The 72,089-nt window shown below is 41.9% G+C and overlaps 1 long non-coding RNA gene across 1 annotated transcript; it reads right to left on the bottom strand.

Annotated features, from left to right (window-relative positions):
• Positions 1-30,340: 30,340 nt before the first annotated feature.
• On the bottom strand, positions 30,341-44,459 carry LOC142442571 (uncharacterized). The gene is made up of 5 exons (XR_012783439.1): positions 44,272-44,459; positions 42,370-42,526; positions 41,427-41,592; positions 37,748-37,874; positions 30,341-34,215 (listed from the first exon to the last, which is right to left on the bottom strand). It is a non-coding gene; the product is annotated as an uncharacterized LOC142442571 (long non-coding RNA).
• Positions 44,460-72,089: the final 27,630 nt, after the last annotated feature.

Below are 72,089 nucleotides of genomic sequence, written 5' to 3'. Positions count from 1 at the left end.
TACAGGAGCTCATGAAAGACTTACAGAAAAAGAAAAGCAGCCCCAGAAAGGCCCACCAATTTGTAAGGGAAGCTAATTCCTGACACATCAGGCCACACAGGGCTCTGCCTGCAAGCACTCACACTTCAAGATGCGGGTCCTTAAATGGAGTCCCTGAGTGGTGAGAGCAACTGAGTGCTCAGCTACCAAACAGAAGATTAGAAACTGAAGGCAACGTAGCAGTACCTTAGAAAAAACCAACCAACTTCTGAAGTTAGCATTGAAAATCTTACCGAGTATAGCTTTACTCTGAAACCACATACGGTCACCATATGGAACCCAATGGTAGGCAAAATGACTGATTTTATCAAGTATTACCTAATTGAGATACAAGGAGCTCATTGGTAGCTAATCCTTCTTGCCATGAATGCACAAGGGGCTTTCAAAAAGGTCATGGGAAAATGGAATAAAGATAATGGAATTTTTCCATGCACCTTTGGAAGCCACTGCATATCTTTTCCTAATAAATTATGCAAAACAGTGCAATATTATGCTAAATAGAATAATGTAATAAATCTTTTTTAATTCCTCAAATATTGTACATCTTAAAAATCTTTAGGATCCCTGTTCATCTTCCATAATTCAGAAAGAATATTAAGCTATTTACATATAACATCTCTCATAAATATTTACTAAAGCTGATATTAATTTTAGTCTCTAGCTGTGGTAAAGAGACCAGTTAGGTTACCGTGTATCTATATGATTCACATAAAAATTTGATAGCTGAAAATTTACAGAATGACTTTATTTTTCTGTCTTCTGCAAATTTTAAAAATTCAACTGTGTGGTTTCTCATGTTATAGTTAGAAACTCAACCTCATTGTATAGTTTTGAATTTTCCTTCTTTGAAAGATTGCCAGGTTACATAGGTTCTGACATGTGTGTACATGCATGCGTGTATGTCTTGCTTAGTTTTTGATGTCCCTGAGCATGATATGGTTAACATGGATAGGTGTTCATGGAAAGGCGGGAAGTTTGTGTCTACTCAGTCTCCACGGAAGAAAGCCTGGGTGATGCACTTGAGAAACCAGTCACAGAAACCCCGCTGCAACATCCCTGTGCTCTGACTCACATGGAGTAATCTCCAGGAGTTGGTGTGGGTTTGATGGCATATGCTTGATTTGGTTCATTCCTTGGCGGGGGGGTGGGGGGTGGGGGAATGAATTCTGGCTTCATTTGCTACCCCGCAGGCTGGCAGTTCAACCCCACCAGGACATCTGCAAAAGGAAAATGAGGCTGGTTGCTTCTGTATAGATTTTGATATGAGATATCTATGGAGGAACACTGAGTCAGAATTGACTGTGTGGCAATGAGTTTGCTTTGGGGACTAGGGACAATCAATGCTTCTAGGTGGCACAAACAGCTTGCACTAGACAGTTCCCCTGAGGCTTGATGGGGTAAACAGCCCGCATTACTGTGGAAGAACAGAACTGCTTCCACAAACATGATGCTCCAGAAACACTATGGAACTGTTCTGCTCTATAACACATGACATAGCCATGAGATGGAACTAACTCCATGACACCTAACCAAAGGGAATATTGTACATGATGAGTGTATATCATGTCTATGTATGCACATGGATATTGTGTTGAAAATGTGATGAAATCAGAAACAAACATAATTCCCATTAAGAATCACCATGTCTATAATGAACAACATGTCAGCGTGGCCTTTCCAAATTAGTCCGTGAAGAAGCCCCACTGCTCCAGTGGTTAAAGGACTGGCAGCTCCATGAAATGAAAGCAGTTGTGATCCATGAGGCGGCCATCTGGTAACAGACGATTATAGCCTAGAAACCCCAAGGAGGAGTGTAAGGTACTGTGGCATCACTCACAGAATCCACTCTAGCGCAGTGGACAAAACAAGCCTCTGATCAAGAACACGTGGATAAAAGGCTAGAACATTCAAGCATTACCATGCAGTGGGGCACAGAGAAAATGGTATCTTATTTCAAATAGTATGTTACCTTACTATATTTAAGAGTTATATATCTGGAGGTTGCCTTGTATTAGAAATAATCATGACACAAGTTTTCAAAGGAGGAGCTATTAGTAGGACTCAGTTTTTGAACAGCAAATGCAAACAAATTGAAGAAAGAGTTAACATATGAAAAAAGTAAATCAAAAGGATAAAAAGAATTACACACTTAGAATTCGGTTCCAAGAAACTGTTATATCCAGGTCTGAAGATTAATCAGGGCCACACAGAAAAGGATCAAATGCAAAGCTTCACTGGAGCTGGCCACCAGGACACAGCTGGCACTCAATCCATCGGGCCCCAAGCGTACTACTCGAACTCTGGTTTATACAGCAAGAAACCACGAACGGGTGGGAATACTTTTCTCCTCTGATCACAACTGTACCCGCTGACTAAGGGGGATGGAGCAGCTAGGGAACTTCCTGCTGGTATCCAACATGGGCATGGGCAGCAGCCCACTAACATTTTGAATCTGGTGGTGCTGGGGACCAATGCAGAAATAGCAAGCATAAACAATGGAAATAAAGAGAGTCCAGTGTCAGCAGGTTAGCAAATGAGACTTAGGGTCGTTCAGTCACAGTATACAACCATTAGGATGTGGATGTATGTCCACCATTAATGATTTCAAAATAAATCATGTGCGGAGAGGGGGTTGGGGAGGATGGGGACCAACTCAATTAAGCATTAGCTGGAAAATACAGAAGCTAAATTCAGCTGGTTAATTAATAAACATCAGGATAATTCAAAACGCTTTCTGTATACAGTAGGATAAATGATAGATTTCAATTCTATGTGACTGTGAAAATAAAATAACTGAAATTACCAAAAAGTGCTGACCTTGACCGCATGTGCCACTAACTTACATCAATTCTGACTCACAGTGACCCTCAGAACAGAGTAGAAGTGCCCTGTGGATTTTCAAAACTGAAACACTACAGGGGAAGACCTATTATTTCTCCAGATTAATACATAAAATGACTTGAAAATAAGTAAGTAAAATAATTGCTGGGTCCTGCAAATCAAAAGGATGTAAAAGGAAGCCAAAATTTCCTATTAAAAATATGAGTGGATATTAAATCTGGGCCCGCAAGCTCTAAAAGCCAAGAAGGATCATAAGAGGGCGGAGGCAGGGGGGGAAGAGCGCAGTTTAAAGAGAGATGAGCCATCAATGCAACCAATCTCTGAGGTGAGGCTTATTAGGGGAAACATCCCCCTCTGGGACTCTTCACACTCCAAGTGGAAAAGTCCAGCATCCGCAGACACAAATCTCAGGAGCTGTATTAGAGATTAAAGTCTTAGCACTCCGGTGAGTAAAGCGCTATAGGATAGATGGCTGTAGATTAAGCCTCCATTGAATTCTTTCTGATCATCAAGCAAGGAAATAGATTAAATTGGCACAGAGGCAGCAGAACTTGGAAAGTGGACACCATCCACCTATCTCCAGGCAATGCAGGGGGTCCTATAGTCTGGAGCCATGCCTTAGCAGTTGAGCCCTGACTGCCTGGGTCAGAAGGACTTGGAACAATCTTGTAAAATGCTCTATCTGGCAATGAAGGTGGCTCAGTTACGGTTCTGTCCCTGCTTCTGTAGTCCCATTGATAACAATGCTGTATTGATGCTCCTCCAATGAGAAACGTGTGACCGTTTCCTCTGTTGCAATCTTATTTCATTAGATTCCCGACTTGACTGTTTCCCTGAACTGCACTATGATCTCCTGCGTCTTTGGATTCTCTTCATCTCTTTTAAGACTTAATAAATGTTCTCCGTAAATTATATTTGAGATTGGAGTTCCTTTTGCTCTAAATCAGAGAACAAACTAGCTTTTGATGGGCAGAAACGGTTAAGAACATGCAGTAGAGTAAAAAGGAGACCCCGTTTTAAATATAGTTTAAAGAGAACATCTATTAAATCTTATGAGGGAAAGACAGCACAAGGACACAAACACATCACCTGAATGAAGGAAGCCACCAACAGGAGGTGGAAATGGCTTCCAAGGTTCACAACTGAGATGTGAGCTAAAGAGGGTGTGGGGGAGGGGCAGGGCAAAGGAAACCCACAAAAGCATGCATCTCAATGGCAGACATTCCATCCTTAGATAGCGGGCTTACAAGATGGGTCCAGGGCCTCCTGACCAATGCAGTCAGGGCAAGGCTGATAGGACATGGCTCCTGCCTAGGAGTCCCCTGGAAGGACTGTCTCCAGTTTGGTGACCTCTATCAAGGACACACACTCAGGCAAACCTCCAAGAGAGACTGCTTCTCCATGGGCTGCCTGCAGAGTTGAAGCTAAGCCACCCTGCAAAGCCTGAGGACCAGATTACCTACTACCTTGGTTCCTGGGCAGAAACCATTCAATGGAGGCTCACTCCATGTGGGGCTCTGCAATCTATGCAAGGACCTAATCTGTGCGGGGATTTGGGGCTGTCACTGCTCTGGTACCCTTTTGCAAAACAAGGTGCTGAGAAGTTAAGCTCTAATACAGACCTCGGTCGGCAGTGGGGTGGCCCGAAGACTGCAAGGCTGGCCTCTGCTTTCAGTAAAGGCCACTCTGGGGTCCCCATGCTCTACTGCCCACGACCTGACACGAAGGGACAGGCCCCAGGAAAAAAACTCACCCGCAATCGCGCCTTTCTGGAGGGAGGGGTGAGGATGCAGGAAGAGCTCTGAGCAGGAAAAGCCACCAGAGTATTCCCGCGCCCTAAGGCAGAAGCCTGCAACCAATTCAAGAAGGATTTAACTGGAAATGTCCCCAGGGGGTCGCGGCAACCTGGAACGCTGTCGGACAGGGTGCAGGAAGTGTAACGTCCACGGGAACCCGGACACAGCTGGGGACTCCAGGCCTGCGGGGGATTCCGCGCCCGGGGTCAGCACAGAAACACAGAAACGCACTCACCTGCAGAAACTCGTGGGTCGCCCTCTCGGATCCTTCTCACTCAGAGGAAGAGGGTCAGCAGGAAATTGTATCACCTGGGGAGGTGGTGGGGTGGTGTCTGCGCAAAGGGGCGGGGCCTGGAGATAATGAGGGTGTCTTGGAGGATGGGCCTGCAGGTGAGGTTCTGGGCCTGGAATGGCAAAGAATTCATTCTTAGTAGTTTCTTCTTAGTCTGGAAGCCCTGCTGAAACCTGATCACTTTGGATGGCCCTGCTTGCATTTGAAAAGCGTTTGCATTTGAATCACAACACCACACAAGCCCAGGCACAAAGACCAACTGAAAGAAAAGTGGTGGAAGAAAAAAAAGAAAAGTGGTGGGTAGAAGGCATGCTTCCCAAGTGGGAATTTCCCCAAGAGACACCCCAGCAGCTAGGGCCAGAGACACACAGTTGACAGCATCTGCTGCCATCTGCTCCACCTGACCACGTCTCTCCTGCTTTTCACCTGGACGCCTCTGAAACTCAGACGCTGATTTCAGGCTCTGCACCCTGTGTATGATCAGGTGATCATCAAGATGGGAATTCCTGAAAATAGCACAGTTGTCCATTTGCCTTCTTCTCCCCTGCTCTCTCCCTCTCCTCACCGCTAAAATTTATTTCCCCCCAATCTGTGGGTTCTGTATTTCTCTTTTTATGAAACCTTTCTATGTGAACAAGTGTCTATTTTGAGCACGTTCCAGTCAACTAATTGTCCTACACAGAATGTGTTTCCTTTAATATATTTCATGTGTTGAGGTCTCTCCTTTCTATTTCTATGTTATTGAGGGTTTTTATCAGGAATAGGTGGTAGATGTTGTCAAATGCCTTTTATGCATCTATTAATATGATATGGGTCTTCACCATATCATATTATTTGTCCTATTTATGTGGTCGGTTACATTATTGTATCCCTGGTAATAATCCCACTTAGTGAAGTTGAAATATGAACTCAAAGTCAGAGATAGGCGCTCTCTAACTCAATCGATCCCATTTCCACAAATGTAAAGATAAACTGTTCTGATGTATGATCTAATTACTCTCCTAAACCAATAGAGTTATGTAATCATCAAATATGTTCCTTTATTGTTAAAACACCTGTATAACACATTCTATTGTAGAGTCCATTTTATAATTTTACCCCATATTCTCTATAGTCATAAAATGTTCTTTTAAAGTTTCTCATGCGTTAAAATAATAAATAAGGTTTCTTGTAGAAATCGACATGTATTGAATTTTGTCCTTCACTATTGTTTCATCTTGCAGGTATACATTTTTTTTTTTTTGCATGATGCCTTATACCTGGTCCCTTTGGCACCTCGTGATCGCACAGGCTGGTGTGCTTCTTCCATGTGGGCTTTGTTGCTTCTGAGCAAGATGGCCACTTGTTCACCTTCAAGCCTTTAAGACCCCAGACACTATCTCTTTTGATAGCCTGGCACCATCAGCTTTCTTCGCCACATTTGCTCATGCACCCGTTTGTCTTCGGCGATCATATCATGGAGGTGTGCAGCCAATGATATGATTTTTTTGTTCTTTGATGCCTGATAACTGATCCCTTCAGGACCATGTGATCACACAGCCTGGTGTGTTCTACCATGTGGGCTTTGTTGCTTCTGAGCTAGATGGCCGCTTGTTTATCTTCAAGCCTTTAAGACCCCAGACACTATCTCTTTTGATAGCCGGGCACCATCAGCTTTCTTCACCACATTTGCTTGTTCACCTGCTTTGGCTTCAGCAGTTGTGTCAGGAGGGTGAGCATCACAGAGTTCCAATTTAATTAAAGAAATTATTCATGCATTGAGGGAGTGCTTGAGTAGAGGCCCAAGGTTGGAAAAATATCCTAAGGGAATTTGAGATTTGTTCATGCAACCCTCTGCCTCTCATAATAATTTGTATCTTGTAGATATTGTCTGATAATCATCAGCATGTATTCTCTATTAAGATATATATGTGAAGCTCAGTCCAGTGCCTTGTCCTGTTTTGTTCCTCTTGTGACCCCGGTCACTCAACAAAGCCCAGTGGTCAAAATAGTGAAGCAGAGTGATAGCAAGGAGGATTCTCTGGCTGCCCTGAACAGTACTGGAGAGAAGCTTGGTGTGATTCACTTCTCAGCCTCGTAGTGGGGGCCTTTCTGTCATTCCCTGTGTGCAAAGTCTGGCAATGCGGCCTGCCTTGAAGTTGATGCGGATGACTCCTAGGACGTCGCTTCTGAGTGCGAAGTCAAATGTATGCCAGCATTTCAGTTGTATAAAGGTGGGTGAATTTTCTGGTGCTAATAAGGAAAAACTTGAAGCTACCATTAATGAGTTAATTATGCTTCCTGAAAATGTAACTAGCCATCAGCTGTGTAAATCTTTTTGTATTTAAAAAAGGAATAATCAATTACCATCTGATTGTAAATGACAATAAAATATTAATTCTACCCTTAAAAAAACCAACATGGTTATATATTTTCAACAAGATTCTGGAATGATTATTACTTTACTGCTTATTTAAAAAAGAAACACTCTAACATTTCAGTACTTATTGTACATACAGTCCCTGTACAAGAGAGGTTGTTGTTAGGTGTCACTAAGTTAGTTCCAAATCATAGTGACCCTATTACCACAGGGAGAAACACTGGCTTGCCTTAAACCGTCCCCATAATTGTTCTTATATTTGAGCCCCTTGTCTCACCTTTATCAATCTAAAAAGTTTCCTCTTGTTTGCTGCCTCTATACTTTGCCAAGCACCATGGTTGAAGTGATGTATCTCTTGTTTTTCCCTCCGGTTTGCAAATACACAAAACTCTAAGGTTTTACTTATATGTAATAAGAACATGCATTTAAAAGAACAATAAAGTCAGGGCTGTTGTGTGAATTCTGACTCATAGAACCATAGAGAGCAGAGTAACAGCTCCTTGGGCTTTTGTTTTTTACATTTTATAGAACATGTTTCATCTTTACCACAGCAAGTAGTGTCCTTATAGACAATAGTCCAAAACTAGACAGGTGATGTAGTGGTTGATTTTCTGTCTCAGACATGTAGAAGCACCATATGGAAGTTAAAATGTACTGGACTATCCAAGAGCTGAAGAACATATTCAGTTTGTTTTGTATACAACTGTGTCGATATGGTAGAAGTGTATTGTTAATTGTTTTATGTGGCCCTGAGCACAGCTGTGATATTCTGGTTGTAAGAGAATCACATCTTGACCCACTATCACAGTGACTCAGGCGTCACCTTTTACCATGTGGATACTCAATGTCACAGATAGGTTGGTGCTTTTACCTCAGTGCTGTATGGGGTATGTGACTTTGATCATACATCTGATAATAATCTAGCCGTTTATCAGGATAAGAATCTGGTGGGTTCCCCCCCCCCCCACTAAGACCTATATATTGCATTATTTCCAATTCATCTGAATTCATTCCTGTATGGTCAGTGTTATTAAGAACAAACTTTCAAATATGTTGGTGGGAATTTAAGCACCAAGAACTACTGTTTTTGATGTCTGCCACATCCATATTAATTTCTGCCACATCCATATTTTCCTGAATAGCTATACTTAATGAAGTCTAAGTCCTGACTGAATTTTTACTTATGTGTTTCCCAATCACACCCATGACTATGCTTCTCCTATTCTGGGTCACGCTGCGACAGGGCGGAAGTGGCGGTGTCCTAGCTGGAAGTGAGGGTCATAGCTAGGTTCCTACTTGCTGTGCACGTTGTGTGGAGCCAGAGAAGCGCCTGCATCCTGAGATCTGTGTAGTCAGCGCGCCCACGTTGGGGTCGCGTTGGTGACCAGTTGGGGTAACCCTGCCGCACACAGCAGCCTGGGCGGGGTGCAAGCACCTTTCTCCCCTCACCCCACCCCCCTCCTTGCCCTGTGCTTCACTCCTTGCATGGTGAGATGTGGGAGGCTGTCGGAGAGACTGGTCCCATCCCGTTTGGGGATTAGTTGGGATTCCTTGTGAGAATCCGTTTGATAAAGGGGGATCCCAGACTGGTTTGGGGTGTCAGTGTTCCCGATTAGTCGCTTTGCAGGTCTCTCCTAACCCCCCTACATTGTCTCCATACAGCGGTGCCTCCTCCCCGAGACTCCTGGAACATCTTCAGCTCAAAGGTGAGCCCCGGGTGCCTTTCTTCTCTCGCTACGTATTCCTGAACGTTATTCAGTAAGCGAGTGGCTGCAGCTGGTGCACAGAACGTTAGGGCTTCCTCCTGAGGTTTGCCCAGTGTTGTCACCTGTGCAGTGACTTCCCCCGGGAGCAGGGCGGGGGGAGAACCCGGTCTGGAAACACCCTGGCTCCTTGCCAGCCAGTAGGGCGTCTGCGGCGAGTACACCCAGCCTTGAGGGTGTTGAAGTGATATTCCAGCACACCCACCGCGCACTGAGACATGATTGGCATTCCCAGGTTGCTGGGCTAAGTCCTTCCAGGACTGGGGGCCTCAAGGAGGTGACCCAGTTTGGTTGCTATCAGTCAACAGTCTGGCAGGTGGCAAGTGAAAGGAGAAAGAGATGGGCTCAGCTGTACAAAGATGGGGTTCAGTGAGCAGGAACTCAGCCAAAGTGAAGGCTAGTCTTTCTTTGGGAAAGTGTATAGGTCTCCATAGAAGGGCAAGACCCCTTCAGTAAGGAAGATCTCCCGGTCCCACATCCAGTCTTCAAAAATTGTGCCTGTTGTTTCTTTAATTTTTACCAAACCGTTTGTTTGTGTTTAACAGTAGAAAGAAGCCAGAGGAAAACGTTCCTCGTGGAGGACAGACAGCTGGAGAGAAGGTTTCTTTAAGAGGAACAGGAGAAAATTGCCCTCAATAATTAATTGCTTTTCATGCAGAGAAAGTAGCCAGTAAAAGACATCCAGGCAGTTGAACTGGATCCACATTTCTGCAAATTTGTTAGTGTGGGAGCTGCTCCTGCTTATTGCCTACAGGGAAATTTCCGTTTCTGTTGCCTCTGAAGAAGTTTCTGGTAGCTTGTCCTATGTTTAGATGTATGCAGACTCCATTTTAACTGTGTATTCCCACCTGGAGTCATTTTATCTCTATTTTAATAAAAATTCCCTGAGTGTGTTGCTTGGTTTTGGGGCTTCTTTTTGGTTTTGTTTTGTTTTTGAATAAGCGGTTTTAGAAAAAGTTCCAGCTTTAACAAAGCCATGACCCAGATCCAGGAGGCCATAGAGTTGCTCAAGGAAATCATCCAGGTGCAGCGTGGCTCTGCCAGTGAGAGACTGAGGGGCTGGCCCTGGTGCCCCACACCACTTCCTGAATAGGTGCTCAAATGACAAGAGGCAGCACTCCCCTCCAAACTCACTGCCAGCGATTCTGACCCAGGGACCCTATGGACAGCGTAAAACTGCCTCTGAGGGTTTCCCAGACTGTAACTCTTCAAAGGAGTAGAAAGCTTCATCTTTTTGCAGCCAGTGGTTTCTCCAGCTGATGGCTCTTTGGTTAGAAGCCCAGCATGCAACCCACCAGACACCAGGACACCTGCTCTCTACTGTAGTCTTAATTCTCCACCTCCCAATCTAGCGGGTCTAGGAAAGCCAAGCCACATGGGACTTCCCCATCCCCAAGCCACATGGGAATCCCTACAGGCCCCTGGCCAGGGGGAAGTTCTGCTCCAGTCCCTGCCTGAGTCTGGAGGGTGATTCATTTGCAGAGACCTGCTCTTGTTCATTCCATGAAGGTTCACACTGTACTTTCAAGATGCCAGCTCCTGTGTAGAGACCAAAGCCCTCCAACATGTCTGTGTAGGCTGACAGGTCCCTACAGTGAGAATTCTACAGCTACAGATCAAATTCTAGTCTTCTATTCATTAGCTGATTTCCTTGGGAAAGTCTTTGAGCCTCCTTGGGCCTCTAGTGGTTGGTCTTTAACGTGAGCCTGATGTTTGCATTGAGGGTTAAGTGACTCAGTGCAGGTCTGGCGTGCAGTCTGTGGCAGCTGCTGTGATCTGTGCTGCCGAGAGACCGAGAGGTGTGCACACACATCCTAATGATGCTGGGCTGAGTGGAAATCAAGGTCATGGGGCCCTACAACTGAGGATGAAGGTGCAGGAACATTGCTGGGGCCTGTCCTCCCTTTCAAATGCCTCAGGGACACAGGCATTTGAAAGGACAAGAAGAAGGAGCTGGACACAGGCCAGCCAGGTCCTGGTGCTAACCGGGCTCCAATAACTCCTATTAGGCTTCCTGATGAGGAAAGAGAACCTTTGTAGGGAGTTGAGTGGAGCAGTGACGTGGTCAGGGCAATATTAGGTACGTCACTGGGGCTTCAGTGTGGAGCCTGGTGCAGGCACGTGGAGAAGGTGCAGGTGTGGATGCAGCCAGAGCAGGTAAGAGGTTGTTGGGATAGTTCAAGAATGTGGTGTGGCCATGGCCAAGGGAAAGGAGTGGGGGCTGATGGGAGATACTGGGGCCATTTTGGGGTGGGGGCAGATGGTGGGAGGTGCTGGCAGGATTTGGTAGCATATAAGGTGAAAGAATGAAGCTGACACTCAACTTTGTGATGTGGTCATTGGAACAGATCGGACCGAGGGGACAGTTTTAGGGTGGGGAAGATGATGGAGTCCAGCTTGGAGACCAGGATGTGGATCAGGAGGCAGGATGTGGGCATCTTATGCAGGCATTTGTGTTGCTTACCAGAGCAAGTGCCCCGGGAATAGCTTGCTAAGTTGACTGGCTGGGTCTTTTCCCTCCATGTTGCAGCAAGCTTTCCCAAATGACGAAGCAGCCGGACTGCGACCTGGAGAAAATTGAGAACAAAGATCCTACCGTAGCCATGCTTCCCAATTACCTCTCATTCCTGCAAGGTGGGGCTGGCTGCAAGGGGGTGTGGATTTTGGGGGATAGGGAGTGTGGGGGGCCTTTGCTGGCTCCTGGGCAACTACAGGTGTTGGCAGCTCTGCTTTGAGTGAGCATGGGGCCTGGGGAACACTGGTCACCCCAGTGGACCATGTCATTCCAGCTTTCAGGAAGGCCTTGGTCCTGGTCAGGCAGGTGCAAGAGCAGGCCAGCAAACAAATCAGCAGCAAAAATTAGCCCCAGCGATGACTGCAAATAAAATTGAAAATAATGGAAGTTTCCCACCAACTTCTTGAAGCCCCCTTGTATCTCCATCACACAACGTTTGCCTGTTTATTATTTCCAGGTTTTAGCCTATTGACAGCAATTACAAGAATCTGCTTGCAAGCTAACATTCCATGATCCATTTAGTTTTTCCATCACCCCTTCCCTCCACCCCCCACTTTCTCTATCCTGACCCTAGTAACTATTAATAAACTTTGATATCTAAACATTTGCCTTTTCTTGTCTTTTTATATACGTGAAGTCATACAATATGTGTCCTTTTGGGATTGGCTTGTTTCATTCAGCATGTCTTCAAGCTCTGCCCTTACTGTATCCAGATTTCATTTCTTCTACCGCACAGCAGTACTTGTATTTACATTTTGTTTGTATGTTCATCTGTTGATGAACATTTATTGGAGCTGTTTGGTTATTGCTGACATTTCTGCAATGAACAATGGTATCCCCGTCCCTCTATGAGGATCTGCTTTCAAGTCTTTTGGGTCTATACACAATCAGAGTGGATGACACTGTTCATCTGTCAGTTGGTCAGAATGTGGTGGTCTGTGTCATGCTGGAAACTATGCCAGCTGCTTTGTCAAATACCACCCATGGTAGTCAGGACTCAGCGTTTTCAGACTCACACAGACTAAGGTTGAGAGGCAGACCGCCTCTGAAACATTAGCTACTGAAAACAGTATTAATAGCAGCAGATCATCATCTGATGCAGTGCCAGAAGATGATCCCTCAGGTAGGACGACACTCAAACTAGGATTAGGGAAGAGTTGCCACCTCAAAAGATAGGTCCTCAGAGATCCTCAAGTTGGCGCCAACTCATAGTCACCCTGTGTACAAAACACTGGTCATTTCTGTGCCACCCCTGCCCTTGTGTTTGAGCCCATGTGATAGCCACTGTTATGCAGGACCTTCCTCTTTTTCAATGATCCTCCATTTTACCTAGTGTGATAACCTTTTGCAGTAACAGGTCTTTCCTGATGACATGTCTAGATACGTGAGACTAAGGCTTACCATCCTCACATCTTAGGAGTATTCTGGCTGTTCTTCCTCCAAGATGGATATGGTTTATTCTTCTGACAGGTCACTTCCAATATTCTCTCTAAGTAGAGTTGACCTTAATGATCTAGTCAGCAGATCAACCCCCTTTGGGGTTGAATGACCCTTTCACGGGGATGGAACCACCCTTTCACAAGGGTTGCCCAATTCATAACTAGCAAAATTACAGTCATGAAGTAGCAATGAAATTCATTTTATGGTTGGGGTGGGTCAGCACAACATCAGGGACTGTTTTAAGGGTCACAAATTAGGAAGGTTGAGAACCTCTGATTGAGATGAAGCAAGTCTTTTCGTGACCTTTCTTGGGTAATATGGCATAACTCAAACTGAGAAGAAACCATTGAAACATCCATTAATCATGATGTGGTATGTACAAAATATGAGTCTTGGAAAATTAGAAGTCATTAAAAATGGATTTGCACAGGCCATTTTGAATCATGCAGTCATATGATTTACTATGCTAGGAAATAAGAATTGAAGAGGAATGACATTGTTTTTTTAATCAGCCTTTGGTTCCCCTTAGATACATCTTTGTGAATTAATGGTGGAGAATCTTATTAATCATCAACTTGGAGCTTAAGAGTCTTCCATTAATAGTGTCATTGATTAGAGCCTAATACCAATTTTTAAGACATTCTTGAGGGATGGATATTGGACCAGTGTAGCCTAGCTGCACATTATAATAACTGAGTTATTTACCTGTACAGAATTAATCTTTCCATGACTGGAAGCTATTTACACAAACAATGGGGTTGGTCATCAGGCAAAATTTATAATAATGTTCACTGACAATGTAAATCACAGGTCTGCCAGAATAATATATATCTTAATAGATCAAGTAAGATATTAATGTACTAAGTCAATCTTAGTACATGTTCTAAACCAGCGGTCAATATATGGTGCTGTGTCTCCAATATCCAGAATTCATGGGTCCAGGAACCAAATGGTGGAAGCTGGAATGGCACCACTCACTATTATTCCTAGTGATCCACTTGGAGCATTTTTCTTCCTGTCCCAGCAACCCTGTGTTCCTCAGGCCTGGAGGTCCTGGTCCCGAGGTAAGGAACTCTCCCACCTGGAAACACAGCATGGATTTCACTGAACTGGCAGCTTATAATGTCCCCTGGCCACTTTGGGCTTCTCAGGCCTTTGGATCAACAGGTCAGGAAGGGGTGTAATGGTACTAAGTGTTGTGATTGATCCTGATTACCAAGGAGAAATTGGACTGGTACTACATAATGGAGGTAAAGAAGTGTATGTCTGGAATCCAGGAGATCCCATAGGCCGACTCTTAGTGCTAACATGCCCTGTTATTAAAGTAAATGGTAAATTATAGCAATCCAATCCTGACAGGACTTACAATGACCCAGACCCCTCAGGAATGAAGGCCTGGGTCACTCCACCAGGCAAAAAAAAACGCAACCAGCTGAGGTGCTTGCTGAGAGCAAAGGTAACACAGAATTGGTAGTAGTAGAAGGTAGTTCTACCTATCAATTACGACCACATGATCAATTGCAAAAGCGAGGTTTGTAATTGTCAATGTATTTTCTTTTTATGTGCTTACTGCAAATCTTTCCTTTGTTCAGGTATGATATATCAGATACAATTGGACTTCGTGTGTTTTTATTTACATATATGATAGATGATTGATGATAAGTATAAGTGTGTTTTTAGCAATGTCTGGAAAGGTTGCCAAGGGGTGGATTGCGATAGTTTATTGTGCCAGCCTGGCTGATAAACTCAAGTGAGATTAATTGAAGGCCGGAGAGATAAGTGGCTCGGTGAGCCTCGCCTTTCTTGTCTCTTCCTCTTTGATCAATGGACCAGCGTGCGGCTGCCTTGCTTGTTCTGTGACTCAATTTAGAGGCTAAACTACCTGTCGGACGCATAGCCAGTGGACCGTGTCACTGTAAGTTGAGGTCCCTTTAAGCCCACATGATTGGAATGTACATCTCTAGAGCTGGGGACCGAAAGTTGGTGACAGTTAGTGACCTGTCTTGCTGTTTGCTGCCTGGGGATATACAGCCCAGCTCTACAGAGGTGGAACTGGCAGCCCTCAAGACTTAAAGGACTGCTAGTGTCTCCCAACACTCTCAGGGGAGTGAGTTGCACTGAGTCATTTGTATTGCTTTATAATTTAACTGTTCATTTCTTATGTTATATATCTATCTGTATATAATTTAATAGTTCATTTCTTGTGTTATATATCTATCTTCATAAATATATATAGAAAATTACTAGCAATCTGGTTTTGTCTCTCTAGAGAACCCTGTCTAGCACAACATTTAATACATATTCTTTACATATAATATTCAATGTTAGAGTAAATCGGATGTTTTTAAGATATAAATAACCTCAAGCCCCATTAAAGATAAACAACTTTTTTCACAAGACATTTAATTTAAGGAAGTTATATGTTATAAAGGAAGTTATTTACCAGACCGCACTCCACCACTGTCCGTAACTCTTGGCATGGTTGGCGAAAGTAATCCAACTGAATCATGCTCATCCATGCCGCTGAAACCCATGCTGAGCTCTTCATAAAACTTTAGCACCACCCATGCCCTTAGATAAAATATCTATTGTGTGTTAAGAAATGACTGCTGTTTCCAAGGGCCCAAGTAGAAAGAAAGTGTTTTGGAAATGATGATGGCAACATATGTACAAATGTGCTTGATACAATTGATGTATGGATTGTTATGAGCGCTGTTAAGAGTCCCCAATAAAATGGTTTTTTAAAAATTTTTTTAAAGAAATAAACAAAACAAAAAACTGAAAGAAATAAAAAGAAATGACTACGGTTGAGGGAGTCCATTAAAGGCCCATAATAATATGCACAGCAGAGTGTGGTAGCCAGAGAAACTTCTTTAGAAGTGGATAACAAGGGACAGAAGGACATGAGCAGCAAATCCTAGAGGTCACTTTGTCAATGCAGAGACAACCTTAACTAGGGAACAAGCACAAAGGGATGTTTATTTTCTCTTCTCTGCAGCTCTTGTGTTTAAGGATGCCCAATGGTAAAGCCTTTGTAAAAGACTACAACTTACACTCAAGGAATGGCTAAGGGTAGGTAGATAGGTGATGCCAAGAGCCAGGGTGAGGGCAGAAGCTTAAAATTACATGAGATGGATCAAGGAAAGATATGCCTTATCCATTATGTCATCTGGGCCTAGAGCAAGGGTTTCAATCTCTCCAAGTAATGCTGATTGATGATAAATAACACAAACTGTGGGAGAGAACTTATCGATTTGGGTTAGGATGTCCCATCCATAGTCTTGGACTTCTAGGGAGAGGGGAGAAAGCTAGTGTGGAGGCATGAGCTTGTAAAATATGTTCCACCAGGAAGACTGGAGGGGTAGGAAGACAAAATGAGTGCGGAGGGAAGAGGCTATGCTATGATAAAGTAGGCAGCATTAGCCTGAGTGGCTACTTGGATATCATTGGCATTGCCCTCTTGCAAGCCCCAGAGAGTTTCTAAGGCAAGGAGTTGTAAAGTGGCCGTTATTTGACAGGGTGTAGATTAGTGCCCCTATAAAACTAATCTGCAAGTCAGGCTACTAGAAAAATACACACTTTGTTTTTGACTGTCTCCTGCCCAGTCATCATGAATATCTGAAATGTAAGACTCACCATTTCCCTAGGTCTTAAGTCCAGGTTTCACTCTTCGAGCTCTGAGGCAGGTGGGTTGAAGAACAAGGTTGGATACCAGGCCCCTCCTTGATCAAAGTTCTTAATCTAAGCTTGAGTAAATGTTAACTCCTTCCAGAAAAATGGTTAGCTTATAAGCAAAAAATGAAGAAAAAAACCCCCCAAAAACCATGAATGGTGAACGTAACCATCAAGAGATCAATACATATATTGCATTGGATAAATCTGCTGAAGAATGCCTCTTTAGAGTGATGGAAAAACAAAGATATTACTAAGAAGACTGGGTTCAAATGACCCAAACATGCTATTGTCTATGGCTTCATATGCATTTGAAAGATGGACACTGAATAAGGAAGGCTGAAGAAGATTCACTGTGTTTGAATTGTAGTGCTGGCCAACAATATCCCAAGTACCATGGACATTCAAAGTACACACAAGCCTGTCTTGGCAGAAGTAATGTCCGAGTGCTACTGGAGGTAAGGATGGTGAGTGTTCAAATTATGTACTTTGGACATGTTATCAAAGAGAACAGTCCTGGGAGTAGGACATTATGTTTGGTAAAGAAGAGAGGCATTGAAAAATAGGAATTCCTCTACTAAATGGATTAACAAAGTGACTGCCCCAATGGGTTCATCCTAAATTGTGAGGATGGCACAGGAGAGTGCAGTGTTTTGTTCTGTTGTGCACTCTGTCCCTGTGAGATGGAATTAACTCAATGACAGCTAACATAACAACAGCCTCAGCAACCACTAATAAGCACCCAAGACATAGACAAAAACATGCTAGTATATTAGTTGTGTTTACAAAAGTTATTATTTCTCTTATGTAAAGGGGGAAGTGGTTACTTTTGTTTGATTTTTAAAAAATAGAACAAACAAGGTGACGACAAAAGCATTGAGGAATTCCTACCCCTCGGAAAACTATTCTTTTGGAGGTGAGCTGAAGAAGATTCTCTAAAGTCCACACAGGATGCCTTATGGCACAGGATTTTCAGAACATGGACTCTAGTGTAAGGGCAGCACACAGTCACTCAGTCGTGAGCAGCTATTTATCTTTGAATGAAGCATGAATCATATAGGCCTCTACACTGAGGGGTGAGCTGGAATATCAGAGCAAGGGATTGATGATACTTAAGCGGGTTTCAGCCCATTTAGAAAGTCTATAATCAATTGAATCAATAAAATTTCATGAGAAGTTTCTAGCTTAACTGTAAGATAGATGAAAACTGAAGATTCTGGCAGCTAGAAACCAGAGTACTTACATAGGATGAAGAAACACCTTTTTGCTGTTTATGTTCAAGTTATTGGGTTCAAACACAACAGTAATTTTGGAAGATAACTCTTTCTATGAGAACAGAAATAAACCTGACACCAATGTCAGAAAATGATACTTTAAGAAAACTGTAGTCTAATATTGATAATGAGGCTGCTAGAATGAGTTCTTTCAAAAATTGAAAACTGAGTCAAACAATTTATGTAACTAAGTATACATCATGATTAATTGTAATGTATCCCATTCCCATAATTGATTTAACACAAGAAAATAAGTACTCAAATACACCTGTTGATGGAAAAAAAGAATCAATTATCTAAACAGACACAGAATATATACTATACAAAATCAAAGGCGTTTCACGGAGGCACAGGGAATCCAGGGTGGATGATACCTTCAGGACCAGGGGTGTGAGGGGCGGTGCTGGGAGAGTGGAGGGTGAGTGGGTTGGAAAGGGGGAACTGATTACAAGGATCCACATGTGACCTCCTCCCTGGGAGAGGGACTGCAGAGAAGGGGGGGAAGGGAGACTCTGGATAGGGCAAGATATGACAAAATAACAATGTATAAATTACCAGGGGCACATGGGGGAGTGGGGAGTGGGGAGGGAGGAGAAAAAAAAGAGGGGCTGATGCAAAGGGCTTAAGTGGAGAGCAAATGCTTTGAGAATGATTGGGGCAGGGAATGTGCGGATGTGCTTTATACAATTGATGTATGTATATGTATGGATTGTGATAAGAGTTGTATGAGTCCCTAATAAAATGTAAAAAGAGAAAAGAAAAAAAAGATTAGGGCAAAGAATGTACAGATGTGCTTTATACAATTGATGTATGCATATGTATGGATTGTGATAAGAGTTGTATGAGCCCCTAATAAAATGTTTTAAAAAAAACAGTTACAAATCGCACATGAAACAGGTATAACCCAATATATTAATATACATTCATGAGAACAACAACAAACATTGCAAATGTCAGGCTTAGTAGAAAGACAAAAGCATTACCCCACCTCAGAAACAGGCAAAACATACATATTCATTTTCACCACTCAGTAAAAAATTGTACTGTCTGTATTAGCTAAACAAACTTGAAAAAGATTTTTTTAAAGGAAGAAAAACTACCCCAAAGTAAAAATTCCTTGCTCATCAAAAATTAATGATTTCATACATAAAAGATTCCAAATAGGCCATAAGTACTATAGTTGATAAATGTAAGAAAAAAAAGTTGTAGACTGCATTTGAACACACAGAATGACTTTTGATACTTAAATCCCTAACTGTTAACTGCTAATCACCAACTTCCAAACCATTAACCCTTACACATTAACATACTAGCATCTTTACAAATCACTGATACGTCCTAACGCACTGCACCCCTAACCACCTGAAAAGCCCCTTAGCATACAGAACTTCTATGAACACCCTCAGTATTCCCTGCTACCCACAGCAAATTCAACATGCTTCACAAATCCTATGACCATACACTCTAAATCTAGTCCAATGCATGTAAGCCAAATCTTTAAATCGGCATCACAACTTTGAATATATTCTAGAATCTTAATTCTAACTTTATAACCCTTAATCTGAAATTCAGAAACCAAAGCCTCAAATTTCTAATCTTAAAGCCAAGATTCTACATCATTACAATTTAACACATATGCTCCTAATCAACTCAAAACATAATCTTTTAAGCACTGCATTTTCTAATGATAAAACCCTTTAATCTGGCTTGACTCATAACACTTAACTCCTAATTCTATCCCTTGAGTCTTTTTCTTGAACTGGAAACATTGATTAATCCCAGAACCTAGATTCTTATCTTAACTACAGACTGATTCTAACAATGATACATTTTCAAGTTCGTGAATCCTATGGAACGTCCTATCTAGGAAAACACATTTGCATATGTTGATTAAATTTTTGTTCTCCCCCATTTTGACACTTGATAGTGTACCTGATCTTTTACATGGCTGCAAAATATCACAGTTCTAGCTGCCTACGCGCTCATCATCCCTCACCCTAAACCTCAATTCTTCCTCTCACATGACTTGCACTAGGGGGGAAATGGATGAACTACAGGAACAGGAAAACAGGAGGGCAAGCAGTGATGTGTACACACTACTCATATGCGAACTATTTTACTTAGTTTTTTTTTTCTTTACCCCTAATTCAGTAAATTCACCTAATCCATGGTTCTTTTTTTCCAGTTTACATTACTAAGTGTGTTCATATGCTTAAAAACTTTGTAAAAAATATGTACAAGGGAGGAGCCAGCTAGGGTGCAATATAGCACCGATGTAACATACAACATTCCTCTAGTCCTTTAATGCTTCCTTCCCCCAACTATCATGACCCCAATTCTACCTCACAAATCTGGCATGTATACTGGTCCAGATAAGAGCTCTTGACACAGGGAATCCAGGATAGGTAACCCCCTCAGGAACAATAATGGGAGTAGCTACACTATAGGGGTAGGAGGCAGGTGAGGGGGAAATGGGTAAACCGATCACAATAGATATATAATCCCCTCTTAGGGGGATGAACAACAGAAACATGGGTGAAGGGAGACAGTAGTTAGTGTAAGCTATGAAAAAATAGTACTTTGTAAATTATCAAGACTTCATGAGGGAGGGAGGAAGGGTGGGGAAATAATGAGGAGCTGATACCAAGGGCTCAAGTAGAAAGAAAATGATTTGAAAATGATGAAAACATATATACAAATGCGCTAGACAAAATGGATGTATGGATTGTTATAAGTGTAAGAGCCTCCAATAAAGTGAATTTTTAAAATGTCATTTGTTTCCAAACCATCTAAAAATTCAATTCACATTCAAACAAGAGGCCAGCATATATTTTTATAACTCGACAAACTGATTCTACAATGAAAGAATAAAGGTTTGAAACAGCTTTATAAAAATTATATGTATATATGCATGCTAGCCTCAGCAGGGGTTAAGGGCATCCAGCTAATTGGGGGAAATGTTTATGAGAGAAAGTGCAGAGAAGACCATAGAAACTGGAATCACTCATTTCAGATGCAAGTCTTCTTACCCTGAGTAAAGTAACACAAAAAAAAGAGAGGTAGGAGGAACTTTCTTTTATATCAGTGGAACACTCCAAATGTTCAGGAAATTTACCAGGCTACCTGAATACAAACTCACCCATTAGAGAACCGCCTCACATCTCATAAGCATGTCTATGCTTCGTTTACGGAATCTGCTCTTCTTGGCCTTGGCTTGTGCTAGCCCTCAGAACACCAGTCTTCTGCAAAAACTAAGCAGCGGAATTCAGAAGCAATGTTTCTTCCATGTCTCATTATGCTCATTGTGGTTGAAATGGAATTATACTCTCAGATTTGATTATGTTGCTATATTTTAGAGATTAAAACATGTTCATATTTTTCTGGTAACATAAATAGATACATAGGATGTCTTTTGTACTAGATTAGATCAAAAGAAATCATTCCTCATTAGTGGCATTCTCATATGTAATAATTTATAACTATGTTTCCAAACAATATCCTGCTCTTGTTTGCTTGGGATTTTCATGTCATTTCCTGAAGACTGTCTCAATCTTCTCTCTGTAGTATTTTTTTAAATCATTTTATTGGGGCTCATACAACTAATCACAATCTGCACATACATCAATTGAGTAAAACACACTTATACATTCCTTGCTCTCATCATTCTCAAACTCGTTTTCCACTTGGGCCCCTGGAATCAGTTCCTCATTTCCCTCCCCTGCCTCCCTCATGAACCCTTGATAATTTATAAATTATTATTGTATCTTATCTTACACTGCCCAGTGTCTCCCTTCACCTACTTTTTTGTTGCCCATCCCCCAGGGAGAAGGTTATATGTAGATCCTTGTGATAGGTTTCCCCTTTCTACTGCCCCTTCCCTCCTGGAATTGACATTTTCACCACTGGTCCTGAGGGGTTCATCTGTCCTGGTTTCCCTGTGTTTCCAGTTCCCATCTGCACCACTGTACATCCTCTGGTCTAACCAGGCTTACAAGGCAGAATTGGGAACATGATAGTTGGAGGGGAGGAAGCATTTAAGAACTAGAGAAATGTTGTGTTTCATTATTGCTACACTGAACACTGAGTAACTAATCTCCTCCCCACTACCCTTCTGCAAGGGATGTCCAGTTGTCTACAAATGGGCATTGGGTCCCCATCACATGCTCCCCTCATTCATGATGATATGAATCCCGCCCCCTCACCTTTGGTGCTTGATACCTGGTCCCTATGACTCTTCATGATCACACATGCTGGTGTGCTGCTTCTATGTGGGCTTTGTTGCTTCTGGGCTAGATGGCCACTTGTTTACTTTCAAGCCTTTAAGACCCCAGATGCTATATCTCTCGATACTTGGGCACCATCAGCCTTCTTCACCACACTTACTTATGCACACATTTGACTTCAACGTTTATATGGGGAAGGTGATCACACAATGATGGTTTTTGATTTTTGGTGTCTGCTACCTGATCCCTTCAATACCTCGCAATCACACAGGCTTGTGTGCTTCTTATCTGTGGGCTTTGTTGCTTCTGAGCTTGTTTGCCTTCAAGTCTTTAAGAGCCCACACTATATCTTTTCATAGCTAGGCACCATCAGCTTTCTTCACCATGTTTGCTTATGCACACGTTTGTCTTTAGTGATCATGTAGGGAAGGTGGGTATCACGGAATGACAGTTTAGCTGAGAAAAGTGCTCTTGTATTAAGGGAATGTGTATGAGGAGGCCCAATGTCCACCTGTTACCCTACTACTAAAGCTATAATTATATGCAAATAGGTCTATTTCCCCCATAATCATAAATATATTTACATATGTACATGTCTGTATTTAGGCCTGTAAGTATGCCCTTTGCCTCCTACTCCTTTCCTCTATTTCCTTATGCTTTCCTCCTGTCCCAATACCATGTTCATCCTTCATTCTGGTTTCAGTAATTCCTCTCACTTACATTGTTCCTGGTCACTCCCTACTAGTCCTCTCATTCCTCTCTGCCACTGGCTTTGAACCACTTGTTTTTCCCTTGTGCCTGGGTTGGACAATAACTCCTCCCTTCCCCCACCTCCAATGCTCTCATGTCCCTACAGGACCATTGGTTCCATTATTTTCTTCTCATATTGCTTATCCAGCCTATCTTATCTAGATGGACCTGCAGAAATAATAATGTGTGCATAAAATTGCAGATGGCTTCGACAGCACCAAAGTCACACAGAAGAACATGGCAATGACGGCAGCAACACTGACAAAGTAAACAAAAAAGTCACTGACATACAAAATTTAAAAGAGAAAAAAAAAACACCACAAAAAACAAAACCAAAAAAAGAAATAAAAGCCTGCTAACAGTCCAAGGTCTGTTTGCTGACCTTTAGGAGTGTTTTCTGGATGAGTCTGATAGGGTGTCAAGTCCTGGCCCCAAAGTCCATCCTTTACACTCCCCCGGGGCCTCCTTGCTCTGCTTTCCCCGACGCTCAACTACATGCTCCAGTGTTTTGCCTCAGTGTGGTGGGGCCAACTCAGTCACACATCCCACAATGTCTCCGGTGCTGTCCCATGTTGAGGCATGGGTCAGTGCAGCATGTCACATCTCGCAGTGGGGCAGACCACATGGTCCTCTCTGTGCATTGGGCACTCTAGCTGGGCTATCATCCTCTGAGCTTGGTGGGCCCAGGTGTGCTCCTCCCCTTCCACCTCCTTCATTTACTTCAGCTTCCTTCTGGGTATGGTAGGTCAGTTTCTTTCCCTCACCAGACGGTCTGTTTTCATTTTCTGTGGCATGCCCGTCCATGGTGGGGGTCGGGCTGATTCTGGTTAGGGCCGGTGTATGGGCCAGTCTTTTTGTGGATTCTTCCACGTGTTACGTTACCCTCCTGGTTTGGTGTGTCATGGCGGGATCTATATGCACATTCCAGTTCTTTGGGGACACAACTAATACTTTTCCCTTGGGTGGGTTAGTGCCCTGTTCCCCCTGTGATATCAACTCAGTTTCTCCCCACCCCAATTCTCCCTCCACCTGCCCCACTTCCCAGTCTCACTCTCCTCTCTGTAGTTCTTTTTAAAGATAAAATTTTAGTGTGTTTTTGATGTTAACTCAGCAAATTAGATTCTTATTTGACATTTTTCTCACACATATTTCAGGGACACTAATTATATAAATTATTACCATGTTGTTATTGTTTCTTGCTAATCTCCACTTGATCTTCTCATCTTTTCCTTATAATAATCACTTGCTTTCTGTACCCATGTGTGTACATATCGTTTTAAATTTTAAATGGAGTCCTGTACTAAATAGTAATATTCTTTATTTTTGTGCCATCTTTGTTTGTTTTTCAACAAAAGTTGATTCCAGGGGGCAATTTCTGTTCAAATTCGAAAGAGAATTTGAGGAAAACCATATCAGTGTCCTCCAATTTTAAAGAGAGGTGAAATAATTCTGAAAGTGGTAAAGAAATTGATTTCTGCTATACATTTTTCTCTCCCATCCTGATCCATACTGATCTTATCAGGGTGTTTTGTAGTGATATTCAGCAGCATCTGTTTTCCTCATCTTTTTATTGTTTTTATTGACTATTGTTCTTCTGAGAATTTCATTTGCTCCTTTCTCAAGCAGTTACCACTAGTTCCATCTCACAGGGCTGCTCAAATGCTCTTAACACCACAGCCTCTACTTATCCATATCATGCTTTTTCCTATTATAATCTACCAGTAATGGATAAGGGTCCCACTATTAAATCATCCTTTTCAAAACTTCTAATCACGTTTTAAAAAGTGATTGCCATTTGAATTGGTGTAATATGATATCTAATCCCTGATTTTGATTTATATTTCTCTAATGACTAATGAAAGGAGATCTCCTGTCTTAGTGGGTTAAGTCAAAAACAGCCAAATGAGTGGGCTAAACACATCAGCTACTGTAATGAAGGGAGATGAGGCTGTTTGCTTACAGAAAGACAGTTGTGAAAGCCATAAGATACTATCCTTTAGGATCCTATGAGCGACAATGGATTGGACAGTATTGTCTCCACTTTAACAAAGGCTGACTGTGAGTCAGAACTGAGGATAAGGATGAGTCAGGACAGAGTCCATGGCTCTTAACAAGAAATGCATAAAGCACTGTGTCAGAGATAGGCATTTTAGGATCCATAAATAGAATTCAATATATGAATTATGCTTCTAAATGAAATATTCTCACCACATTAATTCAAATTTCCTAACACAATTCTTATTGGGTTACACCTACCCAGATTCTAATGTGAAAATTCTATCACAGTGTCTTATTTAAGCCTATGTTATCTCCACCCACCTTCTAATCGATCCACTCTTATGCCACACCTAGCAAGCATCTCAGAAACATTAGTAAGAGCAAACTGAATGCAACGTCTTTTTCCTAAAACCTTAGAGAATTTTACTAGACAATCAAACAAATATAAATGCAAACACGAAGATCTTAAATGGAACAACTTTGTTAGAAAAAGTTAACACCCCCTTCAAATTAAAGCATCACAATGTGTCATTTTCCTTCTTGAAATAAATTTGAAATTCATAGTAACTTCTTTAAACTTGGAGCCCCTAATTATTCAAATAGTTACCATATTTAACAGCTAACTGAGAAGTTGGTGCATTTCTCCTCAGAGAAAATTTAAAAGATAGGTCTGGTGAGTTATTTTGAAAAATCAACCTTTGAAAACACTATGAGGCATGGTTCTTCTCTGACAAACATAAATTAAAAGCAACGGAATGTCAAATGTTATCTAAACACTCTTGAAACTGAGAATACGAAGACAATTGCCTCTCACAAGCAAAAGGTGGCCTGTGAGAATGTCACTAGAACAACCAGGGGCAGCGAGATGAAGGGCCAGGACTCCACCGTGACTTCCACTGTCTCCCTATATCTCTGGGCAACAGCTGCTCTGAACAATGGTGGGAAAGTTCTATGGTCAGCCATTCCAGAGAGGCCATGGGTAAAGCCTCATTTTTCAACAAACACAGGATGGCAAATTCCAAAATACTGGGTCCCTGAACTCATTCTGATGAATCTGCTCCAAAAGGAATCCTGCCTGTGAATGGTAAGTTGTGTCTTCTGAGACCTCAGAGAGAGCCAAGCTGGTTACTGCGGCCCTCCATAATCTTGCCCTCAACATCCTTATTCACTCTATTGAGTCAATGCTTACTCATAAAAACCCTATAGAAAAGATAAATGGCCCCATGTGAGTTTCTGAGCCTCTACCCCAAAACAAAGCCCTGTTTTCTCCTGTCCAGCCATGCTTACAGAGTCTCACAAATAGGAAGAATTCTATTCACAGTACTCACCTTTTCAATTCACAGTTGTAGAGGCCAGAGAGGCTCAGATATCAGTCTGGACCCTTGTCTTGATTCAAGTAAGTCCAGTGCCTCATGAACCCAAAATGGGTGGATCAGGTGGCAGGCTGCTTCCTCACGGATTGTGCAGAGGGATGAATCCAAGCTAAATAGGAAATATGGCAAGATGCTGTCTCATGTCTGGAGATCCACCCATCTGGTGAGGTCCTGGACATGGCCAAAAGCTACACAGCTAACAGAGAGGATTCACTTACCAATCTACTGGGGAAAACCACACCCACAAGGATAACACCTCCAACTCTCTGGCTACTGTCAGAAAATCTCTTCATTGAAGTGATGGCATTATATCAAGCATAGTCACCCGGGCTGCTGTTATCATAATTGCTAACTCTCTGTGAATCCTGGCCTAGAGAAGTTGATACCCAGCCTCAGGCATTACACATTACCAACCCAAGTGGTTTAAAGTAACAGAAAAATGTGAAAGGGAAGAAGGTGTGAGCAATACCCTTCCAGAAATAGCTTTATCAAACGGAATCTCATGCCATATGCTTTTGACATTTTGAATATTTATCTATCTGGCCTCTGCACTTAGCACAAATTTACTGCCATCTTGTCTATTGCTAGTCAGAGCAGTTTTATAGAAAATAGGAGAAGTGTCCCTTTGGTTTTCAAGAAAACTCAGATTCTCAGCTACTCATTCAATTCTTCAGCAAGACAACCCTGTAAGACAGCTGTTCTCAACCAGTGGGTCATGACCCCTTTTGGGGGTCGAACGACCCCCTTGCAGGGCCACCCAATTAATAACAATAGCTAAGTTAGTTATGAAGTAGCAACAAAAATGACTTTATGGTTGGGGATCACCACAATATGAGGAACTGTATTAAAGGATCGAGGCATTAGGAAGGTTGAAAACACTGCTATAGGAGGTGTGATAGTTAAGGTTTATTGTTCCAACATGCCTATAAACACAAGTGGGATTAAAGGGTACTTTAATTGAAGGGCAGAGAGATAAATGGCTTGGTGATCCTAGCCCATCTTGTCCCTTGTTCTCTGATGACCGGACAAATGTGCAGTTGCCATACCTAGTTCTCTGCCTCAGCTGGCAAGGCTCACTTCCTGAGACATCCCTGAGAAGCCCCATGGACCTACCCTGATGCAGTTTTCATGCTGGAGAAGCCTCATGGAGACCCCTCCCAGTGCTGAGATGCTTAAATTACATACTCACTGATTTGGCTTTCTTCCCACATTAGGTGTATTTTGTGAGATTAAGGAGAACTTTGTAGATCGGTGTTGGACATATGGGCTAATGTCAGACTTATGGGCTTGGACAGCACTGGGTTGGGATGTTTTCTTAATGTACACTTAACCTTTACATAAAATTCTCTTATACACATATGAGTTTCTGTGGATTTGCTTCTCTAGTCTACCTAGACTAAGTCATTATGGTTCCAGGAGTGGGATACTGGAGAAACAAATCATAAAGATGGAGAGTGGATGTGCTTCTACTTTAGTTAGCCAGAAGTCATATCAAAGCAGTTTACTGAATCGTTTTCTGGAAATATGAGGTTAAAGTTTTGATTATTACATTTGGTTGTAGCCTTTGGTTATTCCTGTGTGAAATGGCAAAATATGAATGTTAATATATATATTGAGCTCAGAAACAATGCTGCTCAAGGAACATGGCTGATAGAAGATCAAAATGCCTGACAAAAAGCCTGGATCTAGGCAAAAAGCGATCCTTGAACTAACTACAAGCTTTTCTTTCTCGATGTCTTTTGTTTTGATCGTCAGTGGTTTGTTGTTGTTTTGTTGTATACAGTTCCTTTGTTTTCCTCTGTCTTGTTTCTGTGCATGTTATTATCTCTACAGGTCTGTCTAAATAAGATAGGCTGAACTATCTGGAGGAAAAACAACGGAGCCGACAGTTCCGGGGGACTGGGGATAGGGAATGGTGGGGGGTAAGGAAGTGGTGTTAACAAACCAAGGGACAAGAGAACAACAAGGGATCCAAATTGGTGGTGAGGTGGGAGTGGCAGGCCTGGTAGGGAGTGATCAAGAGTAAGGTAACGAAGAGGTATAGCTGTAACCCAGGTGGGTACGGAGCATGACAGTGGGGCAGGAGGAAAGTCAAGGGAAATAGAGGAAAGAGCTAGGAGGCAAAGGGCATTTATAGAGGACGAGACAAAGACATGTACATATGCAAATATATATATGGGGATGGGGAAATAAATCTATGTGCCTATATTTATAGGTTTAGTATTAAGGTGGCAGAAGGACCTTGGGCCTCTACTCAAGCACTCCCTCAATGCATGAATACTTTCTTCTATTAAATTGGCATTCTATGATGCTCAACCTCCCTACACAACCGCTGAAGCTAAAGCAGGTGAACAAGCAAATGTGGTGAAGAAAGCTGATGGTGCCTGGCGATCAAAAGAGATAACATCTGGGGTCTTAAAGACTTGAAGATAAACAAGCGGCCATCTAGCTCAGAAGTAACAAAGCCCACATGGAAGAACATACCAGCCTGTGTGATCACGTGGTTCCGAAGGGAACAGTTATCAGGCATCAAAGAACAAAAAATCACATCATTGGGTGCACACCTCCATGATACGATCGTCATGGACAAACGGGTACATAGGCAAATGAGGCGAAGAAATCTGATGGTGCCCGGCTATCAAAAGAGATAGTGTCTGGGGTCGGCTTGAAGGTGAACAAGTAGCCATCTAGCTCAGAAGCAACAAAGGCCACATGAAAGAAACACACCAGCCTGTGCGATCACAAGGTATCGAAGGGATCAGGTATAAGGCATCATCAAAACAAATCTTACCATAGTGAATGAAGGGGGAAGTGCAGAGTGGAGACCCAAAGCCCATTCGTCGGCCACTGGAGATGCACTCACAGAAGGGTATACTGGAGGAGATGAGTCAGTCAAGGTGCGATGTAGCACAGATGAAGAATACAGCATTCCTCCAGTTCCTAAATGCTTCCTCCCCGCCCCACCCCCCCCAACTACCATGATCCGAATTCTACCTTGCAAATCTGGATAGAGCAGAGTAGGTACACTGGTGCAGATAGGAGCTGAAGGCACTGGGAATCCAGGGCGGATGATACCTTCAGGACTAGGGGTGTGAGGGGCAATAAGGGGAGGGTAGAGGGTGAGTGGGTTGGAAAGAGGGAACCAAATACAAGAATCTACATGTGACGTCTTCCCTGGAGGATGGAAAACAGAAAATGGGGTGAAGGGAGATGCCGTACAGGGCAAGATATGACAAAATAATAATTGATAAATTATCAAGGGCTCATGAGGGAGGAGGGAGAAAAAGAGGACTTGATACAAAGGGCTTAAGTGGAGGGCAAATGCTCGGAAAATGATGAGGGCAAAGAATGTACAGATATGCTTTATATAATTGATATATGTATGGAATCCTGGAATGATTTTTTTAAATGTGCCAAGCAGAAAGATCTCCATGTGATTTTAGCAAATTTCCACACAGGACCTTTGTTGACAACTAAGGGTAGTGCAGTAGCTAGCCCAGGATCCCGTCCCTAAGGTAGTTTACCCTACTCTTCCCAAGGAGTCTGACCTTCCCCAGCCTTATGTTAAACCCTGCAGAAAGGAAGTGCCCCATTGACTCCTGGAGAATCAAAAGACCAGGGTTTGTCTCCTCTACACATCCATAGTGAGGCCCCTAACAATGTCCAAGTTCAGTCCCTGAAAGAGGCACCAACCAGCATAAAAAGACCAACCCTTTTTAGCTTTTCCCCTCCAAAAGCTAGGAAAAATTAACTTGCCTTAGCCTTTGTAAAAGGAGAGTCGAGTCCTCAGCCTCTCCCTGCTTACCCACTGAAAGAAACGTAATACCCTCAGCCCCTCGACTGCCAAACTGGCTTTCGGAGACACATGGATCTTCCCAGAGCTCACTGGCTAGAATAGTCTCCCAATTTAGACATAAATGAAATCACACCACTTATGCGCATCAAAAGACAGCATTAGAAGAGTGAAATGGGAGCCCACGGATTAGGAAAACGTTTATTTATTTTTAACCAAAGACACATCAGACAAAGGGCTGATTAAGAAAATATACAGAATTTTACAACATCTCAAAAAGAAAATAACAAGAGACCCAATCAAGTAATGTGAAAAGATATGAACACAGTTCACTAAAAATGAAGGACAAATGATTAACAGATGTAAAAAAAATGCCCATGATCACTAGCCTTCAGTGAGATGCAAATTCAAACCACAATGAGAGCACTTAACACGTAATTCCAGCCAAAACCAAAGAAGCAAAACGACAAATGCTGGCGGATATGGAAGGATTGGGAGTCATATATACTGCTGGTGGACTTATAAATACATACAGACACACACAAGTACCATGCAGCCACTGTGAAAAACCATCTCACTACTTAAAACAACCAGTACTTGAAATCCCATATAAACCAGCAATACCACTAGTAGACATCATGGAAGTCTTATACCGAGGAATATATTTTTAAAAACAACAAAGGAAAAAAGATAAATGTCCATCAAAAAGGAATATTAAACACTACATATTTTAAATGAGTCAAAAAGGATCTCAAAGGATAAAGGTTTATATTTTACCTTAACTGCATCTGCAATCATCCACTTTCCAAAGAATTCTGCATGACAACAAGGCCATTCACATTCTTGTTTAATAGTACAGTATCTCTCCAATTAACGGAATTAACATGGGTCAAGAGAGATCAAATGTAAAATCAGACATTGGACTTGGTACATATGCACACAGGATGAGTCCATCAGCTTTCCCAGTCTCTGTACTCATGTGGTTTCCTGCAGGATTTACATTGTATTCAAACAATGTGGCAGACATTTTGTTCAACCCTTTTGTCCAATTATTACATCACAGTTTATCCTATGGGCTTTCTGGAACATAAAATAAAATGTAATTGGATACTGGAGGCACTGTCAGTCACCAAAAGCATATGCATGGTAACGTTTCATGTATTCATGAGGTGTCTGCTATACAAATCCCAAACCAGAACTATGTCAGTTAGAATCCTAATGTAGTTTACTGACAGATGAGGCCAAAAAATTTGCAGTCACTATATTGCCAGAGCTTTCCTCCTGCATGCGATCAGTGTTATGTGATGTCAAGTGATTCCCTGTGGAGAGTTTTCCCATCTTGACTGAACTTAAGCCTTTTCACTGTCGTGTGTTTATGTCAAGAACACTGGTAAAAGTTTACCCACACGCACTACAGCTACATGGGACTATCCTACAAGAAATAATTGATGAGACATGAACTCTTAATTTTTAAAAAAACTTTAGAGAGTAAATTGGTTTTCCATTCAAAACTTCCTATGTAGATTGCAATCCCCAAGATGTACCAGCACGCTCCCCACTTTCGCCCTCCCTGTGTTTTACCATCATTATTCATCCTTCTTTTCTGTTCTGTCCTGCTTTTAAGATTTTTTATCCATAAGCAAATGCTGTCCTTTTTATTTGGAATGATTGATTTTTTTAAGGAGTGTATACCTCTTGAATGTTATTCTTCCCCTCCAAGCCTGTACATTGTTGGGTTTAAACCTGGGTCAGAGGAGTGAGGACAGTTTTAGGAGTGAAGGGCTATAGTCTTGGTATTCCACTACTTTCCATCAGACCAGTAAGTCTGGTCTGTTTTATGATACTGAGTTTTGTTCCACTTTGTTCTCCCAGTCTAACAAGGACCCTCTTTTGAGATCCTCTTCAGAGTAATTAGCAGTGGTAGCTGGGTACCACTTAGTTCTTCTTGTCTCAGGGTCGTGGAGACTGAGGTTTGCTGTAGTCCATTCATCCTCTGAACTAATTGTTCCCATACATCTTCTATTTTCTCCAGTCTTATTTTATGATACTGTTGTGCTGTGTCTGGGTGGTAACAAAGAGCATGCAGATGGAGTGGACACTACTGGCATCCGGGAGGGCACTCTGCTGCTTGGCATAGCTGTGATCCAGGAACACCAAATTCAGCTCTCGTTTGGGTACTGAAAGCCTGAAGAGCAAGGAGGTGCCCATGCGCTGTGCAGAACTTTGGAAGACCCTCTCCCCACAACAGTGGGCCATGTCAGTAAAGTGACAGCCCTCAGAGAATGTGTAGTCACATGGTAAGTTACAATTATCTGGTCCCGCAATCAGCCCAGACCAAGCCCTAGTACCTCTTTGTTTTGGAAGATTTGTTACACTTGCCCCATTGAAAGGTTTTCTCATTAAGAATTTTCTCATGTTGAATTATACTTGACTTCTGCATATTAGATATTCCACATTTAAAGGTCTTCATGTGTGAAAAATCTGATGTATTGTAAGGCACAGTTTCTGGCTGAAAGATTTACCACCATCACCATATATATAAGGTTTTTAATCAGAATGAATGCGTAGATGAGTTTTGAGATGTGATGTCTGGATAAAGGCTTTTCCACATTCACCACATACATGGGGTTTCTCTCCAGTATGAGTTCGCTGATGAAGAGTGAGAACATATTTTGTGATAAAGGCTTTTCCACATTCACTACATATATGGGGTTTCTCCCCAGTATGAGTACGCTGATGAACAGTGAGCTCACTCTTCCTGATAAAGATTTTTCCACATTCACCACATGCATGGGGTTTCTCCCCAGTATGAGTATGCTGATGAACAGTGAGGCCCTTCTTCCAGGTAAAGGCTTTTCCACATTCACCACATACATAGGGCTTCTCTCCAGTATGAGTTCGCTAATGATCAGTAAGAATATTCTTCCAGGTAAAGGCATTTCCACATTTACCACATACACAGGGTTTCCTTCCTGTATGGAATGTCTGATGTGCTTTAAGGCAATGTTTACTGCTGAAACCTTTACCACACTCACCACATACATAAGGTTTTTCTCCAGTATGAGTTCGCTGATGAACAGTGAGCTCATCCTTCCAGATGAAAGCTTTTCCACATTGACCACATACATGGGGTTTCTCTCCAGTATGATTTCGCTGATGACTAGTGAGAACATACTTCCTGACAAAGGCTTTCCCACATTCACCACATACATGGGGTTTCTTTCCTGTGTGACACATCTGATGTGCTCTAAGGTATCGCTTCTGGCTGAAAGCTTTACCACACTCATCACATACATAAGGGGTTTCTCCATTATGAGTTCGTAGATGAGTTTTGAGATGTGCTATCTGAATAAAGCCTTTGCCACATTCATAGGATTTCTCTCCAGCATGAGTTCGCTGATGAGCAATGAGATCACTGTTAGTAGTGAAGCCTTTCCCACATTCACTGCATACACAGGGCATCCCTGCCACATGCGAATTCTCATTATTTCTTGAGGTATGATTTTCTATGAAAAGCTTGGCCACGTTCCAAGCAGTTATATGGTTTTTTTCCTTTATCAGTTGTTCGATAATGTGCAGTGAGTTTGAATACTTTGTCGAATTCTTGCCCACACTGACTGCATTCATAATTCTTATCTATTATATGAATGAACTGATGCTCACAGAGGATAGACTCCTTGATGAAGGTTTTCCCACATTTATCACCTATGTGTGGTTTCTCAATTTTGTCAGATTCCCGATGCTGAATGCATTGTGACTTCATACCACTGGATTTTTCACACTCTGAGAATTTCATTCCAGTACAAAATTGCTCTTGTTCAATTTCAAGAAAAGGTTTCTCATCCCCATTGAGCACAACTGACTTCTTTATTTTGCTGCTATTCTTCAGATTTAATGCAAGAATGATTAAAACTAATTCTATTTTTTTCATGTAAGCCAAATATCTCATAATTTTCCTGTTGAGGAAAATTATTTTTGTGATGAAAAATATTTTCCAATGTATTAAATTTATAGCATTTTTTGGTTTTGTCCAGATTTCTTTTATGTTGCGAGTGCTGCAGCGCATGATCATCAACATTTTGGATCTCTGTAAAAGAACAGAACATTGAATCTTTTCATCATCTCGATTTACAATGGAACCTAAAAACATGCATTGATGCAAGGTAGATCTTTAGTGACAATGCTCATATGAATGTCAATAAAATACTATGCTTAATGCTTCTTGCCCACCATTACAAATGTAATTGTGTAAACAATCCAAATTGTAAAAACAGTTACTGTAGAAACCGGGTTAAATATGAAAATGATGAATGAACCGATATTTAGTAGTTGCTTAAATATGCCCAAGAAAATATACAAAGAACGTAACACAAGCATGACACTGAGACCCCTAGACCATAGGGGTGGTAAGGATTGCTAATTTCAGTTGCTAGACGTCAGATATTCATTCTACCAATCTTTAATGGAAGACAGCTGAGTACTAGACAAAGTTGGGAATGTGAAAAATGGAGACTGTTCTAGTTAGGAGAAAAAATTTTATAAGTATATATGAAAGTTATTACAGTACACAAAGATATTCCTTATGTTAATGGAGAGCCTACACTCTAGCTTACAAAACTCAATTTCCAGTGTCCTGTGGTGTCTTGCATGTTGCTGTGATGTTGGAAGCAATGCCACCCAGTATTTCAAATTCAAGCAGGATCAACCATGGTGCCCAGGTCTTAGTGGAATATCCAGAAAGACAGACTGGGAGCAGGAACTGGTAATTTACTTCTAGAACATGAGCCCCTTGGGTTTACTGGCACCAGAATAACATTTTAGAAGTACTAACTTCTCAAAGTACAGTCAACAGCAATGATGTGAATGGAGTAACGCTTTGGGGACCTTCAGTGGGTGACATGGCATCAATGAAAATGAGTGAAAATAACTAGAAGATGAAATTTATGAAGTATTATCAAGAATAATTTTAAGTTGTCAAAAGCAAAATGAAATGTTCAAATGCTTACAGTATATGTATTATTGGACATTAAGTTGTAGCCATTTTAATTAGAGAATCAAGTGGTTTATATGGTTGAGATTGACAAATTCAAGAAGACTAGTGTTGTATTCAACATCAAAAAACACATTACAAAATCTTTCCTGAAGTTCAATGTTGTCAGTGGTAGGTTAAGAGTTATGTGCCTGCAAAACCAGTTACTGCAAGTGTTATTTAAATTTTTTCACCAAGTGTTAAATCAAACAAAGTGTGGGATCAAGCCCCATAGTCAAAGGAGTCCTTAGGAGCAGCATGTGAAATTAAGGAAGACGAAGCAGACAGCAAAGACAGGGTACTGAGGCCTCATCTGCAATGCCAAATAAGTGATCGAGTTCATTTAACAGTGAATTTATACAGTAGCAAGGCATGCAAGCCTTCAGCAGGCATATACAACAAAATGGGCAAAATATGAATCTGGGATAGACTGATTCTTTTAGGAGAACACTTCATGACAAGTATCAAGCTGTGGGAATTGAGGACCAGGAAGAGAATAGAAGCAGACAAATTCGTTATTGTCAAAATTAAAGAAGCCTGTAAGACCAGGATTCTGGGTGGAGGGAGCCTTCGCATCGGTGGGCTACAGAAGACTCGCAGTCATAATTTTTCTATTAAACTTCATCACCATCATCCTCACAATATCCTCCCATTAAAGTGATACCTTAATGATATCTCATAAAAGTGCATGGCTAATCACGAGCAGCCCCCAGTTTTTTCTGTAAGAACAGAAGTGTTATTGTTCTCCCTGTTCAAGGAATAAGTCACTCCCCTCTATCTGCTCTCAGCACTGGGGCTAAGTAACTCAACCAACTAGTTCAGGGACCTCCATGGTCAGACACTGACCACCTTGTTAGGTATGTATGTGTGTGTAAGTTTGGATAGTAAACTGGTTTATATATGGTTGGGGGAAGGGAGACACCTGTTTTGGGGTGGGGGGATGGCTTGCATGGCCCTAGACTATGTAAATTGGTGATAGAATACAGTCTCTTTCTCTATCCCACTCAGACCAGGCATCAAGGAGGTGGCGAGTGCCTACATGCTTTTGTCTGCCTTTTTAGAGCTGTGGTTCAATTACACAACTATCCCTTAGCACTCATCCAGAAGGCATTTAAGAGACAAAGAAACAGTTGACTCCTAGAGTGACAGCAACAAAGGGAACCTGTTTAGTCTATTATCCAGGTTCTGTTTTCCACAAAAAGGAAATTTAAGGGGTGGGGTGCGGTTGATAAAGGGGAGTTGATATCAAGAACTTCAAGAAGAAATTGTTTTGAAACTGATTGTGGTATCTGTTGTAAAATGCTGCTGGATGTGATTTAACTATGGAATGTTCTGATATGTATAAGAGCTCCCAATAGAATGATTTAAAAATATATTCAAAATTTGACCTGACTTTTGCAGACTGAAATTACAGACATGCATTTAATGACAGAACCAAGAATACAGGATTTTTAAAATGTCTCATTTTCACTGACAAAATTATCAGAGGAGTAAACAACTTTAAAGATAATCTCACAGGTGGAAAAACATTGAAGGTAGAATGGTAAGGGATAGCCTACATTGATAACTTTTCTGCTGGGAAGATGGCCTTAAATACCTTAAAATAACACAAGTCATAAACGTGTTGCATCAAAAGGAGTAAAATATAGAGAAATGTGTATGTTAAGAAATCCCAACAGTGAAGGCAATTTGACCATCTCTATTCGAAAAAGGAAAGAATAAAGAAAACTTTAAAGGGACAGGAGAACAAATGAGCAAATGGAAATGAGAAACTTAAGGGAAAATCCAAGTGGGGAAGCAAAGGAAGCACAAGAGAGACCCGTTTATGGCAGGAGCTCCAAGCTGGGGGTGGAGAGATACTACAAAGGGAAATCCATTCTTATTCAATGGGGGAGGAATGTGCTGTATTTGGAGGATGGTTAAGAATTAAATGTTCTAAAAAAAAAAAAGAATTAAAAGTTCTCTGTTTGGAGAGAAGCTTGCAAGTTAAGACTTTCATAGTAAGGTGGGAGAACATAAAAAAGGGAAAGGTTTGGGAATCTCCAAGAAAGAAAATTGTGGAACCAAACATACAAATCAATGGAAATCTAATCTCACAGAGCTAGAGGAGTTTTTCTCTGTACATCTATGGAAAGTGAGGACTCACATTGAAGCACGGAGTTTCAGTGTATGATCTGACACCTATCATGGATGCGAGGCCTTATGCCAGTTGAATCAACTCCCCCAGAAAATTCCCCTTAAGGTTTTTTGCTCACACACCTGAAAAACTTCCACTACAGCTTTTTTCTCACACAGACCACAGTTGTTCTTGTTCCAATTGAGACAAAGCTTCTGGGTTGACAACAAAATAACCAATTCATAATAAATTGCAAAATATTAGACACACAAAAATTAAACATAGGTTTGTGAAGCCTGTAGTGGTGTATTTCTGGGGAAATAATATTCAAAGCAACAAAGCAAAGGGTGTTCATTCAAGTGTATTAGACTGCACCCTCTAACCTAGGACCAGAGGATGCAATGAGAATCTACCTCTTGAGTTCACTACAGACACTGCAAAGATTTTAATACGTAAGGTGGGAATTCTCCTCACCAATGCAAACCAATTTGCAATAGTTGTCCAACATCACATCCTGATACAGGGTCTTCTGAGCAGAGTTCAGGAGCTGCCATTCCTCCCAGGTGAACTTTACAGCCACATCATCGAATGTCAGTGATTCCTGTAGAAAGAGGAGACTATTTAATGAGGTATTTTCCATTTGAAGATTTAAGAGAGTGTATCTTACAATAAAGAAAGCAAGAGAGTAATAAAAACTATTCTGTGATAGTGCATTCCATAATTTGTGGTAAACTGAAGGTTGGGAGAAACTATTTGAACTTATTGCTAAACTTGCAACCACGGGCACAAAAAACTAGCCCTATTTTGAGAAAGATCTCATTGTTCTGAGATAAAAATGGTTTCAATACACGTTCTTCAGGCCAAATAAAGTGCCCCCTGCAAAAGCACTCCATTACGGAGCAGTCTTAAAGGAGCTACCATAGTAGATTCCTCATTTCTGTCTCTGGATAAGTCGCTATGCCTGAAGGCTGTCTGTAGATAAGAGCAATCTTGTTCTATAGCAAACAATCCATAATTGTAGCAAAACCTGGGAAGGTTTGGGAGTGGGGGTGGAAGGTTTGAGGTCAGCTACCACTAGGTCAAAGTGGCGACTCACCTCCATTTTTTAATTGTTACCTGCTTATATTACCCATTGACTATATAAGTTAACTGTAACATGTACTTGACTTATGAGAGATTTATAAGCCCCTTTTTTATACCCATTGGAAAATACATTCCCTCTCAGTTTTGACATGGGAAGAGGAGTCCCTGTGCCTGTTGTCTGTCTTATCTTTAATATTTTCCACAATCACAAAGTTGCTCCTGAGGACCCGTTTGAGTATTGGGGCCACCCATGCCCCAACAATAATGCACCCACTCATAAAACTAGAATTTTCAGAAGTGAAATTATCTGAATGATCTAGAAAGAGCTCAGATTTATACTCACACACAGTAGATAAACACAGACCTGTTTATGTTAACAAGCAAGTTAACAGTATATGTGAAATGGAATTAGGAGTCCTAACAGCATCTCCATTATGAGATGTTCTATACCTTCAGTGCTGACAGCTATCCGGCTCAATTCAGAACTGATCCCTATGATGGAAGTTCAAAGATACCTCAGTTGTCCAAAATTTGTTGTCAATTCTTACATAAGTCATTCTGCCCACAGCATTGTCTCTCTTCTGGGTTTATTAATCCTTTGCTATGGCCACACAAAACTCATAGATAAAAGTGATTTATTAATGAACAAGGTACAACTCAGGATCAGGAACAAGATGCTATAACTCAGGACCAAGAACAGAAAGTTTATAGGCAATATCTACCTTCCTGAGTGCAGAATAACGTTCTATACTCCTAAAGGCCACTTTAGAACAAGGTCCTCTTGCCTACCTTCGGACAAATTCTTCTCAGCCACCTTTGGAGAGTATTGCCTTAACTTTAATTACAATGTCCTCTTGGACCTCCCATCTTTCACTATATGCTCTCCAATGGGCCTCTCCTAGTTCTGTTGCCATTCTAATCTTGCCTAGGCGGGAAAGGTGCTAGATGGGCCCAAGAAGCCATCATGTCAAGATGCAGAGACAGAAAGAGTGAGGGGCGGGATAGAGAGAACTGCCTGCAGGCATGGTTGAGAAGAGACAGTGGAATATTGGCCTGTCATCTGACCTGCTGGTTTGGTTTTGTTAGCTCTTGCAGGCACATGGTTCAGCCTGAACTCTTGAATTGGGAATTTTCCAGCTTCCAGAAATGCAGGAGCCATTTCCTTGACATCCCTGTAACTGGGAGTCACCTGTGTGACCTAATTTCAGAGTTTCCACCACTCTGTGAACCAAAAGCCTGCTATGTGACCTTCCCATTTGGGTTCCTCAGCCTGCAACCTATTATCTGACCAGATTCAACAACTTCACTTTGTGAGGCAGTGGACTGTGGTCTCACCTGATGATCTGGTTCATCAGCCTTTGTAAACACATCAATGAGGTGAATCCACCAGACCAGTGGTTCTCAATCTATGGGTCTCAACCCCTTTGGGGATCAAATGGCACGTTCACAGGGGCCACCTAAGACCATCAGAAAACACATATTTCCAATGTCTTAGGAACCAAAACACCGCTCCTCTATCTGTATCCAGGCAGGTCCACCCACGTGCAGATACTCCCACATATGAGTACCGGGTGTGAAGACTATTACCCATACTACACATTGCTTCAAAACAAAATTTCATTTATTTGTCATTAGAAACAAATATTTCACAATATCTAATTACATCTTGTTTTGTGATTAAACACTATGCTTTAATTATGGTCAATTTGTAACAATGAAAACACGTCCTGTTTACATTATGATTCCTAACAGCAGCAAAATTACTCTTATGAAGAAGGAAGGAAAATAATTTTATGATTGGGGGTCACAACGTAAGGAACTGTATTAAAAGGTTACCGTATTAGGAAGGTTGAGAACCACTGCTCCAGAGTGATAACTGACCTATGGATTTGGGTCTCACCAGCTTCCACATCTTGAAGAGTTATTTACTTGGTGGCTATTTAGTTTTGCGAGATACTGCAGGGCAAATCATGGAACATCCTGAACCTCTACCTCATAGGGACAGGTCTACTGCTGGTCCTGCAAAATGAACTGTAATATTCATGGAGCAAGAGATATACCAATGAAGATAATGACCAGGGCAGATGGGACACAGTGACAGAGCCAATGGTGAGAGATCCACAAAGAGCTTTTCAGCCAAGATTGTCGGACAGGCAGGCAAGATCAAGAGGACCATATCACCAAGGAACTGAGAAGAGACTGTAAAGATGGAACTAAGAAATGAGCCTATATTGAGAAGGCACAATGGCTGAGAGGGGCAGAAAGAACAGGCCTGCTCTGAAGAGGAGCAAATCTGCCTACATGTTTCCTTAATATGAATCCCAATGTCTATCCTATTGATTCTGATAGCAAGTTACATTTTGTTACTTAATAAAACTTGTACCTATGACTGGACTGTAATTTATATGTGGCCACTGCAAAAAATTAATGAACTGAGAAGGAGATAACTGTGGTAAAGATAACTGCTGTTAGAACTGGAAAACCATTGGAGAGTACATGTATGTTTAAGTTCACATGAATCAGGGCTGAAGCTGATAGTTGATTCTCTCTCCTACATCTAGAATTAGAGGAGGTGAAAAGCTGACACCCATTTTTAAATTAGTATTGCTACAAGGCCCATTCAGATGCATTAATGAGAATGCTGCAGTTTGGGAGACTATTTAATACCACCTTCAGAAAGAAACATTAAAGAAACTTACTCAGACAAAAAACCCATGGAATAATGGACTTTCCTAAAGAAGTGATCTTATTTCTCCTTAAAAACAAAGCATAGTGTTAAATTTGAATGATTCTCATGGATTGCCCATAGAATAATGAATTATCAGTTGAAAGCTCATATCACCCAAAGAATCCGTAGTGATGTATTATGTTCAATGTCAGTAGTTTAGTGTTATTCCTGTGATCAACATATTCCTAATCTTCTCCATCCCAATGTTGAAGTCAAAGTCAAAGTTCATCTCTAACTTCTACTATTTCAAATTTCCACTTTCCAAGGAACCGAATCAGTTATTATACAGGTTCTGCACTTCCAGTAGGAAATACAGAAAAGGATAAAACGCATCAGAATTACCTGAGCCTTGGTCATTTTCTTTGGTCCTTGTAACATTGCCAGGAACTGGGATGTTCTATGTTTGTCTTATCTGTATCAGCTCCAATGATGCTCACGAATTTCAGTCTCTCAGGAGGACATCCCAGAAATAATAATACCCAAACCAGGCACTTCTTCCTCCTGCAGGCTGATGGGAGGATACAATGTGAGTAGTTTAGGTCCAGATGCTGTAAGTGTTCCTGTCCATCTTCTTAACACAGTCCCCAATACTGTTAACGGTCTCCTACTGAGTGACGGAAAACATGTTAACACCATGAGCAATAAAAGCTAAAACTCATAATTTTCAGACCTATGAGTAAAAGATGACTTTATAATAAATAGAGATTGGACAACCAAATACACATGTCAAAAAGAAGAAACAATAAACCTGGACCGCTACCTCAAAGCACATGGACTATCAATTCCTTACTGTGGGACTGTCAAGGAGAATGACAAATCAATGAACCTTTATGATGATGGTGTTAATTAAAGCATCTGGAAAGTTTGAAATGGGCTATATAAAGAACTATTATAAACGGAATGCTATTTTTCTACAGGAGCTGTAAATTGTACAATCACTTTAGAAACACTTTCAAAGTCACCATCAAGGAGAGTTACACATATAAGCACCGATAGGACAGAGGAGAACTGTTCTATAGTTTCTGAGACTAGAAAGCCACGGCAGGCAGCTGATGAGTTTGTACCTCTAACCTTGAGGATAGCAATCCAACACTTAACACATGTCAAAACCAGGGCTCCAAATTAAACACTTATACATCATCTATTAGTTTAAAATCTATATACATGTATGTATATAAGAATGAAGAAGTAAATATCCCCCCATAGTGAGTGCACTTTTGAACTCCAAGACAAATGACATTTTAATTGTAGTATTATTTGCAGTAACCCAATGCAGTTAGTTTACCTGTACGTCTTTCTAGAGATGGCCCCTTAACTCCTTCCAAATGCTTAGGTGGGTGTGTCATCCAACAATGTGAATGAGGAAAAGGAGATCTGGTGGCACAGTGGTTACTGTTGGGCTTCTCACAGCAAGGTCAGCAGTTGGAAACCACCAATTTCTCCTAGAACGAAAGATGGGGATTTCTTCTTTCACAAGTGACATGGCTTTCTAGTCCACTAAAGAGTGACAGTCTTGGAAACCCACGTGGGGCAGTTGTACCCTGTCATACAGGCTCGCTATGAGTCAGTGTTAACTTGATGGCAGTGAGTTTGGTTTTTTTGGTTTAAGAGAATTGTGAAAATTGCCAAACAATAGATTGGTACCCTTGAGACTTGGGGCTATGCAAGTAAGCTGCCTGAAAACCCAACCTGGAGATGGGTCACATTGGACATCCTGTTAGGTTTAATTGAGACATTTTTTAGACAGAAATTGGGATCTCACTACCATCAAAAAAAGAGAGAGAGAAAGAACCAGGAGTAGGGGCCTTTGAAACTCAGATTCTTGTACTGAAACTCTTGAATCCAGCAGACAGACAGCTGTGGCACAAGAGAGGAAGTGATGGGGAGAAGCAGCAACAGAGACATGGTGGCAGCAGAACCAAGAGACTGAAACAGAGCAGTGCAATTCCCAGACCACAGAACAAGAGAGCTGAGTGCCTCTGGGCAGGAGGTTAATACATGAAGTGGTGTACATCTGAGTATTTATCTGGGGAACCAGATCTGCCAACGTACACAGAGGTCTGAGAGGCTAAGGGACAGAGTGGGCACTTCTCTGCAGAACTAAAAGACCTTTGTAACACTTGCCCATTCAGGACAGAAGCCAAGGGGCTGCAGGGCCGCACTTTAGCTGCAGGTATGGCTGTCAAGATGCTGTCCCAAAGTTGAACTGTATCTTGAGTCATTTAGGATCCAAATTGTGTGTTAGGGTACAAAAGTTACCCCTATGTCAAATATAATTTAAGGAGAACATTTACTGAACTTTAAGAGAAAACAAAAGACACACACACACCGATGGATCAGGGAGACCACTAGCACGAGGTCAAAATAACACCTGAGGATTCACAGCCTGGACCCTGGATAACAGGGCATAGAACAAAAGGCATGTCACAGATCATGACTGGTGGCAGATCCATACATCACAGGTACCGGTGGGACTTCAGAAGCAGGAAAGGGACCATGACTAGGACATGTACCTTATTCAATAGAAGAACTTACAAGACTGGTCCAGGACCTTTATACAAAGCCAGTCAAGGCAAGACTCGACAATGTCCCTTGTTCTGTGCTCAGTAATGTGACCTCCAACAGGCATACACCGAGGCAGGCGCTAGGAGAGGGCTGGCTGCAGAGGAGTGCAGGCAATGTACTTTCTCATGCATTCTCCCGGAGGGGGAGATGATCTATATCCTTGGTTAATGATCAGAGAGAATTTAATGGCGGCTTAATCGAAGTGAGGACGCAGCAAATGGACACTGAGTTATCACTGTCACCAGCAACCCAAACCTAAAACCCCACTGACTGCCATCGAGTGGATTCCGATTATAGCGACCCTTTAGGAGCAGTTGGACCTGCCCCGGGTGGGTTCCCGAGAGCTTTTCTGTACAGGAGTGGCTTGTATTTCTGAACTGCTGACCTTGCAGTCAGCAGCCTAATCTGTAACCAAGGAGGCCACCACTTTTTGCAAATTGGAGCGCTCAGAATTTAAGAAGCTCTAATATAATTATAAACGGTTGTCCACCCAGTGAATTCTGTCGTTCAGGGAGAGGCGCAAAGCCCTCTGGCCCTGACGGGCAGAACAGCCTAGCGATTGTGCGTGGGCGCTTTCCCGTCGGTCGCCAGAAAACATAGCTCCCGCCTGCTGCCCACTGACCTCCTCTGCTCCACCTCGCCCTCAGAAGCCCGGGTCCTGACGCCGCACGTCCGCGCGTCGCTCGCCCTGTTTCAGAGACAGAAACGCACTTGTTCTCCTCTCACCGTCGTCCCGACAACTTACACTTACTTCCCAAAGGCTCCACCGCCCCGCCGGTGCGCAGGACCCTCCTCAAACTCCCGCCGCAGCTCGCGGCGCGACGGGAACGCAGCGCGTGACTACGGCGGCCGCAAAAGGCCCAAATACAATCACTTCCGGCCCCGCCCTTCACAGACTTGCTGAAGGCCGCCATGCTTAGATCCTATCCGTACAAAATGCAAGCATGTGTGTTACTTTCCGTAAAAGAGTAAAAGGGGGGGGGTTGTGTGTGGGTGTGCGTGTGTGTGTCGTCCCCCCCCACTTGTTCTAATTTCATACACCCTATTTGCATAGCCTTACCCATTCTTTTATTGGGAAAGACAAAGCAGTGGACAGAAAGGCCATATAAAAGCAATCCATCACTCCACACGGGTTCATGAGGTTAGTCACTCACTTTCAAATATATATACAATCTTTCTGCTGTGTAATATCAACTAGTTTTGAAATTTTATTGTCTGGGATCATTTAAATGTTGATTTCACGGATTTTCATATATTTTTTTTCAACATATATGTATATATATGCACGCACATACACAATTCTCATTATACTTTACATTTCTCATTATATAGTCATAGCTATAAAACAGGAAGTCTTGGTCATTATCTCTGATGTTCAATTTGGTAGGGTGGTAACACATGTCTAGCTAACACATGAAATGGGATCAATATAAATAAAAAACTGGATTGTAAATTTTAAGGTTTGTATTTTTAAATCGTCACAAAGTAGTGCCATCAAGTTATTGCTAATTTATTTAGGAATAAAAACTCAAAAACATTTAAGGAATTTGTAATAACCTGTGGGGACACATGCATTTATGATGTAGTTTAATTATTTGAGTAATTCACAATGGAATAGATTTGCAATCAGCATAAAGGTGATTACTATAAGCTGGAGGTCAGATATACCACTACTGTTCTCCAACTCCTTTACTATTTCTAAACCCAACAGTTCTCTGTACTTCACTCCCTGCTCAGCTGGGTCTGACAACTCCATCCACTAGCTGTACAGACTCACACCACACTCACAGGTATGTAGTTAATTGGAGGCTGGAAACGGGTTATACATTGGGATGAAAATTAATTTGAAATCAGGGGCTCAAGTGGTAAGAGAATCCTTTGAAAATGATGATGGTAGCATTTGTGTAAATGTGCTTGACACATTTGAGGAACATATGGATTGTGATAAGAGATGTAAGAGCCCCCAGAAAATATATTTTTTAAAAGAAAAATAATAATTTGAAAGTAACAAGATACAAATTGTATGTAGTTTGCTAACCAGGGGAGCTTTCGAAGCAGATAAACCTTGGAACAGAAATATTCCCTGTTGATACAATTCTTGATCAGAGCATTGGACAGTTTTCTACCAGTGGGGTCTCTCTGCTGCTCACTGGTCTAACTCCAGGTTGGTACAGCATTTCTGCATTCGGTCTCTGCACTAGCAACCTCTCTACTGCTATGTGACCTAGCTCACAGGCAGTGGATAGCAGATTTCTCAGCCCTTACCTGCTATCTACATTGGGTAGCTCAGGTGCCAGAATCCCTGCCATCAGATTCTCTGCTACTAACTGGCCTGGAAGATCTTCTAGTCAGACCTCTCCACTGTACTACCTCTTGACTCATTACCTTTCTGCAATCACAGGATCAGATCCTAAACAAATGTTTACAGACACGGTATCACATTTGTGACCATTCTGCTTACACACGGCTCTGCATTATGGTCAACCTACTTCCCAGCCAGCATGCTTTCTGTCATTCAAATGACTCAACCACAGCCATCACCCATTTGTTGTTGTTACCTGCCATCCAGCTGGTTACAACCCCATAGCGAACTGTACACAACAGAACAAAACACAGCACGCTCCTGCGCTTTCTTTACAATTGTCCCCATGCTTCAGCCCATTGTTGTAGACACTGTCAGTCCAGTTCCTTGAAGGCCTTCTTCTTTCCATACCCCTTCACTTCACTCCAAGTTAGACAGTTTGTCCTTTGAGCAGTTCCCAGTACTTTCAACTTTCCTCTTCAGGACCACAATTCAAATGGATAGATTTTTTGGGTCTTCCTTATTCAATGCCAAACTTTTAAAACTCACACATGCAAATCATTCTTCAGGCACTAGGTTAAAATTTCACTCTTGGGCACTGAAGGTTGTCAGTTCTCTTCAGCAGAACTCTAGGTCTCTTGGCAAAGCAGAGCTGTGGTCTAAAGATGATATTGCTCTGTTCTCCTGTGCCAGGTGACAGTTCCCTAAGGTGGGAGATTCAGATATCTGACCTGGGTCTATAGGGATGGTTGTAACTGCAAGTAATTGACAGAGACCAATTATCTTTATTTACAGGAGTGCAGCCTCAGCAGTGGAGACCAGGACAGGTGAAGCCCTCCCAAAAGCAGTCCCTCACCTGCACTGTCTCAGTTTTCTCCATCACCAGTATTTCCTGCTGGAACTGGATCTGCCAGACCTCAGAAAAGGGACTGCAGCGGATGTGAGTAATATGCTATGAGGGTAGTACAAGTTATAACCCATCCTTCCAAAGCCAACTCTCCATCACCAGAGACACACTATTAGGAATCAGTTCTTCCTGCAGCTGAATTCCATCAAAACTCAGGACACAGCCATGGATTACTGTGCAAGGAGCACAGTGAGGGGATGTCAGTGTAAGCTCAGACACAAACCTCCACTGAAGGGGAGACACCCGCAGCAGGGGGCGCACAAGACCCACTGAGCACAGACACAAAGCCATAGACAGGCACAGATGAATGACAGGGAGGATTACCTTTTAGAATTAAGGCTTCCTCTCTTAGCTCTCAGCATCCCCTGGACAGTTTTTCTCTAAATTTCTCCTCACTGCAAGCTTGATAGGAGAAACTAGCATTCTCTGTTTGCAGTCCAAATATTAAAAGTGACCCTGACCCTTCATTGGCATTCCATATGATCAATTTTCCTTCTTAGCATATAGATTGTCATGGTTATTATCATTCTATCTGTTAATCAGAACTTGTTGAAGGGTCAGATGTCTGACTGCTTTGCTCCCTCTGCAATGTGAGTAGTGACTGATTGATTTTCTATGTCTGAGATAATTAATGTGGTGACATCAGGGGCTGAACTTGTGACATCTCATTAGTGATGCTTGCTACTCATGGTCTCAGTTTATGCAGACACAAGTGTTTCAGGCAGAGAGAGATCTCTAACATAGGGAACAGGGGAACTGTAATGACCTTTGTGGTTGGAGTTACTCTTTGGAGTCATAAAAAAGCAAACATTCAATGGAAGGAAACTTTGATAAAAAATAGCAAATTTGTCACAAGAGGGAGAATTTGCAGACTAATATCTCAGAATGCTGTACAGAATTGAGAATAATGGGACTTCTCACATATTTTGAACCTGTGATCAGGGAATCCAGTTCCTAGAGAAGGACATCCTGTTTGACAGAGTGTCAGCAAAATAGATGAAAATAGTTAATTAGATACACAGAGAGTGGCTACAAAATTGTTCTCTAGGAACACGTGGGGACGGTCCAAGATGTGGCAGTGTATGTATTTTTTCTGATGTACACAGAACCATCATGATTAAAGCTGACACAAAAGCACCCAACAGCATCTCTGATGCAGTGAGGTGCAGAAAGTTTAGATTAATGCTGTTTAGTCAAGTAATTACCTAAAATAATAATATAGTTTTTTTACATTCACAAAGTGTTAAATTATTTAATGTTTAACATTCAATACATATACCATTCCTTATTCAGTTTAGCTGTATGGCTATCAATCAGGAAAACAATGTGCAATAAATACATAATAAATACTATATACCAATGAATATAATTGGGGATTCCACTGTCCTCCAGTTTCCTGCAAAACAGAATCTCACCATTTAGACAAATGCAGTCCCTTCTCTTACTTTCCAGGCATCTTTGGGAAGTGATTCACTAGACTTTACTCTCAGGCACCTCTGGGTGAGTGTGAATCACCTGTCATTTGGTGAGCAGAATAGAGTGTAATCCTTCACAGAGGAACTCCATATAGACCAATGGAGTAAATTTTAAAGTAAAAATTATATGCTTATACAACTGAGGTAAACTTATTTAATATAAGAGTATTAAATCCTCTTACGTGAAGTAACCATTAAATAAATGATTCTGTAAGAATTAGATTTCCGGGACTTCCGGGAAGATGGCGACGGAGTGACACATACCAGGAGGACTCCGCAGAATCCAGCCAAGGAGAGTTGCTTAGAGGGAAATTCAACGCTGCAGGATCGCAGGAGGTGCATCATAAAGATAAGTCTGTCTGGATGGGATGGGTTGGATGAACTGTCTGGAGGGGGGACGGCAGAACCAGCCTTTCTGGAGGGACTTGGGATTGGGGGAAGGTACGGGGCGGGGAGGTGGTGTTGACTGCTCCAGGGATGGGGGAACAACATGAGATCCAAATTGATGGTGAGGGGGGAGTGGCAGGCCTGTTAGGGAGTGATCAAGGGTGAGGTAACGTGAAGAAGAGGTGTAGCGGTGGCCCTGGTGGGGATGGAGCATGGTAGTGTGGCAGGAGGAAAGTCAAGGGAGGTGGAGAAGGGAGCTGGGAGGCAAAGGGCATTTATAGAGGTCTAGACAAAGATGTGTATATGCAAATATATATATGAGGATGGTGAAATAGATCTATGTGTCTATTTTTATAGGTTTAGTATTGGGGTGGCGGAGGGACCTTGAGCCTCTACTCAAGCACTCCCTCAATGCATGAATGTTTTCTTTTATTGGATTGGCGTTCTGTGATGCTCGCCCTCCCGACACAACTGCTGAAGCCAAAGCACATGAACAAGTAGGTGTGGTGAGGAGGGCTGATGGGGCCCGGCTGTGGAGGGGGTTTGGCGTCTGGGGTCTTGAAGGCTTGGGGATGGACAGGCGGCCATCCGGTTCGGGGGCAGTGGAGCCCACATGAAAGAACACACCAGCCTGTGTGATCACGTGGTTCCTAAGGGATCAGTTATCAGGCATCACAGAACAGAAAATCGTATCATTGGCTGCACACCTCCATGATACTATCGCCGAGGACAAATGGGTGCATAAGCAGGTGTGGTGAGGAGGGCTGATGGTGCCCGGCTATCAGGGGGGATGGTGTCTGGGCTCTTGGAGGCTTGGGGGTGGACAGGTGCCATCTGGATCGGAAGAAACAAAGCCCACATGGAAGAAGGACACCAGCCTATGCGACCATGGGATGTCAAAGGGATCAGGTATAAGGTATCATAAAAAACAAACAAAACAAACCTTACCATAGTGAATGAAGAGGGCGGTGCAGAGTGGAAATCCAAGGCCCGTTTGTCAGCCACTGGAGAACCCCTCACAGAGGGGTCTAGGTGAGAAGATGAGTCAGTCAGGGTGCAACGTAGCACCGATGAAGAATACAGCTTTCCTCCAGTTCCTAAATGTTTACTCCTTCCCCCAACCCCCCACTACCATGATCCAAATTCTACCTTGCAAGTCTGGATAGAGCAGAGGTTGTACACTGGTGCATATAGGAGCTGGAGTTACAGGGTGGATGATACCTTCAGGACCAAGGGTGTGAGGGGTGATACTAGGAGAGTAGAGGGTGAGTGGGTTGGAAAGGGGGAACCGATTACAAGGATCTACATGTGACCTCCTCCCTGGGGGACGGACAACAGAAAAGGGGGTGAAGGGAGATGCCGGATAGGGCAAGAATATGACAAAATAATAATTTGTAGATTATCAAGGGCTCATGAGGAAGGGGGGAGCGGGGAGGGAGGGGAAAAGCGAGGACCTGATGCAGGGGGCTTAGGTGGAGAGCAAATGCATTGAAAAGGATGAAGGCAATGAATGTACAGATGTGCTTTATACAATTGATGTATGTATATGTATGGATTGCGGTGGGAGTTGTATGAGCCCCTAATAATAATAAAAAGAATTAGATTTCCACGTGAAAAAAAATCAATCCGTGTATCAGATCATGTCCCCTACCCGCCACACACAGACATACAACTAAAAATATTCAAAGATCTAAGCATGAATAATGAAGTCATTTTTAAGTAAGTATAAGACTGTTATTTAAAAGTTTTATTTAATGAGAAATAAACATATGACAGCAGAAGCAAGAAGCATAACGACAAAGTAGTTTAAAGTCTGTCTTATCACAAACCTGGCTTGTGACCCAAGACCAGAGGCACAAGTGTGGGTAAAAGTACCAATAATTAAGGCTAACGGGGACTGTATAATCTATCTGTTGGGTCAGTTAAATTAAAGACATAAAAGTTAACTCAGAAGCTCATGATGAGTAAATTTTGTTACAAATCGTTAATCTTCAAAGACTTTTTTAAACTAAGGAAATAGAACATGGAACATATTATGAATTTTTAAGAAAATGGAAACATGCAATGATGGGAATATGGGTGGATAGAAGAATTGAGGATTTATTCCCCATTGGGACATTGTGCTCACCTATTCTTTTAGGTAAGAAGAGTTGTCCTCTGATATTTTCATATGAAAATCTTACAAATTTCACCCTATAGCACTGAAGTAGCTTACTTCAAAATCTTAGTTTTTTTCCCCTAAAAGCTCAAAGAACATGGACAAAGAGCATGAGGTGAGTCTCTGAGGGATACACAGCTGAAATTTTAAGAATTTCATTTGTAGTTTCACACCTATAAAGTTGAGATGGTAACAGTGTCTCTACCAACATTTTGTCTATTTATTAAAAAATGCAATAAAGTGATGTGTTCTCTCCATTTAGTATAGTAAAATTATACATGCCTTATTTTACCCAGAATGCAGTGTCCTTCCAAAAGCACATCCAAAAATCATCACTGCCATTGAGTCATTTCCTCTCAAAGACACAAGGGGACAGAGTAGCACTGGCCCTGTAGGTGTGTTAGGTTGCAAATCTCAGTGGAAGTGGAAAGCCTCATCTTCTTCCCAATGAACCACTGGTGGTTCAAACTGCTGACTTTGTAATTAGCAGCCCAACTCATCATAAACAACACCCCTGAGACGCTATGCTGAATTAAAGCAGTTCATCTCAAAAGGACAAATATTGCATGAGACCACTATCAGCATAAACAAGAGTCTGAGACCTGTTCTCAGATTAGGTAATCATTTCATATGATGCCCCAGGCAATGTTGTCACATGAGTCTAATGTTTATCACTCTATGACATTTCTATCTCAAAAATATAAAATGAATATAGTGCTTCAATGGAAGCTCCACCTTGGATGGGGAAATTTTGGCATTTAGCAGGAAAAGGGAAAGACCAAATAACTCTTACAATGCAGCAGCAGTCTAGGGTTAGCTCAGCTCAATTTAATAGTATAACTTACTTTGCTGTTATTAAAGGAATGGAAATATTCCATTGGACTTAAAGCTGGGATATCCTGGTATGGGAGGTGCAGATGACTGCTAACCCAAAGCCTCGGGCTTCAGAGTATGACCCAAGGATTTCAAATGGTAAAGCCAAATTCAGAGGAGGGAATGTTATTAGAGGTTCAATTCGTGGGTATCAGAGTTGAAGTTCTTTCGTTGCTTCTTTTGCGTAGCTTTGCACTCTCCAGAAACAAACAATAAAAAATCCCCCAAACCCCACTTGCCTTTCCAGCACTATCAGGTGCATTCAGGGTTATTATATTTAATGATTGTTAGTTTTGTGATGGGGCTTTGCTAAAGGGAGTGGTGATTAATCTAATCTTCTGAGTTTGCATCATTTCTAAGGGAGCATCGTGAACCAAAGTCTGGGTTGGGACCTTAAAAGTATCCATGTCTCTCCCTCAGGGGAATTATGTGCCCAGGAGAAGTTTCTGACCCTTTCCAGGATAGAACTTCTTTTTCTTTTTTTCCCTCATCATCGTCCACCCCCCACCCCCCCCACACACACACATTTATCTGCCAAATTACAGCATTTTTCCACATGTGATCATAACATCCTGTTTTGGTGTCAATCGCTTATACACTTGGGCAATTATCTTATGGATGACAGGAGCTGTGTTATGGGGGAAATATTGTTCCCTCTGTTCCTCTTGGTGTCGTTGTGGATTAATCAGTGGAGTAAACTCGTACAATCAGCTGTCATATTTTTCCAAACACTATAATTAGCAGCTATATGCCCCAGGACACTCACACCTTCCCCTCAGCTATCTTTATAATGAAAGCATCTCCCAAACAGCGCATTAGTCTGCTGATGAAGAGCAGCCTAGCCTAACCCTTAAACTCAAGGAATGAGAGTGCACAGCCATGGGCTGCCCAGGTCTCCCCATTCACTGAGCAGGTATGATTGTGCACAAGTCCCGGTGGAGTTTGCTGACCTAAGGTTACCTGGTGGCAATTATAAAAAAGGAAGAAAAGATGATGAACTAGACAAAGAGTGGATATGTGTGATAGTTTCCTAGAAATAGGATGTCTTTGTGTTTCCAGATGTCCAGGGTAAAGGGCAGCTGGTAGAGTCTGGGGGAGACCCAAGGCCGACTAAACAATGTCTGAGACTCTCCTGTCTCTCTTGTCCTGTCTCTGCATTTACCAGCAGCAGTTATGACATGGATTGCATCAGCCAGCTCCAGGGAAGGGCCTGCAGTGGGTCTCAATTACTAGTACTAATGTTGGTACTACATCCTACATAAGCTCAGTGGGTGGCTGACTGGCAGTACCCAGAGAGAACAAGAACATTCTCCATATTCAAATAGTCAGGCTCAAAGGTAAGGACATAACCTGTATCACCAAAACAGAGACACAGTAAAGGGAATCATTAAACATTTATACATAAATCTCCCTACAGTGGGATACTGGACTACAATGATTGCTGAGAACCCTCAGGCCCAGGGCTCAGTTCAGCAGACCAGAGAGGAATTAAAAGCTGGCTTCCTGTCTGTGTGCGGGGCTTCCTCTCTAGCTCACCATTTCCCTTGAGGATCTCTCTAGATGTGTGGGTTTGTATCAAACACTAAAAGCCACACATGGAGGCACATCATGCAGAGGGAACGAGGCAAAGCTGAAGGACCTGTCAGCTCTGATGCAACCCTGTCCCCAGTAACTGATATTAGGAGGAGAGGATATAGGATGGTTAAGAGTTCCCTAAATTTTGCTCAGTCCAGGGTAGACCAGCAAGAGCATAATCGTATCCTCAAGCCATAATTGCTCATCAGAGCTGGCAGGTGGGTCTAAAAAACTGGTGGCCTAAATCCTGCTACCATCCTAAGCCACTGACTGGGAATGAGGGCAGAAGAAGTGATTGGTTTCAGAGGACACATTTGGGGCCCTTGGAATAGTGTGCTCCTGTGCTTGAAGCAAGGAGAGGTGCTTATTCCTGAGTAAAACTCAACACTTTCCCTTGTGGGGCTGAGTGTATATAATTACCCAAAGTATTTATAATGTGTCAACTCTTAGAGACCATGTTAATTTAAATAATTTCATAACTTTAATTTAAAAAGAAGTGAAAATCAATAAATTTTAATGTAACTTTCATTTTATTTAACTCATGACTTTCAGGAGACACGCAAGCACCATGTTGGGAGGAAGCTTAGGCCAAAGGAGAGATCCAGGTGCTAGAACAAGGTCCTGGTCCTCAGCCCTGTATGCATTCCTAGCTTACAACCAGGCCAGCTGGCCAGACTTAAGACAAAGTCATCTTGGAAGAAAAGGCTCCATTCATCTGTTGAGCTTTTCAATTGGGCACTAGATAAGATCTGGAATTGGATCTTCTCCTCCATGCCATCTCTTAGACACAGTCAGAAAAACAGAAACAAAATTAGAATTTTTAGCTTCAAAGCTTTATTATTTACCAATTAACTGAACACAGCCAGTTTAAATTTGATTGTATATTCCTTTGATCATATTTTAGATCATTTTGACATTCCAGAATATTGAGGTACTTAGTGCATCTGAGTAAATGACTGACCAAATCCAACCCCATGTTTGGTTGGAAAACAAGCCCAGTACATCTGAGTTCAGAGTCCAAAATATTCCTGGATAGTTCAGGGAGTACTCATGAGCTCATTCGGGATATGTCTAGTAGAGCCGACAGGAAAGTTATGTGCAGACAGATATATACAGTTATGTGCAGACAGTCATCAGGTGACACGGAAGCACTCCCATACTAACCACTGTCATGAAATGAACTGAGATGACCACGGCAGTCACAGTCAGACAGGAAGGTGACTTGGACTAATGTGCAGCTACATCACAGGATGGAACTTAAAACTGGTGAGCCAAGAAGAAGTACAGATGCTGTGAGATGGGAGTTTGCTGAAATGATGACAAAGTGATGCCATATCAGTCTGCATTTGAAAAGTAAACTAACTCAATGATCTCCAAATGATCAATGATAATTTCCCGTGCTTGAATTCCTGGATTTTGGTGAAATTTATGATTCATTTTTGCAAAGCAATGGCTGATTCCCATCTGCAAATTCTGGGCCAGAGAGTTCCAGGTGACCACAAGCTTGGACTCAGATCGTCACACCATTGATATATATATTTATACAGATATCTAAAAATATTATAAATGGCCAGAAAAATGAGTGTGGCCAATCCTAATCTGTGGAAAATAATATTTGTTATGATGGAGAGGAATGAGGAAGGAATCTGAATGGGGAATGGCTTGGTAAACTGCATGTTTAGAGACAGTCCCACTGATTCCATAGTCAGTAAGATGAGCTATTTTCCTGAGTCTAGGGAATAACCTCAAAGATCACATACCCGAACAGTTATCAGGGGGCTGTGTCCAGGGAACAAATGTAGAGGTTGACTTTGGTTGGAAATGCTCACATTTTGGGAAAGGGACATTTTAAATAGTGTCTATGGTCATCCCCTAAATTTTGAGGATTAGTTGCCTGGATAGAAAGTATTTTATTCAGGGTGCCTGCTGGGTCACAAGCAGATGTCTTTTTGTTCCAAACCTGCAACATTGTCATTTTTATTCTGCCCCCGTTAGCTTTGTTTTTGCACTCACTGCTCTGCTGTATCTTTCTACTTGATCTCCTGACTGGTTTTGCCCGAATTTTGCATCTCCTCTGGCAAACCAAGGGACTCTCATCTCACAGTCTTGCATCAATTAGAAGTTATAGAGTTGAAACTATTCTATTCTATTCTGGGGCCAACATTCTCCAGTTGGAAACCTCCTCGCTGTGACCTTCTGACACTTGAATCTCTTTACTTACATTAGGATTGGCCTTAGTTATCAAAACCTGAGACGCGTTGTTTGTAGGAGTGCTGGAGTTGGCAATGGCAGGGGCCCAAAGAAAACCCTTGAAGACTGAGGAGATTGATAAGGAAGTGTTGGAGTGGAAAGAAAAGATGTATGGAGACTGTGTGTGATGACAATACCCTGGTGTCCATCTGATGCTTTCAACAAATGATATTCTGTCCACTCTCTGGGGCACAGGACATACAGGAGGCCAAGGCAGGGCAGAGATGTTGAGGGGCTGGAGGGAGGGAACATGGAGCTCATAAATAATTGGTTTTCCTTTGATCTTTAATACACACCACTTAGGTCAAGTGCTCTCTCATTACAGACTAACAGGCATATGAGTTTGAACAAAGAGTTCCCCTAGAATGGGCTCAGAAGGTAGAGGGTTGTTTGTTCTCTATCACTTTCTGATTATAAGGACTAGACTCCGTCACATGCAAATCATTCTTCAGGCACTACGGTAAATTTCACCCTTGGGCTGGGAAAACTATCAGTTGTCTTTAGACAGGGCAGTAGGTCTTTTGGAAAAGTAGAGCTGTGGTCTAAAGATGCTATTGATATGTGTTCTCCTGTGCCTGGTGACAGTTCCCCAAGGTGGGAGCTTCAGATATCTGACTTGTATCTAAAGGGATGGCTGTGACTTGAAGTGAATGACAAAAACCATCCTTTTTTGTTTGCAGGTGTCCTGTCCCGGGTGCAACTTCAGGAGCCTGGTCGAGAACTGGTGAAGCCCTCCCAGAAACTGTCCCTCACCTGCTCTGTCTCTGGTTTCTCCATCACAAGTAGTGGTTACTGCTGGAGCTGGATCCGCCAGACCTCATGGAAGGGGCTGCAGTGGTTGGGACACATATGCTTTAATGGTAATGCATATTTTAACCCGTCATACCAAAGCTGACTCTCCATCACCAGAGACACATCGAAGAATCCGTTCTACCTGCAGCTGAGCTCCGTGACTGCTGAAGACACAAGCATGTATTACTGTGCAAGAGTCACAGCGAGGGGAAGTCAGTGTGAGCCCAGACACAAACCTCCCCTGCAGGGAAGACACTGGGCAGCAGGACCCGCTGAGCACAGGCGCTCAGCCCTAGGCAGGCATAAATGAATGACAGGGAGGAATTCCTGTTGGAATGAGGGGCTCCTCTCTCAGCTGTCAGCATCTCCACGGACAGTTTTTCTTTGTCTTACTCTAAATTTTCTCCTCACTGCCAGCTTGAAAGGAGGAACTAGTATTCTCTGGTTGTAGTAAAAATAGTAAAGTGACTATAATAGTTCATTGTCATCCTGTTGAACCCATTTTCCTTCTTGAAAACAGGTTATCATGGCAATTCTCACCCTATGCACTAATCTAAACCTGTTGACAATGAAATGCAGCATGAATCTGGATTCACGCATTCAATGCATGATTTAAATGTACTGAGCTCAGTGACCTCCTACTGCCCAGGTTCAGCGATTCTTTCTGAATTGCTCTCTGAGCACTCTTGGCAGTGAATGACTAATGATTTCTATGTCTCAGAAAATAGTTGTGGTGATTTCTGGGGATAACTTTGTGACATGTCCTTAGTGATGCTTGCTACACATTGTCTCCCTGGATGCAGAAACAGTGTTCCAGGCATAGAGAGACCCCTGACACCAGGAACAGGTGAACTGGAATGACTTGTCTGGTGGGCAGAGTAATTAGTAAGATCATTCATTGGAGTCAAAATGAAGGGAGAACTCATTGGATGGACAAGTTTGATCCCAAAAGATAGTAAATGTGTCACAAGAGGAGGAAATTGAAAACTACTTTCTCAGAATGTTCTTTAGGCCCTGTTTTCAGCAGATGCCAGGGAATGAAGTCAGTGATGCTTTCCTCTAAGCAGCTGTGGTCAGAAGCTGTGGTTTCCCCACCTTGTCAGCATCTCTCTAGGGACACCGTGCACAGTGACTCTTGAGAAACTTCCTGCATTGGAACCTGCCTTCTCTTCATTGGAAGGGGCTTTGTCTGTCTTTCAACATCTATCCAAAGGCAGACTTCAGAGTAGTAAGTATTAATGAGATCTCAGTTTACACTCCAGGATACTAACTAGTGGCATCTGTAGTCAAAATTATAAATAGTTAATGCAAAAATGTATTCTCATGTTGACTGGAAATTTTCTCCACACACTCTAATGTATCTTGAAGCTTTTCATTCTAACGAATACTCACAAATGTGTATTTATTCAATAAACATCCCTTAGAATGACCTCAAAAACGTTTTCTATGCCAATATTATTGTTTGGAAGCAAATAATTATTAAGATTTTCAAGGACAATGGAAAGAATGAAAAAAGCTAATCCAAAAGAACAACAAGTGCAGAGTATAAAGACTTACAAATAATAACAAAAACAAAAATTAAGAGAAAACATGTAAAATGAACTGAGAGCAGAAAAATTCAGGGAAAATATCAATAATTCCACAAATGGCGGATAAAACAAGAAAGATAACGCAAAGCATAATGACAGCAATAAATGCAGACACATCAATAATGACATGGAAGGTAAATGGATTCAATGCACCTCTAAAGTGGCAGAGACAAGCACAATGGATAAGGAAACTTGACCCATAATTCTATGCTTACAAGAAACACATTTGAGACATAAAGACAAATATAATCTAAAAATGAAAGATAGAAGAAAATATATCAAGAAAATGGCAATAAAAAAGCAATATTAACAAGTAACAATTTTAAAAAGGAGTACTAGCAATAAAAACTAATAATAAAATAGACTTCAAGGCCGAATCCTTCACGGAAAACAAATGAGGGCATTATATGACAAAAGGAACAAAAGAGCAAGATGAAAAAAAAATATATATATATGCACTCAGTGGCAGACCCTCAAAATATATTAATCAAACTCTTATAGACTTGAAGAGAGAAATACATAATTTTACAGTATTAGAGCTAAATATGCCCCTCTGAGTTTTACACAACTCAAAAGATCAATTGGATAATAAATCTTGATAACACAATTTACTGACCTCATAGACATATAGGAAACATACTGTGTAAGTCTGGGTAAATTAGAGAAACAAATTCACAGAAATCCATACGTATAAGAGAGTTTTATATAAAAGGCAAGTAAGTGTACATTAAGAAAGCTTCCCAACCCAGTGCTGTCCAAGCCCACAAGTTCAACATTAGCCCATATGTCGAACACCTACCTACAAAGTCCTCCTCCATCTCACAAAACACACGCAATGACGCTGACTGCAGGAGGAAATCCGAATCAGAGAAGAGTGTAAGCATCACAGTGCTGGCAGGGGTCTCCACATAGCTGCTTCAGCACCCAGGGGTGCATCAGGGTAAGTACATGGGGCTTCTCCTCAGGGATGTCTTTCAAGCAGTGAACCTTGACAGCTGAAGCAGGGAACTGGTAAGGCAGCTGCACCTTGGTCCAACCATCAGAGAGCAAGATACCCAAGAACTCGAAAGGCGAGGCTCATGGAGCCATTTATCTCTCTGCTCTTCATTGTGAATCCTCAGAGGTACTACTGCCAATCCTTGGATTGTTTGGTTACCAAAATAAACTCTTTCATTTTTAACAGAAACCCTTTTGCTATTTGACAGGAATGAGGGAAGATGAGATAGTACGCACATTTTTCTCAAGGCTGTTTATCAATTACTGCTACATCCAGAAAGGAAGGAAAGAAACAAGGGCGTGAGGGAAGGATGGAGGAAGGGACAGAGCAAGAGGAATATAAAAGCAACAATACATGGAAATAGAGTTGCCATCTTAAGGAAATTTTATTTTTATTAATCTAGTAGCTAATCTTTGTTGACAAGTATTTATTTACTACCAATAAATTAGTCAGGAAGAATCAGATTCCAAATTAAGAACAATGAAGTCATTGGACATTCTGTGTGAAACCACTGCCCAACCTGCTTAACCTTGTGTAACACTCTAAATTTCACACTTGCCCATGGGACCTCCCCTGGGATATGGCATATTGACACACGATGATGAAATGTATATATATATATATATATATATATATATATATATATATATGTCATATAGTGCCGATAATTATTCCTTATTTTCCTTCCTGATACTCTGTTGACACATTTATTTCTGGAAAAGTATACCATTCCACCAACCTAATATCAGTTATATCTAAATATACTTGGCAAACATGCAGAGAAAAGAGAGTCCCAAGTTCAGGTCAACATGGAACAGAAAGACATCTCCACATCAAATCAGAAGACACTTAGAAGGAGAAATTATGAAAAATCCATCTCTTTTTAAAAGTCACAACCCCACCCTGATGCATACTCAGGAATGTTGCTGTGAAATTGGTAATATACCCACTATCCCCTACATTTCCTTCGTTGTGTACATACCTACAACTATAAACCACCCTCCTCACTGTTTTTCCCTTAAGCAGCTTGCCTTTGGGATTCTTCTGGCTCACTCCTTGCTTATTCCAAGTAAAGCTTCCCCATTTCATTTTTTAACAATTTATTAGGGGCTCATAAAACTCTTATCACAGTCCATACACATACATACATCAATTGTATAAAGCACATCTGTACATTCTTTGCCCTAATCATTTTTTTTCTCCTCTTTTATTTTTTTTACATTTTATTAGGGCCCCATTTCATTTTTGTACAGCCCCCTGGCTTACCTGGATTGGTAACTTGGGACCCACTTCCTCTTGCTGTGTATTTATTCAACGTGACATTACATATTTATCTGCCCCTGCCTCTCAGACTCTGAGAACTGTTATTCTACAAGAGCCTGTGAGGAGTTTCGTTGTGTGATTTGACATATTTTTGTTTATTGAGTTACCTTTGGGTTTGTTACAATTTATACCAACGCTGTGTCCAACAGAACAGAGCATGGGCTGATGTTGCACCATCATCACCCTGGTTATGCTTGATCTCATGGCTACCCCTGTTGTATCAATCCATGCCACCGAGGAGCTTCCTCTTTTTCACTGACCGTCAACTTTACTGAGCATGGAGTCTTTTTCCAGGTACTGCTCTCTCCTCATAGCATGACCACAGTGTGTGAGGTGAAAGTACCACCACTCTTACTCCTAAGAAATTCTCTGGCTGTGCTTCCATTTAAGACAGATCAGTTTATTTTTATGACACTCCATGGTATCTTCAATATTCTTCACCCACACTATCATCAAGGTCCATGAAGCACTACTCAAGTCCTCCTTCAACACAGTCTAGCATTCACATGCATATAATGTGATTGAAAGTCCTAACCAATGGTTAAATTCATGGCCTTCTTAATCCTCAACATGACAGCACAGTCCCATGTAATATAGACCCCTAGGAAAAAGGTATGCATACCTGAGTGACACTTTGAGTTAAGTGTCTGGTTATTGAATGAAAGTTCATGGATTTAAAATAACTAGTTAGTCCTTGTCAGGAAAAGGAGGTTATCTGACCCAGAGACTATTTATAAAATGTGACACTCTACCAAAAATCCTACAGAACAGTTCTATTAACCATACAGGGTCTCTGAGAATCAGAAAAGACTCGATGACAGTGAGTTTGGTTTGGGAGCAAATATTATTTGCTTGCTTGTTGATTTGCTTGCTTGATTCAATGATTTGTCCTCAGTGGAGAGGATTACTGGTGTGTGAATAGCTCTCAGATCTCACAATGAAAGAAGAAATGTGAATGAAAATTGGATATGTTCTCCTGTGCAGCCACAGTTCTCAAAACTGCATGGTATTGGTACAATGACAGATACTCAGACCAATGGAAAAGAACTGAAAACCCAGAAATAAAAGCATCAGCATACAGACAACTGATCTTTGATAAGGGCCCAAAAAATATCAAATGGGAAAACAGATGCCCTCTCTAACAAGTGGTGCTGGAAAAAATGGGTATCAACATGCAGAAAAATGAAGCAAGACCCTTATCTCACTCATGCACAAGAATAAACTCAAGGTGGATCACAGACCTTGAAGTTAAACCCCAAACAATTAGGGCCATCAATGAGGGAATTGGGACCAACTTGAGAACATTGGCACAGGGAACACACAGGCTATCAGAAATAGGGAAGGACAAAAACACAGAGGAGTCACAAATTGACAAATAGGATATACTGAAGATAAAACACTTGTGTACATCCAAAGAATTCACCAAGAGAGAAATAAGAGAGTCCACAGACTGGGAAAACATCTTTAGCAATGACACATCAGACAAAGGCCTTATTACTAAATTCTACCATATTCTGCTAGCTTCCAAAAAAGAAAAAAACCAATAGCCCACCTGAAAGGTGGGCAAAGGATTGAACAGAAATTTCACAGGGGCAGAAATCTGAATGACCAACAAACATATGAGAAAATGTTCCCGATCTTTAGCCATAAGAGAAATGCAAATTAAAACAACAATGAGGTACCACCTGACACCCTCAAAGTAGCCCAACTTAAAAAAAAATCAGAAAGCAACAAGTGTTGGAGGGGCTGTGGAGAGACAGGAACTCTCATCCACTGCTGGTGGGCCTGTAAGTATGTACAGCCACTATGGAAATCAATCTGGTGGTACTTAAAGCAGATGGAAATAGAATTACCATATGACCCAGCAATCCCCCTACTGGGCTTATACCCAGTAGAGGCAAGAAACAAACCAAGGCCAGACATCTGTGCTCCAATGTTCATTGAGGCACAGTTCACAATTGCAAGGAGCTGGAAGCAACCCAAATTTCCATCACCTGACGATTGGATTAAAAAACTGTGGTATATACATACAATGGAGTACTACGCATCACTAAAAAGCAGTGAGGAATGTATGAGGCACATACCGGCATGTGAAGAACTGGAGGAAATCATGCTAAGCGAAATAAGTCAGACACAAAAGGACAAGTACAACATGAGCCCGCTGAGCTAAGTATTAAAAAAAATGCAAAAGTGGCATAGGGGAAAAAGCTACTGTATACAAACATTCTTGGGGTGAAGACTGTGTACTATGGCAGAGACCAGATCAAAACCAGGGATGCGCATGGTAGACAATGGGGGAGGAGGAGGAGAAAGGAAAGTAAAAGGATGGATATAAGTAAGAAAAGGGGAGCGGGGGCATGGGACACTAACCCACTCAAGGAGAGGGTATTGTTTGTATCTCCACAGGAAAGTGGGACCAGACTTCAACCCAGTGCCACAAGGTGTGAATGCAATATCCTGGCGTGGAGTAGGGAACCAGTGGAGAGGTCTGGGAGGCTGGCCCCAGCACCAAAAATTAAGTGGATTCCTGCCCCTCCCCCAAAAAGAATTTGTTTCAAAGGATGACATTGATTCTGCAGCTCGGGCAGGTGGACATATCTGATCAGAGCACATGGGAGCAGATGAAGGGGCAGGAGGAGAGAGTGGAACACAGCCTGGCCCACCAGGCCGTGAGGATGATGTTCCTGAATAGAGCAGCCAGTCCACAGAGAGAACAACAGCACTGGCCCCACTATGACACATGATGCCAATCAGTGACTAAGGGCGATATAGGGGACAGCACCGGAGACACAGTGTGAGAATTGCACCTAACCTGATCCCACCACACCAAGGCAAAGCACTGGGGGAGTGTAGCGGAACAGCAAGGGAATGGAGTGGCAAGGCCCTCAGGGAATCCTGAAAGGGGAATTTGGGGCTAGGGCGTGGTGCCCCAACAGACAAGACTGAAAAACACTCCTAAGGGCCAACAAACGATCCTTGAACTAACTACAAGCTTTTCTTTCGTGAAGTGTTTTGTTTTGTTCTCTCTCAGTGGTTTGTTTTTGTTGTTTAGTTGTCTGGTTGTATACTTTTGCTTTGTTTTCCTCTCTTGGTTTCGTGCATGTTTTCGTGCCTCCACAGGTCTGCCTGAATACGACCAGCTGGATGAACTATATGTAGGAAAAACCATGGGACTGACAGTTTCGGGGGAACTTGGGGTAGGGGGACGTAGGGGGGTAAGGAAGTGGTGTTAACAAACACAGGGACAAGGGAACAATACGATACCCAAAAATGGTAGTCAGGGGGGAGTGGCAGGCCTGGTGGGGAATGAGCAAGGTAAGGTTGCGTAGAGAAGAGGGATAGCTGTAGCCCAGGTGGGGACGGAGCATGGTGGTGGGGAGGAGGAAAGTCAAGGGAGATTGAGGAAGGAGCTGGGAGTCAAGGGGCATTTATGGAGGTCTAGACAAAGACATGTACATGCAAACATATATATGAGGATGGGGAAATAGATCTAATTGTCTACATTTATAGGTTTAATATTAAGGTGGCAGAAGGACCTTGGGCCTCTACTCAAGCACTCCCTCAATGTATGAATACTTTCGTTTTTTAAATTGGTACTCTATGATGCTCACTCTCCTGACACAACTGCTGAAGCCAAAGTGGGCGAACAAGTAAATGTGGTGAAGAAAGCTGATGGTGCCCGGCTATCAAAAGAGATAGTGACTGGGGTCTTAAAGGCTTGAAGATAAACAAGTGGCCATCTAGCTCAGAAGCAACAAAGCCCACGTGGAAGAACACACCAGCCTGTGTGAGCGAGTGATTCCAAAGGGATCGGTTTTCAGGCATCAAAGAACAAAAAATCATTTCATTGCTGCACACCTCCATGACAGGATCACTGAAGACAAATGGGTGCATAAGCAAATGTGGCGAAGAAAGCTTATGGTGCCAGGCTATCAAAAGAGATAGTGTCTGGGGTTTTAAAGGCTTGAAGATGAACAAGCGGCCATCTAGCTCAGAAGCAACAAAGCCCACATGGAAGAAGCATACCAGCCTGTGCGATCACGAGGTGCCAAAGGGACCAGGTACAAGGCATCATAAAAAGAAAAAATCTTACCATAGTGAATGAAGGGAAAAGTGCAGAGTGGAGACCCAAAGCCTTTATGTCGGCCACTGGAGATCCCCTCACAGAGGGGTCTAGGGGAGATGGGTCAGTCAGGGTGCGATGTAGCACCAATGAAGAATACAGAATGAAGAATACAGCTTTCCCCCAGTTCTTAAATGCTTCCTCCCCCCAACTACCATGATCCCAATTCTACATTGCAAGTGTGGATAGAGCAGAGGTTGTACACGGGTGCATATAGGAGCTGGAGGCACAGGGAATCCAGGGTGCATGATACCTTAAGGACCAGGGGTGTGAGGGGTGGTACTGGGAGAGTAGAGGGTGAGTGGGTTGGAAAAGGGGGACCGATTACAAGGATCTACATGTGACCTCCTCCCTGGGGGACGGGCAACAGAAAAGGAGGTGAAGGGAGATGCCAGATACGGCAAGACATCACAAAATAATAATCTATAAATTATCAGGGGCTCCTGAGGGAGGCGGGAGCAGGGAGGGAGGGGAAAAAAAAGAGGACCTGATGCAAAGGGCTTAAGTGGAAAGCAAATGCTTTGAGAATGATTGGGGCGGGGAATGTATGGATGTGCTTTATACAATTGATGTATGTATATGTATGGATTGTGATAAGAGTTGTATGAGTCCCTAATAAAATGTAAAAAAAGAAAAGAAAAAAAAGAAAGAAAAGAAAATGATTAGGGCAAAGAATGTACTGATGTGCTTTATACAATTGATATATGTATATGTATGGACTATGATAAGAGTTGTATGAGCCCCTAAAAAAACGTTTAAAACAACAAAAAAAAGAAAGCTGTGGATAGTGTAAGATATGAAAATAATAACAATCACTTATCAAGAGTTCTGAGAGTGGGAGGATGGGGCAGGGTGGAATAAAATGAGGAGCTGATACCAAGAGTTCAAATAGAAAGAAAAATGTTTTGAAAGGATGATCGAGACATATGTACAAATATGCTTGACGTAATTTATGTATGGATTGTTATAAGAGATGTAAGAGTCCCAGTAAAATTATTTTTTAAAAACCTGAACATAAATCCAGAGCTATAAAAATCATCAATAGGTACAAACTTAGGGGCCTAGTCTGAGGGTATACACATATTATAACACATATTAGAGTAAATACACAAAATAGAAGACAAAATAAATGGCCAGTCTTACTTAGAATAAGAAAAATTTTTGAATCGAAACATTCAATAAGAGAACTAGAGAATTCTGCAATACCACAATAAAAATTAATAATTCAATTATAAGTGTAGCAATACCCAGAGACATTACCAGTATCCACTGATAAACAACCTTAGGTGAGGAATTTCGGATAGTTTGGGATAAGATCCTGTATAAAATGCAAGGTTAGGTGTGAATAACTTTATTAATGATGACTGGATAATACATGTCTTCCTGTGTCAAAGGTAACTGTTTTAGTGTTGCAAGTACTCGTTCCACACTACAATGACTCTGGAGTAGATGTAGGAGTGTAGTTGTAAATGAAAATATCTTCTTTCAAAAACAGGCGCATAAGCAAATGTGGCGAAGAAAGCTGATGGTACCTGGCTAGCAAAAGAGATAGTGTCTGCGGTCTTAAAGGCTTGAAGATGAACAAGCGGCCATCTAGCTCAGAAGCAACAAAGCCCACATGGAAGAAGCACACCAGCCTGTGCGATCACGAGGTGTCGAAGGGATCAGGTATAAGGCATCATAAAAAAAAATCACCACAGTGAATGAAGGGGGAAGTACAGAGTGGAGACCCAAAGCCCATTTGTCGGCCAATGGAGATCCCCTCACAGAGGGGTCTAGAGGAGGAGATCAGTCAGTCAGGGTGCAATGTAGTACCGATGAAGAATACAGCTTTCCTTCAGTTCCTAAATGCTTCCTCTCCCTGCCCCCACCCACTACCATGATCCGAATTTTACCTTGCAAGTCTGGATAGAGCAGAGGTTGTACACTGGTGCAGACAGGAGCTTGAGGCATAGGGAATCCAGGGTGGATCGTACCTTCAGGGCCAGGGGTGTGAGGGGTGATACTGGGAGGGTAGAAGGTGAGTGGGTTGGAAAGGGGGAACCAATTACAAGGATCTACATGTGACCTCCTTCCTGGGGGGTGGACAACAGAAAAGTGGGTGAAGGGAGACTCCGGATAGGGCAAGATATGACAAATTAATAATTTTTAAATTATCAAGGGCTCATGAGGGAGAGGGGACCAGGGAGGGAGGGGAAAAGGACTTGATGAAAAGGACTTAAGTGGAGAGCAAATGCTTTGAAAATTATTAGGGCAAAGAATGTACAGATGTGCTTTATACAATTGATGTATATGTATGGATTGTGATAAGAGTTGTATGAGTCCCTAATAAAATGTTAAAAAAAGAAGAAAAAAAGAAAATCTCTTCCTTCTTAGTGACTCACAAAATCCATTCCTATTTACAGCACACATTGAATGGGAGCCACTTTTGGCTGAATTCACTGAGATTGCTAGTATCACCTGGCCTTCAAACTTTTAAATATCTAATAATTTTCCGTAATCTATTGCAGAAGAGAAAATGTGTATCTGACAATTTAAGTATTCTTGGTTTTGCTCTGAGTGTCTTAGAAAGATGTAAGTCCCTGAGAGTAGAGGGTCACTGCCTCTATTCTTAAAGTCATCCTCAATCTTCTCATGTCTACTTCCTCAACCATCTTCTTCATTACTTTCTGTGTCCTGAAAGAACAGGACCTTGGTCTTGGAGAATGGAAAAACCATGGACGGGAATGTGTTCTCTGAGGGACAAGCCAACGTTCTCATCCCAGATTCACTCCTTTTAAACTTTATTACAAAGTTACCACTTGGATGCAAATCTCCCCATAGTCCATTGCATATAGTCTCATGATCTATTTATTCAAATTTGTCTTACACACTCTGATTAATATACCTGGGATAATAGGCCTCACTGCCAATATGTCAGTTTCTTCCTCTTTTTGGGGGCAACTCTCAGAGGTAAAACGCTCAGGGATTGAAATGTGAGGTTTTTGCGACTACTTTATCTGTGCACCTGGTTCATTGTCTCCAGGAGCAGCATTTTCAAATAGAGGCCCTCCTTCTGCTGATAAAAAGCACCCCAATCCCAACAATATAGTTCTTGGAGAAGATCCTCAGTGCTATAATCTCCAAGTGCCCCCATTTTGCAATTTGTATGAACACAGAATCATCATGGAGTCTGTAGTCTGTACTAAGCTGGGTTTTTCAGGCAGCTATTTTAATAAGTAATTTTATTGAGAGCAAGTGTGTGTAAGTGGGGATGAGTGGCAGGCATTTGACATGTGTGATGGTTTTCATGCCTGGCATATACAGTGTTTGCAAATGTCAACTGTTATGTGCAACTGGTTCAGTCTGAAGGAGACTTGAGGGAGCATAAGACATCTTTGAGATTCTACTGTGCAAACTCTGGATTCACTTTTAGTAGCTCTTCCATTACCTGTATCAGCCATGTTCCAGCCTGCAGTGGGTCTCATTAGTAGTTGATATCCCATGGTATACAGATTCCATGAAAGCTGGTTTACCATCTCCAGAGAAATTACCAAGAACACACCGTGTATCAGTGAAAGGACAGTCTAAAAGTCAATCACACGTCCATATATAATGGTGGGGAAGACACACGGAGAGAAGTCAAAGTGAGTACAGGTACAAACATCCTATGCAGGGAGGGAGCAGTGTTGCAGGGCTCTGTAAGGGCATGAAATGAATGAAAGATTCTGGCTCATGAGCATCTGGAGAGGAAATTTCTAGTCAGGGTTTCTATTGTGAATCATCAGGGGTTCTTCATCTCAGTTTCCCGCTAGGAATTTATGGGGTTTTTTTATGATTCAGTGCCTAGACTTAATATCTGTGAATTCACAGTTGTATTGTAAGAAAACATTCTGATAGAGAGAAAAACAGCTAACAAAAATGAGCTTGTTCCATAGGGAGTAGAAATTTTCCAGGGGTGATCAGCATGTATTTTGAGAAGGTCAGTGTGTTAGTCCTGGTGGACTGGAAAAACAAATTCATAGACACTCCTACGTGTATAGGAAAAAGCTTTACATAAAAAGCACTGGTACAGTGAGGAAACATACCAGTCCAGTCCAGATCAACCCTGTAAGTCCAATATTAGCCCATATGTCTGATACCATTCTGTAAATTCCTCTTCAGACTCATGCAACACATGATACAACGCTGAGTGCAAGAAGATCACAGGCTAGTGGGTGGAAAGTCTTGTGGATCCAGTGGCATTAGAAGCATCTTAGTGCTGGAGTGGATCTCCACGTGGCTCCTCCAGCTCCAAGGTTCTGGCTGCTATTAGCATAACTCCATGTGGCTTGTCAACAGCAATGCCTCACAGGGAGAGTGTATCTAGCCTTAAGTGAGCTATTTATCTCCTTTGCACCTCCAAATGAGGTCATTAAGGTGCGACCTGATTGACAGGCTAGACTCCACCCCTCGCAAGTTGACAAGAGATCATGTAACTGCCAGTCAAGATATCTTTCAGGCAGATTCAGTGGAGTGCCTGGGTAGTGTTAACTGTTAAGGACTCAACTAATGGCTGTAAAGTTGTTGGTTTGAAACTTGGTGTCATTGATTCAAGTACAATATAGTGTAAAAAGTTGCTTTTCACCCAATCTAAAATTCTGTTGGCATTGATCAGTTCCAACTCATAGTAATCCTAGAGGGCAGACTAGAACTGCTCCTATAAGATTTCCAAGCCTGTATTTCCTTATGAGATTATTCTACCACAATTTCTCCCACAGAGCAGTTGGTGGGTCTGAATGTTTGAATTTTCATTTAACAGTTAAGCAAGTCACCACTGTCCTACTAGGGTTGGTAGTTCTAACCTATTTATCAGTGATTTAAAAAAATGTTATATTCTGTTGAACAATCATCATAGTTTAGAATACTGTATATCATGACGCCTTGCTGTTTTTCTTCCAGACTCTTCTCCTAGTTCAGGGGTCAGCAAATTTATTTTTTTGAAAAAGACCTCTGAAAACCATGATTTGTGATTCTATTGGTCATATAGTCTTGGAGACAATTATTCAACCTTACTGATTGTGAAAACAGCAGCAGGCAGTAGAGAAGGACATAGCTGTGTGCTAATAGAATGTTCTTCACAAAGACAGGCACTGGGCCATGAGCCTGTTACCCAAAGCCCTACACTGAGGGTCTGTGTATGTAACAGAAGATGGTCAGTTTCTTTTCTAAAAACACTTATTGGAATTTCAAGCACATATGATACAATTCAATCGTATCAAGAAGAGGCATACACATCAGACTTCTCTGCAGTAGGAGCAGCTAGCCTGCCACTATTCCTCATCCCCTAAAAATTTTTGCCAGTGCCAAATTCTTCTCTACCCCTCCCCTGGTCAGGAGCGCCTCCCAGCTGATGAGGTGACCCTTGTCTGTGGCTCAGAAACAGCACAGACATTAACAGAGGAGCGCTTCAGCAGCTTGGCAGCCCCACATTCCCTCCTCACTGATTCCTAGTCACAGCTTCCCAACCAGCACAATCTTAAGGGACATTGACACAGCAGCCAAGCTCATTGGGACCAGGACTGGAACAGTTGGAGTGGTATCTCTGGAGCCGGCATTGGGACTGGGTTTGGGAGCCTCATCCTGGGTTATGTCAGGAACCCTTCTCTGAAGCAGCCACTCTTCTACGTGGTCCTGAGCTTTGCCTTCTCGAAGGCCCTCAGGCTTTTCTGCCTGATGGTGCCCTTCCTCGTGCCTTTTGACATGTGAAGGAGCTGTCACCAACCCCCACATTTCTCTGTCCCACATCTGTCTACCCAATATGTTCCTTTCCCTGTACCTCCCCGGGCAGCCTGGGGAAAATAACTGGCTCATGCTTTGACAGAGAGAAGACAATCAAATACTGTATTAATAAAGATGTTTCTTTTTTTAAAAAGTGGGGGGCATACAATCATTATCAATATAGATTAAAATTTTCTTCTTTGCTGTTCATATCATTTTTATTTTGGCAAAATGTACACAGCAAAACATTCTCCAATTCAACCACTATTATATGTACAATTGAGTGTCTTTGATTATACTCTTCATGTTTACAACCATTATTGATATCCTTTTCAAAATTATCCCGCCACCACTAATATAAACTGAACATCCCCTAAGCAACAACCCTATCTCCTTCACCCATGGCAACTACTGGTTAATCTTTCTTTTTAAAAAATAGATGTATACAATATTCACATATCATGCACTCTCATAGCTAAATATTTTAAGTGTTTTAAAATATATATATGCATATATATCATAATGAATTATTATATTGCCTGCCCCTCCCACAGTCATTGTTTGCTCCCAAAATGTCCTCACCCTTCCTACTCCTCTGCTCCCCAAGGGCCCAACAGACCATTGTATCCGTTATTGTCTCTATGGATCTGCACCTTCTGTGCTTTACAAATTTGGAAACCCAAAAACAACAACAACAAATAAATAAATAAAACAGCAAGAAGAAAATAATAATATTAAGATAAAAATTAAAATAAAGAGTTTTAAAGAAAGGAAAGACTACCATCAATATTTTAAAGTTCAGCAAAAAAAATTCATCATGGAACAAGTGAGAAATACTTTACCTTAGGACAAATTCTGGTTGGATCAAGAGGTGAGTCAACTGACCAATTATCATGTTATGCCATGGTCCAATCCACCATGATGAAGGTAACAATCATCTCTGATAGTAAAGCTTTTCAAGGGGATCTGCCAGAGGTTTACTATGACTAGATATCATTCTGCTAAATTTTTTTGAGTTCTCACTGTTCACCTACACTTCAACAAATTGGATGTTCATAATTTGAGCTCTGAATCTTTTTCCTTCATCATATTTGAATTTAATTGTCACTATTTTTGGATCACACATGCTGGTGTGCTTCTTCATTTTGGACTTACTTGAAACCTCACTTAGATGGCTGCTTGTTTGAAGACAATTCTTTAAGACCCCAAATAATTGATAGCCTGGCACCATCTGCTTTTTTCACCACACTTTGCTGTAATACCCTTATCTTCATTGATTTTCCACTGAAGGTAAGTATTGAGCAGAGCCATGTAAAGATCCTGTACACAGAATATGATCAACTAGAGGATAGATCTAGCTACACCTTGTCATAAACCATGGGTACCTCTACCGAGTGCCTGGAAAGTGAACATGTGAAACCCTACAACTGTATTGGTCTGGGAGGACTAGAAAAACAAATTCATAGACATACATGTATATAAGATAGAACTTTATATCAAAGAGCAATTGTGCATTAAGAAAGCATACCAGCCCAGTCCAGTTCAACTCCCTAAGTCTGTTATTAGCCCACATATCCGATGCTAGACTATAAATTTCTCTTCATACTCACACAACATATGCAATCATGCCAACTGCAGGAAGACCACATACCAGAGGGTGGAAAGTCTTTTGGATCCAGTGGAGGAGGAAACATCTCAACCCTGTCAGGGGTCTCCACGTGGCTCTTTCAGCTCCAGGGCTCTAGTGTAGCTCCATGTGTCTTGTTCTCAGGAATGTCTCACAGGGCGTGAACCTGTGTCCTGCCTCCGGCGAGCTATTTATCTCCTCAGCGCCTCCAAATGATGTCATCAAAATGCTCCCGGATTGACAGACTAAACCCCACCCCTTCACTATTAACTCTCAAATTGACAACAGATTATGCAACTACCACAACAACCATGGAGGCAGAT

The sequence above is a fragment of the Tenrec ecaudatus genome, chromosome 3, assembly GCF_050624435.1.
Source record: "Tenrec ecaudatus isolate mTenEca1 chromosome 3, mTenEca1.hap1, whole genome shotgun sequence".
In the NCBI taxonomy this organism is placed as follows: Eukaryota; Metazoa; Chordata; class Mammalia; order Afrosoricida; family Tenrecidae; genus Tenrec; species Tenrec ecaudatus.
The sequence above is the reverse complement of the archived record's forward strand: the minus strand, read 5'-3'. Positions and strand labels throughout refer to the sequence as shown.